This window comes from Mercenaria mercenaria, chromosome 5, assembly GCF_021730395.1.
Source record: "Mercenaria mercenaria strain notata chromosome 5, MADL_Memer_1, whole genome shotgun sequence".
Lineage (NCBI taxonomy): Eukaryota > Metazoa > Mollusca > Bivalvia > Venerida > Veneridae > Mercenaria > Mercenaria mercenaria.
In genome coordinates, this window is record NC_069365.1 from 42,221,683 (window position 1) to 42,293,771 (window position 72,089).

General features: G+C 34.7%; 1 protein-coding gene across 3 annotated transcripts; it reads right to left on the reverse strand.

The window, feature by feature from the left end:
• Positions 1-7,833: 7,833 nt before the first annotated feature.
• On the reverse strand, positions 7,834-51,173 carry LOC128556993 (uncharacterized). 3 transcript variants are annotated; one of them, XR_008370967.1, is made up of 7 exons: positions 50,682-51,173; positions 32,904-33,275; positions 21,814-21,915; positions 21,149-21,268; positions 16,199-16,303; positions 10,432-10,557; positions 7,834-7,969 (listed from the first exon to the last, which is right to left on the reverse strand). XR_008370967.1 is itself a non-coding variant. In XM_053543329.1 (6 exons), the coding sequence occupies exons 2-5, from the start codon at positions 33,233-33,235 to the stop codon at positions 16,207-16,209; spliced, it is 651 nt and encodes a 216-aa protein (XP_053399304.1). In that variant the 5' UTR covers positions 33,236-33,275; positions 50,682-51,173; the 3' UTR covers positions 9,692-10,557; positions 16,199-16,206. The 3 variants fall into 3 exon arrangements, 2 of the variants coding, with proteins under 2 accessions (XP_053399305.1, XP_053399304.1); XM_053543329.1 differs by lacking the exon at positions 7,834-7,969 and having other exon boundaries at positions 9,692-10,557; XM_053543330.1 differs by lacking the exons at positions 7,834-7,969; positions 21,149-21,268 and having other exon boundaries at positions 9,688-10,557.
• Between the last annotated feature and the right edge of the window lie 20,916 nt (positions 51,174-72,089).

Here is a 72,089-nt window from a genome sequence, read left to right on the forward strand (position 1 = left end):
ATTCAGACTTACGTAGTTGTTCATCCGAAATGACTGAGTTTCAAACTTAGCTCAGATGTTATCAAGACCATTATTCTGATAAATGTCTAATCAGGAATGTGGGCTCTATATAAAATTAAATGATGAGGAATGACTAAGATGTATAATGAATGAAACACACCAAACATCATTTTATTCCGCCTATGGACGTGAAACTCACAGTTTAAAAGGAAAAAGAAAATTATAACACATGTGTTATATGTTGACAATTCCGTTGGTGGTTGTTTTCTTCACCCCCTCCTTAGGAGAACAGCTTCTGAATACACAGCAATGAATATTGATTAAACAGTTCACTACTATAAACACCTTTACCACTATATACAATCATATACTGATCAACTGGTACTTTGGAAAGACAAACAGTCAATGTTGTACAATCAGCCTTCTCTTAAGAAAGACCATTGTTCTGATATTGCTAAAGGTAAGGCTGTAAGAAACCTACATTGAGATAAAAGAGCAAGGATACTTTAAAATGCATGTCTTATCAAACATTAAACACATAAATACTTAACTTAAAAAAGAAGAGTATAAAACTAAAAATAGAAGACACTGTTTATTCCAGAGATACGTACTGTGTAATAAGATGGACGTTAATTACCAAAAGAGGAACGGACATAACCATGCCTACATTAACATAACAGAGCCTTGTACATTTAAGGAATCGCAGGATGAGCTATAAACTAATACATAGAAACAACGACATAGTTAAGTAACAACACGATACACAACAATTCTTAACAACTGCATAATATACATATACAACCACAAATGCTTATACAGAAGAAGTAGTATAAAACTTACTTAATATAAAACGCAATAAAATCGGTTTGAAAATAAGTATCAATTAACTGCTACAAAACAGTATCAAGAATTTCGGTTGGACTAAAAGGCCTATATCCCCTATCATATGAAATAAATGTCACAAATAACAATGCTTATAATATAATAAATCAATATTTGAAATAGAATGAAAAAAAAAATTATTACACATGAAAAATGTAACATTCTTTCTGACGAATTCGTCAAACTAAAAACGAAAGGAATTTCCCACGTGATGTCCGACACAAATTGCTTTCCTTTCTGCTCTTTGATTTCTTTCCTGCTTCTTTTTTCTAGTGAAACTTATTTTTCTCGTTTGTGTTGTTAAATCTGATACCATTATTAGGACCAGATCAGACATTAAAAATAAAAATTTGAAATTGTGCAAATCGAAAGGAAAAGTCGTCATTTGCGACATACACTGCACAATGCACTCACTCACAAAAGTCCATCACTAATACTCCGCACCCACATGCGTGTTAAGTGAATATGTTTTATATTGATTCATGAACACACTAAATTTTCATTCCCAAGGTAACGCGTACTTTGATTATAATAATAATGACTTGTGTTCACCTCTTTTACTAACAATGAGCGAAATCTTCTGTATTTCTTTAGTTCAAAGTCTGCAGGAAAACTATTGAATTATTGTATGCAATCACATGTTAGATATTGGCATGATAATTACTCCTGCTAACTTGTTCGCACCTACATGCGTGAAACAGAAAGTAATTTCCTTTCCAATAAATACTGGTTTATTGCAAAAGACCATATAGTGCAAAACCTGATAGATTTGTGCTATTTGCATACATAGATAGACAATCAAGCCGTTCATTCATTGACTGTTTAATACTAGTATATGTATTTGTTTAGGTACTTCGGCAAAAATATCACTTTTGCATACATAAATACACAGTCAAATCGTCCATTTATTAACTGCTTAATTCAAGGGGTAGGAAATAGGTACACATATGTATCAGACAAAACATCACGGTACACGGTACGTGGTAATCACAACTTAATATTCTAACGTGTAAATGCTAAAATCTATACACAATTACTGACTGCATTTAGCATGAACTTACATTTACGCGCACACTTTATGAAATTCAGTACAACACAATACAATAAATCATCTTTAAGTTTGTTAAATTGTCTTATATACTGCTAGCTTGCAAATATAAAACGTCACAACTGAAAACGGTTCGGTTTGTAGTGACTTTCCTTGTACATTGGAACGTATCATACTAGTAACTCTTAAACAGTACAGAGTGCCTCGAATAGAGACCAAAATGATTAAAAGTTCCCTCATAAGATACTGAAATCGGCTTAAACAAGGACAAATCGACAATAAAGGGTTCTTGCACTTGTGCTATGTAGTCCTAAGCCTTGGCTATCATAAATTTGGTCGAACTTGTACTGTTTTTACAAAAATCGGTGAAAAATTGGAATTGACCAGGACTTGAACTATTTATCTCCGTATAAAGCGTTCAATAACTTTAATACGGCGCCAGGTACAGACTCGTGGTAAATTGTCGGGAGGGGATAAATAGCGTGGTCAGAATGCTAGTATGCAATGTTTCCAAAGTAAAAGAAAAACTCACATACTTGGCAAAATATTCGCCCTGGGGTGATGATTTGTCAACAAACTCAGCCGTATTTACCAGATAAATACAATTGTCTCAATTAAACCACCAAAATGCACCATTTACGTCCTACCCCCTGTTAATTTATGCATTTGTTCAGGTATTCTGGTAAAAATTTCACAATATTACGAGTGGTACAATCAGCTGTAAGATACAAGGAGTCATAACAACAATGGAGCTCTCTTTTGTATAAAATCTGCAAAATATTTGGAAGCAACCACAAGAGCACATTATACAAATATGTTCAGGTAAAGAAATCAAAATTCATGGAATCGAAAACATGTATTCTCAATGACTTTACAGAGCCAAGACATCTGGGTATGTTTCATATCTAAATTAGGATTTTTATCCAATTTATTTTTTCATTGCCTATGTAGAAAAACATAACTTACCCAGGGTCAAAAGAATTTAGCAGGTACTTCATTTTGGATAAGAACGTTACGAATCCAGAGGCCTCTTTCTGTTTTGATGGATTCGTATCAGTTTGGTCCTGTTTTTCTCTTCTTTCAGTTTTCAATCTGCAAACAATTAATTAAACCTTCAAGATTTTCCAGGTCACCAAATTCATATCTTAAAATAAACGTTATTGTTGCTGTCAGTTCAGTACCTAGTTAGTTGTCAACGTGTCAGTCAACTTCGCTCGGTATGCAATTCGTAATTACATTAACTTACAAGTATGAAAGTTGCTGCAAGATGCAGCAAAAGGAAACTCTGTGCCAAAATATCAGAGGACGTAGTATTGATAGAACAGGACATGATAAAACGATACTGGTGTCTTTGTTGTAGACCCTTGGCAAACAGACAACCTGTTGGAGAAAATAAAATTGCCTTTGTAGTGTGAGCAGGATTTTTATTGTTTCATTTAGTGACCTAATTAGTGACTGATCATGACCCATATGCGAAGTTGACCTCTAAGTGGGTTTTCATGAATGCTGGAGAAGATAACATTGCCTTTGTAGTTTGATTAGGATTTTTATTATTGTATTTAGTGACCTAATTATTGACTGATCATGACCTAATTGCGAAATTGACCTCTAAGTTTCGGTATATGAAATGAAATACAATGCATTCTCCAGGTTGCGCTTAACTTCAGACTTACGAAGTTGTTCATCCGAAATGACTGAGTTTCAAACTTAGCTGAGATGTTATCAAGACCATTATTCTGATAAATGTCTTATCAGGAATATGGGCTCTATATAAAATTAAATGTTGAGGAAGGACTAAAATGTATGAAACCCACCAAACATCATTTTATCCCGCCTATGGACATGAAACTCACAGTTTAAAAGGAACAAGAAACTTACAACACATGTGTTATATGTTGACGATTACGTTGTTGTTGTTTTCTTCACTTCCTCCTTAGGAGAACAGCTTCTGAATACGCAGCAATGAATATTAACTAAACCTATCACTACTATAAACACTTTTACCACTATATACAATCATAAACTGATCAGGGGCCTCCGTGTCCGAGTGGTTAAGGTCGCTGACTTCAAATCATTAGCCCCTCGTCGATGTGGGTTCGAGCCTCACTCGGGGCGTTGAATTCTTCATGTGAGGAAGCCATCCAGCTGGCTTACGGAAGGTCGGTGGTTCTACCCAGGTGCCCGCTCGTGATGAAATAATGCACGGAGGGGCACCTGGGGCCTTCCTCCACCATTAAAGCTGGAAAGTCACCATATGACCTATCATGTGTCGATGCGACGTTAAATCCAACTAAAAAATACAAACAAAAAACTGATCAACTGTTACTTTGGAAGGACAAACAGTCAATGTTGTGCAATCAGCCACCTCTTAAGAAAGACCATTGTTCTGATATTGATAAAGGTAAGCCTGTAAGAAACCTACATTGAGATAATAGAGCAAGGATACTTTAAAATACAAGTCATATCAAACATTCAACACATAAATACTTAACTTAAAAAAATAAAAGTATAAAACTAAAAATATAAGACACTGTTTATTCCAGAGATACGTACTGTGTAATAAGTTTGATGTTAATTACCGAAATAGAAATGGACATAACCATGCCTACATTAACATAACAGAGCCTTGTACATTTAAGGACTCGCAGTGTGAATTATAAACTAATACATAGAAACAACGACGTAGTTAAGTAACAACACGATACACAACAATTCTTAACGACTGCATAATATACAGCAACAAATGCTTATACAGAAGTAATAGTAAAAAAGATAATAGGTAAGGGTAAATTTCTCGGAAGTATAGAGCACCAAAACAAAGCCCCAGAGCCACGCATTTACATAGTAGGCCCACAACAAAAAGAAGCTACAATTGAAAAATATTTCGGACGGGTTGCTTCAAACATCCAACAGGTACATATTAATATAAGCTAAATATTGATAAAGGGGAAGGAAATGGTAAGGGGCGGAATGGGGTCGGGGAGGGGGGGGGAATCCAAAGGGGAAAGTTGAACAAGGAGGAATATACAAGGGAATGCCATGTTCTTTAAAAACAGTCGCACTACAACGTAAACAACAATAGCGCAGACACTCACGTAACAAAGATAAATAGACAACGACGATCAACTGAATAACAAAGAAAAACGAACAAGCAACACATAAGAAAACAGTAGGGCACCGTTATAGACTCACAAGCTTACAAACACACCCACACAAGTAGGAAAAAACAATAAAGTACCGTCTTGGGATTCGGCTACCAAAACAAAGAGGAGCCACGAAAACTAACTAAAAGTAAAGGGGGAGGGGATGCAAAAAGTAGCGTCAATGCAAGGGCAAGGAGAGGGCAAAAGGGGGAGTGGGGCGGAGGGAAACGCTTACAACAAACAAGAAAACATACGCAACACAGACAAAACAACCTGTTGAAAATAGGGGCACCGCCTTGGAACGGTCAGTAATCTAAGTAAAGGAAACTGGGGGTTTAAACGCGTTTAGGGCATTCCAACCTCACACTTACCCTATTTTCAACAAGTTAAACAACACAATGTAAATTAAATCCCTGCCGAGAAAGGCTCTAACATTAGTGCAAAAGAAACAGATAAATAAAGCAAAACATAAAATAAAGGTAAATTTAAGGTACAAAACTTACTTATATACAAAGCAATAAAATGGATTTGAAAATAAGCATCATTTAACTTTACAAAACACTATCAAGAATTTTGGTTGGACTAAAAGGCCTATATCCCCTTTCATATGAAATAAATGTGACAAATAACAATGCTTACAATATAATAAATCAATTGAAAAAGGTAACATTCTTTCTGACGCATTCACCAAACTGAAAACGAAAGGAATTTTCCACGTGATGTCCGATACAAATTGCTTTCTTTTCTGCTCTTTGATTACTTTCCTGCTTCTTTTTTCTAGTGTTGTGTTGTTAACTCTGATACCATTATCAAGACCAGATCAGACATTAGAAATACAAATTTGAACTTTTACAAATCGAAAGGAAAATATCGTCATTTACGACATACGCTGCACCATGCACTCACAAAAGTCCATCACAATAACGATGGCGTAACTCAACTGCAAACAAATCCATAACAGATACAACTGAAATATCATTAAGCCATTTAGTTCAAAGTCTGCAGAAAAAATATCTAATTATTGTATGCAATCACATGTTAGGTATTGGCATGATAATTACTCTAGCTAACTTGTTCGCACCTACATGCGTGAAACAGAAAGTAATTCCCTGTCCAATAAATGCCCGCCCGCTTAGCTCAGTAGGTAAGAGCGTTGGTTTACGGACCGCGGGGTCGCGATTTCGATCCTCGGGCGCGGCGTATGTTCTCCGTGACTATTTGATAAACGACATTGTGTCTGAAATCATTAGTCCTCCACCTCTGATAATTCATGTGGGGAAGATGGCAGTTACTTGCGGAGAACAGGTTTGTACTGATACAGAATCCAGAAACACTGGTTAGGTTAACTGCCCGCCGTTACATAACTGAAATACTGTTGAAAAACGGCGTTAAACCCAAAACAAACAAACAAACAAACTGTCCAATAAATACTGGTTTATTGCAAATGACCATATAGTGCAAAACCTGATAGATTTGTGCTATTTGCATACATAAATAGACAATCAAGCCGTTCATTCATTGACTGTTTAATATATGTATTTGTTTAGGTACTTCCGTAAAAATATCACGTTTGCATACATAAATAAACAGTCAAGCCGTCCATTAATTGACTGCTTAACTCAAGGGGTAGGAAATAGGTACACATATGTATCAGACAAAACATCACGGTATACGGTACGTGGTAATCACAACTTACTATTCTAACGTGTAAATGCCAAAATCTACACACAATTACTGTAGCTTGCAAATATAAAACGTCACAACTGAAACCGGTTCGGTTTGTAGTGACTTTCCTTGTACATTGGATGGTATCATACTAGTAACTCTTAAACAGTACAGAGTGACTCGAATAGAGACAAAAATGATTAAAAGTTCCCCCATAAGATACTGAAATCGGCTTATACAAGGACAAATCGACAATAAAGGGTTCTTGCACTTGTGCTATGTAGTCTTAAGCCTTGGCTATCATAAATTTGGTCGAACTTGTACTGTTTTTACGAAAACACCGGTGGAAAAGTGGACTTGACCAGGACTTGAACTATTTATCTCCGCAACCAAGTTAAATAACTGCAGACTCCGTTTTATTAATTAAAGTCTCTTCATGAGAGGTAATGGAAAGTGCCACACCCTTCACGCCGCCTTGCACCGGCTTATTAATAAGCGGAATTCTATTACACAAATATTGAATGGACTCTATTATGGTTCAGAAAAATATAACAATACTGAATTCAAGTACTGGGAGACATTTTACGGCTGCATCACGGCACTTTAAGATTGTCGTTGTGATAGTTAATAAAAACTGTTAAAAGATCCTTTAGAAGCATAGAATGCAACCAAGCAAAATAATAACAGATTCGGTTTGACTGAATTTGTTCATGATATCAAAGTCTAAATCACTGTCCTGGAAAAAAGAATTCTATACTGAACTAAATGATTATGAGGTGATGCCTTGTACCTTAAAAACAGTTTATGACAATTCTGGAAAAAAAGAGCTTACGATTTGATTGCACAAATTTTGTCGAGTTTTGCTGTTAATTAAATAAAAACTTTACTGTTTATGATCTAAAACCATGATACCGAAAATAAGTGCAAAATGTGTTTTCTAAATACCGCAACTTTTTATTCTAAATTCACTTGAGCGATTGCATAAATGCTGAACAACCGTACATTTACTTGTTTGTAAATAGCATTTTATTCAGCATGACTAAATATGCTTAAGTTTCTTATACATTTTGTAAATGTAAATAAACCGAATATATGTAAAGCTTACACATTATTCTGATGATTTTTGTTATTCTTTTCACTGGACTTGTACATCGTAGGTAGAAATAAATCAGACGCTTTCGGAAGGCTCATTTCTGTTGGTCGCTGTTCTTCTGTTGTCGAATATTTATTTCTGTAAGTACAATTTTTCATCATTTACGAATTGACCAAAGTTATAAATAAAATGAGGTTTTCAAGTCGCTGACATCCTACAGGATTTGATTGTCGAGTTTACATGATATTAGTAATTTTGAACTGAATAAAACGAAAACTGATAAGTATCACATAACATAACAGGAGGGCCATGAGAGCCCTATATTGCTCACCAGAGTTTAGTTGCTCGCTTGAACAAATATCTTAGGTAAAGCTTCAAAAAACAAAAACAAAACTGGTAAGTCATGGTAAAGATTATTCAAGATAGCAATTGAAATCTGTTAAATAGTATACAAGTGGTCGAAACCTCTTTGCTGTAAGTTCAAAAACAAGAAAGTAGGTCAGTAGGTCAGGATAAAGACTTTTCAAGATGAGGATTTAATAATGTATCAAAACCGTTACATGTGATCCAAATCTCTTTGCTGTAGCTTCTAAACAAGAAAAAAGGTCAGTAGGTCAGGGTTAAGAATATTGAAGATGAGGATTGAAATGTGTATCAAAGTTATAACTGTGGTCCAAATTTCTGTGCGGTATCTTCAAAAACAAGAATGTAGGTCAGTAGGTCATGATTAGGACTATTCAAGACGAGTAATTGAAATCTGTATCAAAAATTATACATGTGGTCCAAATTTTTATGCTGTAACTTCAAAAACGAAAATGTAAGTCAGTAGATCCCAGGGTCATGATTTGAACAAATTTGATAGTTGACTACTAGACAATACTAAATACCAAATATCTAAGGTCTGGGCCTTATGGTTCTGCAGAGATGACTAAAAGGTCTCTTAAGTCCATATGTGGTAGTAACGTCATCATTTCTTTTTCGTAGGGATTTTGACCACATAAGACCCAGTTTCAAACTTGGCCTAGAGATCATCAACATAAACATTCAGTGCAAGATTGTATCAAATCAAAGCATAAATGAAACCTCTATATGGCTGAAAAAGCCAAAGTAGAAAATTTTGCCCATATCAGGGGCAGTAACTCTAGAACCCATGATTGAATTTAGCTGGTTTTCCGAAAGAACCGAGATATCATTGTAACTAAGTTGTGTGTAAGTGTGGTTAAAATCGAATATAAAATACCACTTCTATCGTGTTCACAAGGTAAAAAATAACACATATTTGCTCTATATGGCTGAAAGGGCCAAAGTAGAAAATTTTGCCCATATATGGCAAGTAACTCTAGAACCCATGATTGAATTTTGCCGGTTTTCCGAAGGAACCGAGATTGTGACTGAGTCGTGTGTAAGTGGCGTTAAAATCGAATGTAAAATGCCACCTCTATCGTGTTCACAAGGTAAAAATTAACAAATTTTGGCTCTTTCAGGGGTCAATCATGGACCGTAACGCCGTAACCTATGACTGGATCAGACGGATTTTATCATGGCATCCAAGAAATGTTGTTGTTAAAGATATTTTGCATGTTTGTATCACATCAAACCATAAATGAAGTCTCAATATGGCTGAAAAAGCCAAAATAGCAAATTTGGCCCTTTAATGGGCCATAAGTCTGGAACCCATAATGGGATTTGGCCAGTTTTCGAAAGGAGCCTAGATATTATGCCATTACAAGTTGTATGCAAGTTTGATTAAATTTAATTGCAAAATGTGGTATCTATCATGTTCACAAGAAATTGTGAACGGACGACGACGGACGTACGGCGTTCACAAAAGCTCAACTCGTCACTACGAGGCACCAATACAACACTTAAAATGCAAATGTCTTCTTAAAACATATTTTGTAACATGTAATGCATATTGCTTTCAAGTCATTATTAGCTCACATCCATTTCGTCTGTGTAATTGCCCTTTGATTAATCAACATTAGTTGACTATAGCGCCAGTTTTGTTTGGAGTATTTCTCAGCAACCACTTGCTTGAATTCAGGTAAAAGTCATAGAAAACTTCAGTTTCAAGAGATGTGCATATTTTCTTTATGGTCTGGTCGGATAACATGTCACTGAGTTATGTCCCTTTCATAATGCCATATTATTAATTTAAAGCACCATCTTTGACCTGTGTTTTCCTCAGCAACCCCTGGCTGGTAGTCAATGACACTTTTAAATTATAAGAAGGAATTCTAAGAACCTTCCTTTGAAGCTTCACTTCTAAGACGAGGTATGTACCCAGGCGATAAATTCCGCTTTTGTGCTTTTAAAATGCAATAGTCGTTCTTCGGAGAGCACCTGTCGGTTTTACTAATTTTTTTTGTTTAGTTACAATAGTTTAACACAGAGAAGTGCAGTTAGTTGACCACCCAACCCTCAACAATTATGTTATCGTAATGATTGCTAAAACCTTGATCTAAATTATAACAATGAAGAATTATTGGCACATGTGAAAAACATGAATTTAGTCTGAATTTCCATGCTTCAACAAATCTAAAAATATCTACGAGTAAAAGATGTAAATGTTATATTATGTGTGATAAAGATAAACTAACAAAGTTCCCCTAAGAATATGCTGATTATTCTCTCTGGAGTTTAGCTTCTCGCGCAATGAGTCAACTTCTTCGCTCAGCTGGTACATTTTGGTTTGATGTTGTTCTTCCATTTTCATATTTTGTCTTCTGCAAGAAAATCATAAACTAAATACGCCCGCTTCAGGTAAATAAATTCTCTTATTATATTATAAAATAAAGTAAAATTGAAAACAGACACTAAATCTTCAGGAAATTGGCATACACTTAATATTTGTTTGAATAAATTTTTAAAGCATAATTTTCAAGTTAAGGCTAAATATCTTGTACTACATAATTCAAATTGTTTTATGAAATAAAATATAATGTAATATCTCTGCTTCACTACTGATAAATATCACCTGCTTTCATAAATATGTAGTACTGTTTTCTTTATAGTATTCTGTATTTTTGATGATTTTTACCATTTTTAGAATTTAACACAGAGAAGCGCATATAGCTGACCATCTGTCCGTCGAAAATATCGTGTCGTGCTGATAGAATAGATAAAATTATTCTAAATTATGACATGAATTATTGGCACATGCAAAAATTTTGAATTCATTTCAAAGTCTCAGTTCTGAATTTCGATTGTTTATCTGAAATGTTTCTATTAAATTAAAGTGTTTTAAACTGATACAATGTTTGATAAAGTGTTATGTACAAGTCTTCACTTTAATATTTTTCTATATTGATGACTCATTGTTTACTAGTTTCAAGACATTATGTATGTCAATAAGTTATTTACATTATATGGTTTTCCATAAGGTTCCATCAAAAATACTGATAAGCAGGATGATTACATTATTTACGTTTATTTTGAAGTCTATTCTGAATTATCGAGAATCTCCTTTTTTTTCTTATTGATAAATAAAAGTGCTGTAACCTTCCATGATGCTTTAAATAAGAAGCTGTCGAAAGACATAGGATAACCTAAAGTAAGATCTTATTGGAAAAAAACTGCCCTGTATATAATCTCCTCAATAACAAAATATTACCATTTTGGACATTTAACATTTTGACGGATTAACATTAACATTGTGAACCTTTAAAGAGAGGATTTGGATAAAAACAGGTTGAAAACTTTTAAGAGCCTAATAGATTGCTAGATTATATTTTAACTCATAATGTTGCCTTCAACAAACCAAATGTTTTCAACAAGAAACGCTCTTTTTCACAAAATACTTCTAGGTTCTCGTCTGGTATAATAATTCTTATTCGGGAAATTCTTACAAAACAAAATTTTAGGAAATAAACCTACTCAAATATCCTTATCTCTACCTACTTGCAGCTATTGCAGGAAACCTGGACACATTATATCTGAATGCTTCACTCTAAAGAGGAAGCAGGTAAGAGATGTGGCAAAGCCTAGAGGCCTTCCCTCTCCCAGATCTAAACCCAAATCTTGTACTCATATTAATACTGTTATAGAAGTCAAGGACACCAATTCTGATTTTATCGATATCATGGAGATTTATGAGACATTTATATCTGATGGTTCTGTATTACTTATTGGCGAGTCTTCCTATTCTACTCCTTTCAAAATCTTCGGGGATACCTGAGCTTCTCAATTTCTTATTCGAGCAGATGTCCTGCCTTCTCCTTAGAAAGTTTCTTCCGGCACAAATGTACGTATTTAAGGGGTGGAGTATGGGTTTGTTTTTTGTATCCATTCATAATATTCATTTAACCTCAGATTTGATTACTGTCCCTGCCTGTGTGACTTTGGGTGTTAGACCTGATTTACCATTGAAAGGTATCCGTTTACTGACAGGACCTAGCTGGAGATAATGTAGTGGTAAATCTACTTGTAAATGACACCTTGTTTGGATCAAAAACCGGATTCAGTTGGGCAGGAAATTCCTTCTCTTTATCCATCCTGTACAGTTACCCGTTCTATGGCTAAGTAATCCATTGAAAGTTATTTTGTGTTAGAATCTTGTGTTAGACATATATTTGTCTTATACAATTATCAATGAAACACTTAATTCTGAGACGGCTAAGTCTGTTTCTTCAAATCTGTCTGACTCAGACAACTTTGTCGATTATTCACTTTCCAATGACAAAAGTTATAACTCTGTGTAGCGGTCACATCTTATTCAGGAACTACACAATGATCCTGAAATTGCATTATTGTTTTAAAGGGATGTTGATGAAGAAGCTCTACAGGGCCATGTCTGTTCTTTTGTTAAACGTGGGATTTTAATGAGAAAATGGTAGCTGCTGATGATGAATGGACAGATAATTACTAAATTGTGATCCCAAAATTGTATCGTAAGGTAATTCTACAGCACCTGGATAAAACGCTTTTTCATTTGAAACCTCAACAAAGAGATTAGCTGAAACAACTTATCCATGAATATGAACATTTGTTTCCAGATATATATTAACATTCATACATTCATACAGAGTGAGCCCAACAAAATAGAATGTCTAAGGGAGGAAATAAAATATTTGTTGGACAATGATTTTATTGAGGCCAGCAACAGAACAAATGTACCTGGAGTTCTGCATGTATTCTTGTCCAAAACCTGACAAATGGCTGTGAAAAGATAACAGGAAACAAGGTAAAAACCACTCCATTTCCTGTGCCCGAGTTGATAATTGTATTGATAAAGTAGGACATTCAAAATGTGTAAGGAAATTTGAATAGATAAAAGGATTTTAGCACGTTTCTCTCACAGGTAAAGCTAGACATGTTTTAGCAATGGTAACACGAATGGTAAATGTATGGTAAAGACTCATAAAACTTTCTTGCCAGAGTTTAAAACAGTTCTACCTGTGTGATCCTTAGGCGACTTAGATCGTCCAAATTATTTATATTAGTCAATAATATGACGACAGAGAGCATAATCCCTTTTCCCTGTAAATAGATAGTGGAAAAGTACAAGATATGGTCCGCTTTAAATATGTGTAACGATCATTTTGTGACTCTTCAGTAAGAATGGTCAAATTATTTAGATTCGAAAAAGAATGGCCACCAGAGCTAAGAATGCAGCTATCTTCAAACAACATATCCTCCTAAACCATTGGCCATTTTAAGATATATCAAAGAAGTCTTAATTAGGTGCTCCTACAGTTATTCAAGCCCATTATTCCGATTTGTCAAAATAAATGGCCACTAGTGGGTGTATGTATGCCTACGTATATATAGATATAGATATGTGTGTGTATATGCGTGCGTGCGTGCGTGCGTGTGTGTGTGTGCGTATGTCTATTGTTCTACCTAAAAATATTCTCGTCAGAGACTAGTCAGTTTCAAATGAGTTTTGGATGACCATTTGACAAGAATGTTGACATAATTCTACTTTGTCAAACAGCATTGCAACCCGGTTTTGTTATATATCTAACGTGAGAGCTTTAAAATCTTCTTGTTCAAACTGTTTTTGCTGGTGCAATTATGAAAAGATTTCGCACACATTTTAACATGATTTCATATACCAAAGTCAAAACTATTTATACACATATTTTAAAAAAGTTCAAATGCCATCTCCTAAACCACTCTAATTTTGAAATGATTACGCAGAAATATTTCTTGTATGGCCCTATATTAAAACTTAAAAAGCTATACTGATTTGTCAAAAACATGTATGCCAAGTTAGATCTAGTTTTCCTTATATATGGTTATATAAAATTTATTGAATATAGTTTCCTTTAAACCTGCTGTTATTTGGTAGACGTGTTTATATATACTTATTAGAGCAGTGAAACTATTGAGCAGTTTAGTGTCATATACCAAAGTCAAAAATATTTATACACGTATTTTAAAAAATTCAAATGCCATCTCCCAAACCACTCTAATTTTGAAATGATTACGCAGAAATATTTCTTGTATGGCCCTATATTAAAACTTAAAAAGCTATACTGATTTGTCAAAAACATTTATGCCAAGTTGGATCTAGTTTTCCTTATATATGGTTATATAAAATTTATTGAATATAGTTTCCTTTAAACCTGCTGTTATTTGGTGGACGTGTTTATATATACTTGTTAGAGCAGTGAAACTATTGAGCAGTTTAGTGTCATAATGGCCCTTGTGTAATTATAATGTCCTAGTTTAGTATTTCCATTTAATTTAATATGTTAAGTTATCATGGCCATCTAAAACCCATGCTTTCTCATTTCTCGTAAGAATGTTACATGAAGGGTTTCAATAATTCAAGTTAAAGTATTGTTGTAAAGTATAATTTCATATGTCTCTACTGATACTCTGATACCTTTCAAAAATGTATTTATTAACTTAAAGAAAGATTTGAAATGGTTTAACTATGAAGAAAAAATATTTTACATATATTTTTATCAATAGTTAGAATATCAATTCTGTCGTGTTGATTAAGGATCCCCAGCCGGTGCATGGAAAAATATGAGCACATCAGTTTAATTGCTAAATATGTAGTGATAATGGAACCATTTGCAGATAACAGCTTAATTTATCATGTGTTGGACAGTCACAAATGTGCTTAGGAACCTGAAGTCGTAATCTACATGATAAATTCGTCCCCATTGTCCGAATCCAATGAAATATCTACTAAAATGCATTGTACACATTTTTGTCGTAATAATATTGATCAATTGTAGTACCTCAACCCACAAAGTCTTCAAAAACAGCTCCTTAACACCTGGTCAGATTTTGAAATATATGCTCTCAAATGCTAATTTGGTGACCATCTACCAAATATTATAATTAGTTTGATTTGTCAACATGTGCTTTTCAGATTGCTTATTTAAATTGTGTCAAATAAGAGCTGTCATTGTAAGCGACACATGCCCGCAAAGCAGGCTTTGACACAAAGCCTGATCTTATGACAGCAGTGAAAAGAATTTATTAGTGTGAAATCTTGAACATCACACATTATTTAACCATAAAATCAAACAACGGCATAAGCATTGTTCTGGTTTCAAACTATGCGACGGTAAATTAAAGCGTTTGAAATTTGTACCAACGAACTGGCCACTATTGCTCAGGACAGAAATATCCTCAGATGACATCATCTCTTAAACGGCTTGTAAGTTCTGAAAGCCCTGTATCTTTATACATTTGTGAGTTACTCAAAACAAATGATCATCAGGTGACCTCAACCAAATTTTTTACAAATTATTTTGATTTAAAAAGAACTAGTTACAAACAGAAGAATATTCGAGTGCCGTGTCCACTTTAACCGCTTGTTGGGTGGATTGTGAAATAATACCACGGCATTGTACCTTCGGTGACCCTCTATCAAAACTGTTAAAGCCATCTATAATTGTCAAAAACATAGATAATTGTGTACTAGTTCTTACCACATCACATGGCTCTATGGAAAACTTTGAAAGTAGTTCCTTGTAATGTGCCGGCCAGTTTTCAAGGTGATGTGAAGAATTTGAAATAAAATTCAATGACTCTCTAACAAACTTATCAGTGGACTGTTAGCAATCGAAGCTCATCAATGTACGTATGTTTATTTAATGATTTATAATGTTTGTATTATGTTTAAGTGTAGACATAAATGTTAAATAAAAAAGCTAAAAGATTTTTTAAAACATTTTATTGACATCGCGGGTAAAATACTGAACTGTTTATGACGCATAATGAAAGATGTGGAAATATTAAACAAAATAATAGCACAGGTTGCAAATATATTACCATTAATGTTCATTTCAATACTATTATATTTATTCTTAATTAAGGTAAATGTTGCCTTTTGCGTTTGTCAGCTTCTATGTGAAAACTAAAGTTCCACTCTTGTTAGGTAATAAGAAAAAAGAGACTCACACGATGCCTTAAAGATGCTGATGATCCATCTCGTAAGAATGTACCTTCTCGCACAAAAAGGAAACAGTCCCTTTCAGTTGGTCAATTTCAGCTCGAAACTGTTCCCTGTAGACAAATAAAAGAAAAATTAAAAATAATACACTGCTCAACTCCAAAAGCGCTATATGCGTTTTATCCCCGTTGGTTTGCCACCCCTCCCACCCTGGTTGTTTTCCCCTTTCATTATGTACACAAAAAGGGAGACAAATCCAACCAGTTGTTTTTTTTCTCCCCACTGATTATTTTTTCGTCATACACAAAAAAATGAGAAAAAAACTAGACAGTTGTTTTTTCTCTCCCCTGGTTATTTCCCTGAAGCCCCTAGTTTGTTTTCTCCTTTACTTTTTTGAACACAGAAAAGGGAGAAAAAAACTACCAGTTGGTTTTCCCTTCCCCCCAGATAAAGGGAGAAAAAAGTAATCACAACATGTTAGAACTAAAAATACTAGTGGAGAAAGAACCAACTAATCATTCAGGTATGTAAATATATACATTGTAGTGGGGAAAGAACCAACCAATCAGTTTCTTCCCCCTTCACCAGCTACTATTCAGACATACAGATACATCCATACTAGGGTGGGTGGGGGAGGGGGGAAGAACCGACTAGTCAGTTTCTTTCCCCTCTACCTTGTACTATTCAGGCATGCAGGACCATGCTTCCCCACTTCAGTATGTGTTATTCAGAAATGCAGATATATACATACCAAGATACTAGGGGGAAAGAACCAACTAGTCAGTTTCCTTCCCCTTCACCATGTTTTATTCAGACATGCAGATGCATGCACACTAGGGCACTAGGGGTGGGATGGGGGTTGGGGGGGGGGGGGGTAGAAGAACCAACTAGTCAGTTTCTTCCCCCTTTCACTCTGTATTATTCAGACATGCAGATACATGCACACTAGTGGGGGGGGGGGGGGGAAGAACCAACTAGCTACTTTTTTTTTCCTCCTTCTTATTGTCATTCAGATAAAAAGATACATAGCAGGGGGAAAAGAACCAACCAGCTATTTTCTTCCCCCTTCACAGCCTATTATTCAGACATGCTGATACATACACACTAGGGGGAAAGAACCAACTAGTCAGTTTCTTCTCCCTTTGCCGCCTATTATTCAGACATGCTGATACATACACTCTAGGGGGTAAAGAACCAACTAGTCAGTTTCTTCCCCCCCCTCTTTGTGTATTATTCAGACATGTAGATACATGTACACTAGTGGGTGGGACCAAGTAGCTATTTTCTTCCTCCTCCATCGTCTATTATCATTCAGGTAAAATGATACGTATCGGGGGTGGGGGTGGGGAGAGAGAGGGAGAGAAAGAGAGAGAGAACCAACTAGTCAGTTTCTTCCCCCTTCGCCGCCTATTATTCAGAGATGCTGATACATACACTACATGGGAGGAAGTACCAACTAGTCAGTTTCTTCCCCCTTCTCTGTGTATTATTCAGATGTAGATAAATGCATTCTAGGGGGAAAGAACCAACTAGTCAGTTTCTTCCCCCTTCATCATCTATTATCATTCATGTATGTAGATATTTACATACTATGAGGGAAAGAACCAACAATTTCTTTCCCCCTTCATCATCTATTATCAATCAGACATGTAGATACATACATACTAGGGGGAAAGAACCAACTAGTTAGTTTCTTCTCTCTTATTTTTGTACAAAAACAAAGGTGGAAACAATTAACCAGGAGGGAGAAAAAACAAGTAGTTTTTTGTTTTTATTTCTTTGTGTACAAAATCTATCTCAGAAAATATTAACCAATTGGGAGGTAAAAACTAACTGGTTTGTTTTTTTTTTCTCCCTTTTTTGTGAAAAGAAAAAGAAAATGGTGGGGGCGAATAGGAGGAACAAATAAACAGGGGGAGACAAAAACAACTGGTCAGTTTTTCTCCCTTGTTTGTGAAAAAAAAAATATGGTTGAGGGGATCTTACTAAGGGGAAATAACCAACCGTTTGTTTATTTCCCGGGGAAAGAATCAACCGGTTTTTCTCCCCGGGGAAGAAATCAACCGGTTGTTTTTTCCCCCCGAGGACAAAGCTGACTGGGGAAAAAACTGACCGTTACAACGGTAATAATACGTGTGTACATGCCCACCAGATAAACGAAAAAAATAAATCCTAGGTTCGTTTTGGAGTTTTGACGAACCTGTGATGGATGAGACTGGTGCTATGCAGGCTCCATCACCTCACACCCCTTTCTGAATTCCAGTTTGTTAAGTTTTGTCCATTGTTTTTTCATTTAAGGCAAGCCTATTATTTCAAGTGGGGACCATACGCCGCTTTTCATGGAATTGCACTCATTAAATTATTGACGGTTTCATATACACCGCCGAAAAAAAAAATACCTGGGGGTGTCACACATTTTTATTTCCATGCTTATAGCATATGTAAATGTAGAGTTCTGCTCTACCCGACGCTAGAGGGCGTTGACGGTAGCTAGCATTTCCTTTACCGTCCAAGAACACGCTGAATCAAACCGAGCCTGCAATATTTTCATGATGTCGTGTTGGGCACCCTGTGGTTTACCCCTTTTCCTACTTTACCTCAATGTCAGTAATAATAAACATGCTTTGGTATTGTTCATTATATTATTTACAATACCATACATACAATTATACAAAATACAATAGAAAATAAATATTACATTTGCAATGTTTAATCAAATAACTTTCAACATCATTTGACATTTTTGCAAGAAATACTTTTGTACATTGAACAGATATTTGTCATCACTTGAAATAAAAAGATGTATTTTGATCGGCACAATGGTACCTTTTTATACATGATTTACGTATTCTTAACATGTTTCAGGTCATTTGGGGTCATGAAGGCCCTAATTTTTAATAGAGTTCTGCTTATCCCAGTGCCAGGGGTCGTGAAAGGTGTTGAACACATTCATACAGTTAGCAAGAATATTGCATAAATCTTTCGTTGGCTAAAACTATCTATGATACGTTATCTAGCAGTCTGATTTGCCAACCTAGTCACGTGGCATAGGCCATTGTAGGTCATGAAAAAGATCCGAATACAGCTGCGCCGAAAAGGGAAGAACGGTGTAGAAGGCTCACACATGAAGTATTTTTATTCTTCATGTACCTGAGCTGTTATGCTGAAAACGGCCAAGACTGACTTGTAAACATTTTCAATTTAGTTGACATATATAATAATAATTATTATGTACAATTTCGTTGTTTAAGCCAAACTGCTTATTTCGTGGTGTCATGAATTCGTGGATTAAACATGTAAGAAATCAAATGAATAGAAATTTTATTTCTTCGTTTGAATTAAAATTCTAAGGATTTGCTCAACCCAAAATCCGCGAAATTTAATACCCTATGAAAAATATATTAATCATTCAAAATGCCAGTATCAGTCATATTTGGTACTGGTAAAATACGTCTATTTACAAATATTTGCACTAAATGTTCGCGCTAAATTACGTATGATATACGTGCTGTTAATATGTTTCAGGTCTTTGGGGTCATGAAGTCCACTTAATTTTACCTATTTGATAAAGTTCCGTATTTAATAGACTTCCGCTTAAAGAGAATTCCTATGTTTTTTTTCTTTCATAGAATTTTTTTTTAATTCACATATATGATAGGAATATGTATGCTGAAAACAATGAACAAATAAAAACAATGGGTCACCAGTCTTGTTTTTGCGAAAAATTGTTTTGAACACACCCACTGTTGCTGAAACTGCCAGCGATTTTTCAACATTTTCATAATTTTCTGCTTTTTTATAAATACCAACCAAAATATACATAAAGACAGGACAATAACGTATTCTTTTTACAAATTTTATTACATGTATGTAATTATTTGATATCATAGTCATATTTTAATACTATATCCTTACAATAATGGGTACAAATGAAAAAAAAATCTTGTTTTCTATTCACTTTTACGAACTTTTTCCAATAAAAAATACCCATATTGAAGAATATTTTTCTAAATTTTGAAAAAACTGTTTCATAGAATTGTTTCCTGTTTTTCTTGTGTATGTATAATTGTATTGTGAGCATAAAAATGGCTAAAGATGTAGGGGTCACCAGGCTAAATTTTATGTTAAGACCGCTTGAACACAACACCTGCTCGGACGAAAAATGGCGCGAACCTGACCAAATTGATTACATGTTTATCTGCTAGATGTTAAAAAAAGTTTTAAAAATTCTAAATTCTTTCTATAATTGAATACTAAATAATCTGAAAAATGATACTGTCTTACAGTACTAAGTCAATTGTCTTACATTATATGAAAGACACTGTCTTTGTACTAAAATGCGATGTGAAAACACAACCACAAAAATGGCAAGATACCTGTCAGGCAATACAACATAAACCAGTATCAACATTTGATTACTGATAAAACTTATCAAAAATGTTATTTCATTCAAGATTCCTCATATTTAAGATTGTCTGTCACATGTTTTAACAACTGTTGACCTCACTTCAATTTCCCATAGAAAATGTCGACTGCGCAGAAAGATGCGCATAAAAAACTATAGGAATTCCCTTTAAGGGCCTCTATGGCCGAGTGGTTAAGGTCACTGACTTCACTTACCCCTCACCGATGTGGATTCGAGCCTCTTTCTGGGCGTTGAATTCTGTATGTGATGGAGTCATCCAGCCAGTTACGGAAGGTCGACGGTTCTACCCATGTGACCGCCCGTGAAGAAATAATGCACGGGGGCATCTGGGGTCTTCCTCCGTCAAAGCTTGAAAGTTGTCATATGTCCTTTGATTGTGTCAGTTTGACGTGTTGAATAAATTATAACCTCATACCGAACCGCGTCTGCTATTATTTTGCTTGAATGCGTTTTATGTTACCGAGGGGTATTCTTACAGCGCAATGTTTAATGTTTAAGACCTTGTATTCTGTAAGGTAAAGACAAATCTTACACAGTGTCCTGTAGATTCTCACGATCCCTTTCACAGGAGCTGAGTTTCCCACGCAGAAGGGCAACTTCATCAGACTGTAGATTCCTTTCTGTCTGGCGCTCTTTGCTTTTTACATTGTCTCTGATGCAAGTAATTTGTATGTTAATATTGATAATGCTTCCGATATATTATTCTTATATTAATATATAGTACAAACATATCGAAAACTTCATTCAAACCCCTAGAAAAATAACACGCATTGATGTTTGCTTGCATTAAATTTTTATTGTCAACATAATAACAAGTCTAACTCATTTGTTGTTAAAAGCCCAAAGAACTCTGTAGTACTATATTGCTTGCTTTCCTAAAATGATCGGTATTATACCTTGTGTGTTTTATATGTAATTTTTCTGATGATCGAAAATTAATTCATTTTCAGATCATACTGTTTCCATTAAACTTACACAATTGAGTTATATATATTATTGTAATACTTTTTATGCACAAAAATGCATGAATTTGCTTTCTTGTCCGTTCGACCACCTGTTTTTAAAGATACTCTCGTCATATAATTGTTGCTGTTGATTGTTAGAAGAAGACTTATCAAACAGACGCAGTTGTTATATCCTAGTTGTTTGTGTTTCAATTTATATCAGTGTTAATGACGTGAACCCAACACAACTTACATACAATTTTGCTGATCACTCCCACTGGTGTCGAGCTGAGGGGCAACATGTAGTCTGTTCAACTGAGTCTTGCATTGTTCTTCACTGTTTAGAAGTTCTCCGCTGCAAGAAGTTCATAAAAGTCATTTAAGTTTGCATGCATAATACTAAAGTAGTCACGTATTCATGCTGAGATATCAGATAGTACGTGACATTTTAACGCGATTCGTAATAAACAATTCGATCGACTGCTGAATTCAAATTTGAGACAATACTAGAATTGTGTCCATTGGATGCGAATACTCCCAGATAATGCGCAATCCTCTAAATAACAAAGTTTTTAGTCCAGACCATCTTCACATGAGGGATTCTCGACTGAAAGTTTGAACCAAATTGTATTCAGATAACTTAGAGGTTGTGTATCTGAAGAATTTTGAATCAACTCATTCAAAAAGTGTATGAGGAGTTGAATATATCAATTTTCTTCACTACGCTCTATTCTGTGAAGTTTAGAAAGGGCCAGAATTCTTGAAAAAGTTCATTATTTATGTTCATCTCCAAACAAAGGTCCTTTGTCTGTGAAACTTTCAAGCAAATTCTTTTCAATAATGTGGGAGGAAAAAGGACATAACGAGATTTGTGTCAATATTCCATCTAGCAAAACTATCAAAGGACCATTTCTGCTGTAAAAAATAGTCTCAGAAAATAAATATTCCTTTGTGGTTATTTGCACATCAAGCTTCTTTATCTGCGTTTGAAGTTTGAAGCAAATTGGTCTAATAGTATGGGAAGAGTTGGAGCAACATTTCGGGACGTACGGACGGACGAACGTACAGACAGACGTTCCTACATATGGGTATTTATGTGGCTACTCTTTTATTCTTTTTTATTGTTCTTTTAGCCTGGTAAAAGAAAAAAGCCACATAATTTTAAGCTTACTGAATAAATGACATCAAAGAAAATGTACAGTTACATCTTGTTCCTATAGCTACCTAAGTGCGCAAATGTATACACGGACGGACGTTCGCGGATGTATGTACGGACAGCAGCAACGTTCTATGCCCCCACATTAATGGAGGGCGGGCATGATAAATCCTAATACACAGTCAAAACGTTATTGTTTGTGTATTTCTACAACCCTGATGTATCTTAATAAAATTAAAATTACTGGCGGCAATATTGGCTCGAGTTCGAAACCCCCGTTGATGACGTGTTGGAATGATTTTACCTTTTTAATGCTCATTGCATCTTTTCAACTCGCCCAAACACAAAGTGCTCTAGGTGAGATACTGTGGTCACCCTGTATCCGTCTTTCGTCGCCGTCTGTCGTCAATAATTTGACTTTTTACACTCGATATGTCGCAATTATGGTCCTATCCTAATGAAACTTAGTCAGAATGTTATTTTCATTCTGAATAAAGTCTTGTTAATATTTGATTTTCATAAAACGTTGTCAGAATGTTTGCCATTAAGAATTCTAGGTAACTGGACAATCAAGGTCTTCCTTAGGTCGCCCTGATTAAAATTTTCACTATATGGCCATTTGGAAATCTTAAAAATTATTCTACTGTGAAAGCTCTAAACCGATTTGGAAATAATTTTACAGCGATGCTCCTTGTGTATTTGTCTATCACAATCTCTGGAGTTATCGTGATTTGTCTGTAAACTTGACCAGAAACCGGGCTAGTTATCTCTAACTGGCTACAATTATGGAACATTATGAAACTCTTTCGCTCAGAAACGGCTGGCCCCAATTTCACGAAAAAATTTAAGTAATTGCTTAGCTAAGTCTGTTATTTGAAATGCTTGTTTTCTGCCCTTTATGGGTCTTCAATGTTGACTTTTCCGTCTATATCAGACCCGTATATGGCTATTTCATAGATCATAGTTCCGAATTTTACATAAAATGAAGTATAAAAATAAGAAACATACTACTAACCATAGTTTAATCTAGCTATTATATTGGTATAGAAAAAATCAACATTAATATTAGGTTATTTAACATTGTTCTGTACAATACGGAGATATTTTTGGACGAGTACCCAGCTGAGAAAACCATACTGGACGAGCCGCTAGCTGGGTACGAGTAAACAAAAAAAAACTCAAAGTAAATCCAGATTTCAAGACGCATAATCAAACTCTGTACATAGAGGGCCTACTTCATCCGATTTACATTCGGAACATTTTCACGCGTTTCGGGCTTTATCGTATGTTTAACATGGGACTGTTGAACCATCCAAATACAGAAAATACAGGATTTTTTGTACGCGCGTGCGTCCAAATACAGAAAATACAGGATTTTTGTACGCAGGTGCATCCAAATACCGTAATATATTGTACAGTCACGTGTTGCAAATGAACGTTTGCGATTGGATAGATAAAATAGGTATAGAATAAATAACAATAGCTTAAGCAATAGCATGATTTTGAAATAACAGACTTAACTAAGTAATTACTTAAGTTTTTTCGTGAAATTGGGGCCTGGTCCGATTTTAAAAGAGTTCCTTGTGAGAGTCTACAACTAGATTTTTTTTTAAATTCCAGTTGTGAAACTCAGATGAGCGATCGATGGCTATAATGACCACCAAGTCATGGAGATGATTTTGAATATATTTTAGAATATACTTTTGTTGCGCTTTTCAGTTTATTTCTTTTCATCTACTAATTATCAAATTACTTGGATTTACCTTCATTTGATTTAAAATACAATACTAAAGCTTTGAACAATTTATTACAAAAGGGACTTTATTTTTTACAGTATAGAACATTACTGTATATAGTAATATGATAATCCTAACGTGTGAATACATTAATTGGTGACCCTGCAAATGTATTTAGATTAAAATATAAATACATTATTTGAAAGTATAGAACATAACTATGCAAATTAATAGCTGAGTTAGTGTAACATGCAGTACCCCTCATGCCTGACAGGGATTTACTATATTTAATTGACTTCACGATCTCAAAGGACCTATAAAAACACGTGTTAAAGTACGTGTTGGCTTTTTACAGCGGTCACACGGCACTTTGTGGCCAGCTGTTGTAATATTTGATAAAATAAATTGATAAGAAAAAGATTAAAAGTAATCACGGTTTTACTGAATCCCTTCATAAGAGGAAATGAAATGTGCAATACCCCTCACGCCCCCTGAGAGACTTCTATCATTCCACTGAATTTAGTTTTATTAGAATGGAGTTCAAGAATCATTTGAAAGCATAGAACATAATTAAGCAAATTAATAGCAGACACCGATTCAATGAATATGTTCATGGGAACCCTCACGGCCACTAAGAGACTTGTATTATTTCATTTAATAGAGTTTCGTTAGAGTGGAACTTCAACTGATGCATCCACGGTTTTAACATTCAGATATAACAGTTTGTGAAGGACGGGCGGGATAAAGTATTAGGTAGCAGGGTACACTTCGAATTTTGGCCCCCGTCAATATTTGTAATAATTAGAATTTTCTTTATATTGTAAAAAACAAAACGAGCTGGATGGGCCCCCATTCCGTTTATATCCTGAAGTTCAGTATGGACTATAAAATTGAGAAATTCAATAAAATTTGGCATTGTTCTTGCAGCGGGATCATTGCAGGCTGTTCAAAAGGTGCAAACTTGATGATTTTGGCATGCTATTTTTAATGGATGGTGTAAAACTTTCTAGTCATCATTTTTATCGTTATTAACCCACACATCGCATATTTGGCCCACCAGCTATGTATTTCGTCAATCAGGGGGATGTTCGGACGGTGGGGACCCCATGAAATAGGAATATAAGGGTTGAGGACATTTTATTTTCGTAAAATGATGCAAAATTGCCCTCAGATCATTCCTAATGACAAAATACGTTAAATCATGCCAGAAAATGGTAAAAACGGATGTATTGTACGTTCTTTGTCTCGTAGTGAAAATTTGTAAAGTTTGGCAAAATTTGCGCATTAGAGTTGGGCAAGTTTAGACTCTCTCATACAGACTTCTTTTCATGCTATTGAAATCATTTTTATTTGGTTTAATTTGCGAAAGACATATAAAAGTTCAGAACTAGTAAAATCCTCTTTTGTTCATTAGCTGCAAAATCTTAAGGTAGCAGGGTACACTTCTAATTTTGGCCCCGTCAATATTTGTAATAATTAGAACTTCGTTATTTTGGATGTCTGTAAATTAAGATGGGAGATATTGATTGTTAATTCTTTAGAAAATTTATATAGTGAGCCGGTACGTGTAAAATTCTGATGTTAGTTGTAAATTTTACTGCTGCTAGCTTTGTATGAATCAATGAGACACCTTTTCGCGGAAAAATGCAAATCACGGAAAGGTTCTGTGCTTGTTGGTTGGTACTCGGGAACATTTCCGCTATTTTGTGGGGGAAAAACGAGCTGGATGGGCCCCTATTCAGTTTATTTCCTGAAGTTCAGTATGGACTATAAAATTGAGAAATTCAATAAAATTTGGCATTGTTCTTGCAGCGGAATCATTGCAGGCTATTCAAAAGGTGCAAAATTGATGATTTTGGCATGCTATTTTTAATGGATGGTGTAAAACTTTCGGTTTGATAATTTTCTTTATTCTTGTATGAGAATCCTGATCTTGCCATTAATTAAAAGCACAAAACATGCACGCAATCTAAAAATGGCCACCCTGATTCTGCTCATAAGGGAAGTGCAAAATTGCGACTTGCTACATGTAAGACTGTCCGTGCCCAAACTTTTCGAATCTAAGTGTACTCTGCTACCTTAACACCGTTGCTGATAAAATAATTTGCGATCATTAATAACTCGTGTACCGTTGGTTTCGAAGTTACAGCGTATCTAATCATATGATACAAATGAATGAATACTACATTGTACTTATATTGTCACTCCATTTCAACATTTCAGTTTTGCACATTAAGTACGAATTTCTGTGTATATAAAATGTTTAACATACAATAAAGTTAATCTGAACGTCAAGACTATACAGCATACGTGTATAACTAACACTCGTTCGTTCCATAGGAAAGATTCTAACACGATCCGCAGCAATTGCTACATAAACATATAGCGAAATCGCCTATATGAGTCTACGGTAAAATATGGTTGGCCCTTACATCCCCCCCCCCCCCCCCCCTCCCCCAACCCCCTCAGATTGTAACATAAGAGTTTCTACTTCAGTTCCATTACATACGAATTATTTCAGGTCCAAACGATTGAAAACAGCATTTCATAAACAGAAATATAATAAAAAGTCATACTGACTTATGTGTAGGTCCGTAAAACACGTTCTGATCTCTACGAGCGAACTCAATTAGCTTAATTATGATTTAGCGGTGACGTCATAAATGTATGACATAAAGTATGACGTCATAATTATGTGACGCCATAATGATGTGACGTCATATAAAAGTTAAGCTGGTGACTCCTAACACAGGCTCAATTCGCCTAATTTGATGATTCTGTTCATAATTAGTTTGCGAGATGTTATCTATGAATACTTCTCAAAATTCTGATAAAAAATAAACAAATATCTATACGTTCCATTGGCTATGCAACATTTTCTAACCATAGAGGGTAAATTGTAACAGCATATGACCCGAATGACGTATTACGCTGAAAATGTAATAGTGTATAAGTTATAGGAAAAAGATGTTTCCTTTTGTGAAGAAAGCACCAAACTTTGTTTGTAACTATTTTGAAGTATGCTGAATCCAAAAAAAGGAGGAGACACGCAGTTGGCTAACCTCAATTAGCTTAAAATGAGGCCCCAAAAAGGGACCTATGTTTTATTTATTTAAATTATATATTTTTGAAAGCAATGTCCAAAAGGTTAATTTATGACCTAAACAGTAATTATTATTGACATAATATTTAGTTAGTTACATTTTTGTTTAAAAAATCTCATTTACAGGATATCTTTATTCTTGTGCGAATGTGTGAAGTGTGAAAATTATATTATTATTATTATTATTATTATTATATACCACATTTATATAGCACTCTTTTCATATAAAAATACGTTCAAAAGTGCTTTACATAAAAATGTTTATGTAATGTTCAATAAAAAAAAATGGCAATTGAACTATTATAGAAGAACTTTATATTACGGTAATGAGATACCAAGCATTTTAAATTGGAAGGTAGGCAGATCAAAACATGAAACAAAAATACATACCGTAAAACATTAACTGACCTATCAAAGACACAGGCCAGAGCAGAATAGAACAGAAGATATCTTACATTTTGAACAGACAGAATTAACCAGTATGATGTCTGCGAAATGCATCACAACACGCAAACCGTCCCAGATGATTGGGTCAATCCCCACCTAAACGGTCCGGAGAACATCCATGATACATCCCACAGAAAAAACAACGCCAACATTATTCTGTCACACAAGAGTTCTTAATTCAAGTAATTGATTGACTGGCAAAATACCTACATTATAAATCAGGTAATCAGTGAGATATTAGTACCCAAAGAATTGTATGAAATAATGCGTCTTTAGCGCTTTTTTGAAACTTTGCAAGGTCTTGCACTCTCTTATGCCAGATGGGAGGGCATTCCATAACCTCGCAGCTGCTGTCTGAAAGCTTCTGTCACCAAATCGCATTGTTCGACATTTGGGCACCACTAGTTTTAATGCATTATTCTGCGATTTTAGATTTCTGGATGGTGTATATATTTCTAGCATGTTCACTACATAAGCTGGTGATTGATCTTTGAGTGCCTTATATGTATGTGTTATAATTTTGTATTCTACCCTACATTGCACAGGAAGCCAATGGAGTTCACGCATCACAGGCGTTATATGGTCGTATCTGGATGTTCTGGTAACGATTCTAGCTGCCGTGTTTTGGACATATTGCAGTTTGTTCATTGAATGTTTTGGAATTCCATATAGAAGAGAGTTGCAATAATCCAAACGTGATGTAACAAGAGAGTTGATTAGAGATTTGGTTACGTTTGCGGTTATATATTGTCTGATGTGACTGATTCGCAACTGTGCATAGGAATTCCTACACACACTATTCACATGTTGCTCCATCCTCATGTTTGAATCCAGGAAAGCACCGAGGTTCCTGACACTGCCTGATTGTTTGATTTCAGAGCCGTCCACTTTCACAGATATGTTTGAAACAGATTGTGTCTTGTGTTCAGATGAAAATATGATTAATTCAGTTTTTTCAGCATTGAGTTTCAACATGGTAGTATTCATCCAACTTACTATATCCTTTAAACAACATTCAACGCGATGAATGGTCTCTTCAATAGACATTTTGTTTATTGGCTTGAAGGATTGATACAACTGCGAATCGTCGGCATAGAAATGATTGTTCAGTCCGTGCTTTCTGCAGATAGCTCCGACTGGTTTTGTGTACATTGTGTAGTTCTTTGGCCCCAGGACAGAGCCTTGGGGTACACTGTACTTCATTAGCACCGGTTGTGATAGCTCGCCATCTATGCATAAGGTAGGTATGACATCATCCATGCGAGTGGCTTGCCTGTAATACCAAAGTGACGTTCAAGGTGATGAATCAACGTCCCGTGGTCAATGGTGTCAAATGCTGCATAGAGATCAAGCATCACAAGAAAAGTCACATTGTTCTTATCCAACGATTGAAGAATGTCATTTTGGACTTTTAATAGGGCGGTTTCGGTTGAGTGGAATTTCTTATAAGCCGATTGATTAACTTCATGGAGTTCATTGTTCCTCAGATGATTTTCAATTCGAACATCTACCACTTTTTCTACGATTTTAGACAGAAACGGCAAGTTTGACACAGGTCTATAGTTTTTTAGGACATTAAAATCTAAGTTTGGCTTTCTTATTCGTGAATGAACGCTTTGGGCACATACGCAGCATCTAGAGGTGCATTCATAATTTTTGTTATCACTGGTGTTAGTTCGTCAAGACATTCTTTTAATAACCATGTTGGGATAGGATCTAGTTCACATGATTTGTTCGCTGACTTTTTGATAATTGATTTCACTTCGTCTTCTGAGGTTTGAGTAAACTCAACATAACTGACACCTGTGTATTCAGATTCTATGTCATCTAAATCAGATACAGATTGTGTTTGCGATGCTATATCGTTTCTGATTGTTTCGATCTTTCCAATAAAGAAGTCACTGAAATATTGTGCGAGATGATGTGGAGATGAATGTGATGGTAAAATCACCTCATTTGTATCGCCAAGAAGATTTTTGGTTATCTTTAATAAACGCTTATGATCACTGCCACATGAGTCAATTTTGCCTGTATAGTATTCAACACGAGCTTGTTTTAGCAGCTTATTCACTTCAGCACATTTTGTTCGGTAAATCTGGTGATCGATTGTGAGCTTACTTTCACGCCATTTCCATTCTAATTTTCGTTTCTGATGTTTTGATTCGTGGAGTTGCTCGGTATACCATGGACATGAAAGTCTTAACACAATAGTCTTGATAGTCAAAGGGGCGTGTTTGCCTACTATAGAAATTAACTGATTTGAATATTCCTCTACAAATTCATCGATATCAGTATCAGATGGAGTGCACTGTGTGTTAAAGAAATCTATTCTTCGTATGTCTTCTCGAAATGAGTCAATGTCGATCGAACGTAATTTCCTGTACTACACAGTTTTTCGTACGGGGGGGGGGGGGGGGGGGGGTTGGTTTGGAAGCTTTAGAATCAAATATCACAGCAAAATGATCACGTGACATCTTTCCATTTGAATCAGGGAGTCCAGGATCTATGACCACGATATTTGAAACCGTGACATCATTATCTCTGGTTATCACTACATCCAACGTATGCTCAGCTATATGTGTTGGTTCTTGTACATGTTGACGCATGCCACATGCATCTCATCTAGACTGCTTATAAACTTTTTTGTGTCACTATTTTCCGGTAAATCAAGATGGAAGTTAAGGTCCCCTACAATGATGGTGGTCTTGTCAATTGTAGCATATTTAGTTAAGAATTTGGGCCATTCTTGCTCAAGGAAAATATTTGTGTTTAACCCGTTTTCTTTGGAAGGGGGTGGCCGGTATATAATGGCAAGCCGTAGGCCTATGGAGTGTCCGCCTGTAACTACATTGCAATCCATATACTCAAATTGGTAAAAATTCGTTGTCTTTGCTTGATGTGACAATATTCACTTGTATGGCTCTCTTGTGAATGATCGCTACGCCCCCGCCGCGCCTACCACTACGAGGGACATGTTTCATTTTGTAACCGTCGGGCACGAGACGAGTTCGCCGATGCACGCTTTGTCAACAGGGCTACCGAGCCATGTTTCAGTTATGGCACAAATGTCGAATTCATTTGTAAGGATGAAGTCACATATGGAGAGTGTTTTATTTTTCACTGATCGTGTATTGAGGGATGTTTTTCTGTCCCTGAACTAATGTACAGTTTTCACTCAGGTAAACAAACCTTATTTTAGTATTTAATAATATCAAAACATTATTTAAACATTCTTTACATTTTGAGGTTCATTAAGGGTATTGTATAAAACAAGTTCACATATACTTACATACTCATATAATCGATTTAGCAGTACTTATACTGTACATGGGGTACCGATATTTAGATTTCCCTATGGATATTATTTTAGGCATTCAAAAGGGAAGCTAAATAAGGGGTTATCTTGTGTTTTTCTTGTCTTGCAATATCTAATTTAAATTACTGTAAAATGTATAATACAAAACTTAATTTTATATGTTTTTCAACACAGCTAATAACTTCAAGCAAAGCATACCATAATCCTATGCTTTCTTTATAACAATAACGAAAATGGAATGTGTACTACATGTATTGTTGTATTTATTATTGCTAATTTGTTCTATATTTAATGATGCTAATTTATTTAAATTTGATTAAGTTTTCAAGTTTTAGAATCAGTCTAAAGTCCGCTTTTCTTGAAAAGAGCACTGGTATTTTATGACAGATTGACCTTTAATTGTATTGTTTGAAACAACAACCTTCCTAATGATCCAGCAACACCTTTACCTGCCTCTCCCACTGCTCCCCTCCACAGAGCTTATAATTATCCACATTTCTAAAGTGCAGTGATTTACTGCAGATACCCCAAGAACGCAAATAGTTACGTATAAAAATTTGGTACAGATGAAAATATAATACAGAAAAAAAGAAAGTAATGCCAAACAGATTTAGATGTAAATCTTTGAAAGTAAAGATTAATTGATAAGTTTATAAAGAAAGTCTCCTTAAAAAAGCTGAGCTACAGTTATCTTACATATTAAACCTTTTGGACAAATATCGAAACGGTGTATTTTTCATTTCTAATTCAGTATACTTTATATTAATTAAATACAAACTTTTATGCTTTCTTCATAAGAAACAGCTTTTCACACGCAGTTTTAATATTAAACATATAGTAAAATGTGATTACGTCCCTTTTTAGTATGTATCTTGAGAAATAGGAGTAATTTGGAGTAAACTTTTGTATACTTGTCAATACCAAATGGTTGTCTGTCCATGCTGGTAATATGTTATCCATGTTTAGATCATATGAAACATTACTATATAGATAAATTTCAATTTAAAGGAAAAAAATATCTTTTTTTCAATACCTTTTTAAAATTGATTTAAAAGAGGTTCCAGGGCTGATAGAGCGTGTCTCCTCCTCTTGTAGTATTTGGGATACCTTAAAGTAATTTCATGCAAAATTTGGTGCTTTCTTAACAAACGGGAACATCTTTGCCATTTTTTTGTTCCATATCTTACTCGCTATAACTACTACTGTAAAATGCGAATTATTTGCGTTGTAAGAATCGAAATAATAAATATCTTCCAATAATTTTATCAATTAATAAAACATGGTCATATTTTATTAACTGATAAAATATAGGAATAGATTTATTATTTCTTAATTACAACATGCTTCATTTAAGCGATATACATTGTACACATCGAGTGAAACGAGTACAACCACTGATAACTTCTAAAAAGCAGGAATCGAAGTTGTTTTAGCTTTGAAAAGTTATACATATGTTTACTGAAAATACTCATTGACACTGATTAATAAACTTTACTTAATCGAAACATATCTTAAACATCAGACACAATAGAGCATCCCAGTAGAGATTTTTCTAAGGATAATTAGTAAAAATTGGTAAACAAACCTGTTTGTTTGATTTTCAAAAACACATGATTCATCTGGTGAATTACTGTCTCTGGAAACCTTTGAGATTTGGACAGGCTCCAAATCGTCAAACTGGTTGCGATAATACACTTTTCTATTTCCTGTACCAGTTGAGAGATCGACAGAATTTTCTGAAGAAACAGATTCCGTATCGTTTGCGCTTTCTTCCTCTTCATCTCCTGTCACACTTGCAAAGGAACTTGTATCTGAATCTTCACCCCTCACACTCACATATGAACCATCATCGGAAAAGGTATCAGTTTCAATTTCGGGAAAATACATCTTCAATTGTGATGTCTTTTCTTCTGCCATTTTGTTATTACTGAACTTCAAGCATCATTAACTTCATTACCTATACAAACATGTAAACATATTTAATCCATATAGGGGATATTTGTTTGTTTTAGTGTAAGATCGAAATATATTTCACCGAGTGGACACTATAATGCAATATTTTCGATTATGGCGCAGCCACGTGTGAAAATGTAAATTATGGTGTTCACGAGTGAAATATATTTCGATCTTACATTGAAACAAACAAATGTTCTATTTATTTTATGTGTTTTTAATGGTTTTAACACAATTATATCCAGTTTTTCCGCGCACCGTCACGTGCATCGCATCATGACGTCATAATGTCGTGACGTCAGGATATATTTGTAGAAAAACTGTAAATAGTTCTGTTACGTTTCCTGATTTCTTAACATTTTATTATGATAGAATGCATATATTAATGATGCTGTTAGTATTTCTATATACATCTATATCTTTACTGAAGTATAGTTTGCAAGGACTTTCTATTATTTATAATTCATATTCTTTCGCATTCAAGTGTTGTTCCGTACCAGTGAAAAATAAAGATGATATTTTCACTGTTTGAAACAGTGAAAATATCAATTTTATTTCACTGATAAATTTCAGTTAAGAGCATAAAATAAAATGAAATTTTATGTTGTATGCGTCATTCTAACGTCACAACACGTCTGACGTCATGCCTGTTTATGCGCGTCTGTTTCCCGCGCTGAGATTTAAAATTGTTTCAAAATGCACATCTCAACGTAATTGAGCATAAAATAAAAAGAAAATGTGTTTGTTTTTCGTGAATATTGAATATATCTCACCTCGCGCTGGTGAAAATATTTGAAATTTTCTCACTTCTCAGTGAGATATATTCCATATTCACTCCTTTCCTGTTTTGTTTTCATCACAGTATGACATTTGTATCAATATATGCACTTCATTTTGGGAATAAATATGTTTAAACTAAAACAAACAAATATTCTCTATATATCTACATAGGATGAGTAGCATGAACACCACATACCACAGTGGCCAATACATGTGGAGTTAAACATTATCAACGTCTAGAAATAAGAATCACAAATTTATGGAAAATATATGTGTATTAATTTTCTACAAAAGCTTTCTTGTTCTTAAATAGATGATATCAATTCAAGGAATCATTGTACAACTGATAAATATTCTGGAGCAATTATTACTAATAAATTATTATAAGTAGAAAATTTGTATGTTGATAATTGCATGTAAGAGTGACATGCATCTGTTGAAAATAGTGCCCTGTTAGATCTTTATAAAAATTGTAAAACAACACTCGCATATGAATATTACCAATATTTATTACCTAAAAGTGAATCTGTGTTACACGAATAAGAATATCTGCATATACTTTTAGAATTCAAACTGGCCGATACGGGCAAAACAGAATACAACGCAATGGACGATTATGTTGTTGTTGTTTTTTGTTTTTTGTTGTTTTTTTTGTAACACTATTGATATTGAAGACGAATATCGTTTCATTTTAGTATGCCCATGTTATGTAGATATTAGAAAAATTATGTTAAGAAGTACTATTACAATAGACCGACGATGTACACATTTACTTAAGCTATTACTACAAATCAAAAGAGTACATTATTAAATCTTGCAAAGTATATAAAACAAGAAATATGATTGTGAATGCTAACAATTAATATTATTATATTTGCGTCTTCTATAAGCAACTTTAACGACAAATTTAAGTATCATTATAAATATTTATGAATGTTATATAATAATTGTTAGTTAATCGTCCATCATTTAACATTACTATTTGTTGAATATAATCATGTTTATTTGTTTAAAAAATCATGTTAACGTGACATTATATAATAATAATAATATGTTGTTTATTATGAATGACGATTTACCATGTACAAGTCTTTAATGAAATTATGTTCTGTTCTGTTCTTATCTGATTTTGAAATTTAATTCAGAGTAGTTTCTACATTATCTGTTCCACATCCTATAAACGACTGTATTCCCCCTCTTCCTCTTGCGAGTGATCAAAACAATAAACAGACACGCAAAAGGTAAGAATCGTCTTCAAATTCATTATTTGGCTTTACACTGTATGTGTATTTAAGTTAAACGATAAGTCTAACATAAATATGTGTATATGGTGATATAATAGATGAAACTGACAGGTAATGTTTAAAAAATGTTGACTGATCACACTAATTGCGTGAAAATTCACTCGACCAAGTCAAATATCTGATGAATATCACGCCAAATTGATTTGTAATCCAATTATCCATGATGTTGTCTGTAATAAGTATGCATACTCCATAAATATATGTAAATAAAATATTTCGTTTCTGTTGCGTTTTTGAATGAAATTAATTTTTACCTGGTCGGTGAAAAAACATTTACTGTATGCCGACTTGCCAATTTTGATATTTGATCTGAATGCGTAATTGCGAGTGATACTGTATTCCATCTTGCGAGTACAATAGGCGATTTATGTCCTTAAAAGGCGTAAATGAAATAAAAAATATGCATACAAAATTGTTTCTTTTGATCAGTCGTCGTATTTATAATGTCATTTATTGTCGAACCTCCCATGCGATGCCTGTACTAATCCATTGGGGGTGGGGTGGAGTGTCTGTGACTCGCTATCCTACTTAATTAAATAATGAATTGAATGCTTCAGCGTCGTTTACATGCAAGTGTTCAGTGTTGGTTTTACACACATGTACTATCATAAAATACGAATTAGAAACTGAATGTATACACAGGGTCCCTACTAGGTCTTGCAAGAAATTAATCGTCGATTCCCTATGGAAATCATACGAAGAAATGTTACCTTACGATTTCAAAATATCGATGAGATGAGACAGGAGAGGACTATAGGTTGACCCCCGTCTGTCTGTCCGTCTGCAACAAAATGATCCTCTGATTTAAAAAAAAAGAAAAAACTATTTCACCCGCACGTATCCTGCGAATGGACGTATAAATGGAAAACGATAACGAAAACATTATCGGAAAAGTCAATTAAGTCCTTATTAGTAATTCAGAGTTTACTTCATGGTTAATCAGTCAACAAGATTGAAAAGTAGTACAAAATAGTTGAATGGCCTAGTGGTTTAACTACCCGATTCCCCTTTCCTCAATAATAAAATAAACATGTTATGGTTACAAAAACAGCCGTCGTGTTTACTACCTGTCAAGATTTACCGCTATTTCTCATGTCAGAAATAATCTACATTTGATAGTGATAACGCACACACGCCGGGAATCTGTTCTTGCGGATTTGGTCGTTTTCATTGCTAGGCCTTGCTCAATCCGCTTCCGTTGTTTTAAAAATGGCGTGAGTTGTACCGCGTCTTTGTTTTAGTATGATCGGCAAATTCCGACATTTATATCGAAAGCTGCATGTTATTTGGTAAGTATAAATGTATGAGAAATGATTATCAAATCGGGTAGTCGTGGGTAGGCATTAGAGATATTGCCATATTTATGGCCGATAGAGAGTTAACAGGCTTTTCATTTGATTTTATCTGGTGACCTAGTTTTTGACCCCACTTGACTCAGATTTAAAGTCACCTATAGATTATCAAGATTAATATTAAGTTTCATTACGATATGGTCATAGATGTGGCCTCTAGAGTGTTAACTTGCTTTTCCTTTGATTTGACTTGGTGACCAAGTTTTTGATCCATCTGACCCAGATTTGAACTGGACCTAAATATCACCAAAAACACATTTTGAAAAAAAAGTTTTATTAATAAATGGTCATAAGTGTGGCCTCTAGAGTGTTTACTAGGTTTTCCTTTGATTTGACCTGGTGACCTAGTTTTTGAACCCAGATGACCCAATGTCGAACTGGTCCAAGATTTTATTGAGGGTAATATTCAGACCAAGTTACATTAAGATTGGACCAAATTGTGATCTCTAGACTGTTAACAACCTTTTCCTTTGATTTGACCTGGTGACCTAGTATTTGAGCCCAGATGACCCAATATCGAACTCGTCCAAGATGCTATTGAGGGTAACATTCTGACCAAGTTTCATTGAGATTGGACCAAAAGTGTGACCTCTCAGTGTTAACAGTCAAATTGTTGACGACGGACGACAACGACGGACGACGGACACAGGGTGATCACAAAAGCTCACCTTGAGCACTTCTTGCTCAGTTGAGGTAATAAACCCTCATTTTTTCCTTTAATGGCACTTCTGCTTGTAAAATGGGGACTTATTTCATTCGCAGAATGTATTTTCAGTAAAATAAGGCAAGTTTCATTTTAAAGTTCATGTGTTTATGGCAAATACAAAGACAAAACTAAAATAGAGCTGTTTACTGTGTGACGCTGTCAAGAAAGCGATCCACAAAAGATAAGTGGATTCAATCTGGCGCCGTTTCACTCCAAATCACCCCATTTACTGTTCATATTTTCACACCTTATTCATTTCAGTTGCGATTATATATTGGTTTCAATGGTTTGAAATTCTAGAAAATATAGTCTTGTATGCGACACATCGTCGCATTACGGTTTCATGATGGTGAACATTTGTGCCGTGTTATTTAAAAATCCCTAAATGCATAAAGAAGTTATGGCGCTGACACGAAAAACAGACCATGTTTCACCTTTAAGTGTCACTTTAAAAAGAAAAAGGAAAATAATAAGATGGACATTAACTACATATGGCCGATGTTTGTATGTAAACTTTGAGAGAGATAGGTGCAATAGCATTGAAGTAATTGCACGACCAAATATATGAGGACACATATACAAATAGAACGAACAGACAGACCGCATGGTGACTGCTTTATACCACCCTCCTTCAAACATTGTTTGTGGGTTCTAAATATAAAGAAATACTACAGTAGCATAGGAAACGCAAACATTTTATAAAGAAGGCACTCACAAACAGGCATACAGTCTTTTTACCAAACTCGCAAGCACTTTTACAGTAATTAAGCAAGCGTGCATACAGTCAGGAAATAACACCGAATCATCTTCTTTCATTTACGGTTATAAACAAATTGGAAAATTTATCAATGATTTTATTTTATTTGACCAAACTAGTATTGTTTCTTTATCCATGAAACAGTGGAATTTACATGTAGGTCATTCTTCAAGCAAGAAAATAAGTACTTTTGACGCCGACAATGTACAATTTCTGGACAAAATCAGTGATCAATCGAGAGTTTTGCTATAATTCTACCTGTCATCTGACTAACACATTATATACAGAAACAAATCATGTTTAGCTTCCAATAAAATGTAAATATATATACCAAAGCAAACCAGTCACTTTAAAATGCTGTTTTTCAACTTTTAGCTGTCTGTTTATTGTTTTGAACACTCGCAAGAGGAAGAGGGGAATACAGTCGTTTATAGGGTGTGTGTTCAGGACACTCATTAGGACAAAGCGTCTAGCAATATAGACGATCGTTTATATCTATAGCCCTTTCCGTTGAATTAAATTGAAAAACAATATTAAAATAAAGTGCCTAGCAAGCTATAGTCTTTTCTGTTGGTCTAAATACAGTCACAAAATTCATGATAAAATGTCGTATTGACCCGTAGCAGGAGCGAAATCCAACAGTGTCATTTTTAGGGTTGCTTAAAACTACTAAAAAGGACATTGAAGCATCTGCCCGTCATTTATTATGACTTAACATTTACTCACACTTTCGAACTCTACTACTCATTTTGTTTGCAGCCAAGAAAATAAGTCAAAAGTACATATCATTAATCCAAGGTTAATATGATATGAAGAACACGTTTGAGCTGTGCATGTAATGTTACTCATACTGTCATATTTTGGACATCATTCATTAGGCAGTACTTGCAGAAGCAAACAATTTAAGGTCATTCTGTACTTTTAAGTAATCGCGTAAAGTCATTTAAGGTAGAGTAGTCAGGACTTGGAATACGGAAATGAAAGTCGTTTAACGAATTATTGGCACCCGCGAGTAAATTTATTAAAACGGCAAAGTTACTATCTTTCCGAAGACGAAATGTAATATCAAAACGTTTGAAACGCTAAGTTATACTAGATATTGTCTAAAAATTAGCATGCAATGTGCGGAGCTCTTTAATTATGGGAGAAAATCTCATAAACAAGAACAAGAACCTATATATAATTTATTCTCACCATATAATTATAGATGATACGTTGACTTACGGCTTTGAGAATTGTCATTAGAATATACATTTTTAGCAAACCTGAGCACGAAGTGCTCAAGGGTGGGCTTTTGTGGTAAGTGATTGTCCGGCGTCCGTCGTCGTCCGTCGTCCGTCAACATCTCCCAGTCTGAACCAGTCCAATTTTGATGAAACTTCACAGGAATGTTCCTTGCATGATGCTCATTGAAAATTAGCCAATGAAATGAACTCTGGTGGCCATGGCAACCGATAGGAAAAACTTTAAAAATCTTCTTGTCCAAAACCACAGTAGCTAGGGCTTTGATATTTTGTATGTGGCATCATCTAACGGTCCTCTACCAAGTTTTTTCAAATTATCCCCCTAGGGACCCGCCCTGGGGAGGAGGGGAGGGGGTCACATGGTTTACATAGATTTATATAGGGCAAAAACTTTAAAAATATTCTTGTCCAAAACCACTGGGCCTAGGGCTTTGATATTTGGTATGTAACATTATCTAGTGGCCCTCTACCAAGAATGTTGAAATTATATCCCTAGAGTCAAATATGACCCCGCCCCTGGGGTCACATGGTTTATATTGACTTACATTGGAAAAAAAATTGAAAATCTTCTTGCCAAAAATCACAAGACATAGGGCTTTGATATTTGGTATGTAGCATCATCTAGTAGTCCTCTACCAAGATTGTTCAAATTATGTCTCTGGGATGAAAAGAGGCCCCGCCCCGGGGGTCTTAAGTTTGACATAGACATGTATAGGACAAAACTTTAAAAATCTTTTGTCTTAAACCACAAGACATAGACCTTTGATATTTATAGGCATGTAGCATTGCCTGGTGGTCCTCTACCAAGATTGTTAAAATTATTACCCTGGGGTGAAAAGAGGACCCGCCCCGGGAATCCCAATTTTATATAGGCTTATATAGGATTTTTTAAAAAAATATTCTTGTCTGAAATCACAAGAGCTAAGCCTTTGATATTTGGTATGTAGCATTGCCTTGTGGTCCTCCACTAAGATTTTTCAAATTATGTCCCTTGGGTGAAAAGAGATCTCGCCCCGGGTGTACAAAGTTTTACATAGACTTATATAGGAAAAATATTTTGTTCTGTAACTCCAAGGCCTAGGCTTTTGATATTAAGTATGTATCATTTCCTTGTGGTCCTCTATATGGTTTGTTCAAATTATGTCCCTGGGGGGAAAAGAGGCCTCGCCCCGGGTGTTCCAAGTTTTACATAGACTTATATAGGAAAAAGCTTTAAAAAATATTTTGTTCTGAAACTCAAAGGCCTAGGCTTTTGATATTTGGTATGTTGCATTGCCTAGTGGTTGTTTACCAAGATTATCAAATTATGCCCCTGAGGTGAAAAGAGGCCCCACCCAGGCGGTCCCAAGTTTTACATAGACTTATATAGGAAACAAAACTTTTAAAATCTTCTTGCCGGAAACTGCAAGGCCTGTGTTTTTGATATTTGGTATGTTGCATTGCCTTATGGTCCTCTACCATAATCATTCAAATTATGCCTATGGGGCAGGGCCTCAAAGTTTTACATAGACTTAAATAGGAAAAAAATTCAAATATCTTCTTGTTTGAAAGTTCAAGGCTTAATCCTTTGATATTTGATATGTAGCATTGCCTAGTGGTTCTCTAACAAGAGTGTTCAAATTATGCCCCTGGGATCACTTGTATATGAGTTACATAGGAAAAATTATCTGATTATATTTCCTAGATTGTTTAATTATAATTACCTGATGACACCAAGTAATTAGGGATCACTTGACTGTGACCTTGACCTACTGACCTACTTTCTTGTTTTTTTAGATACAGCTTTGAAATTTGGATGACATGTACAGTTTTGCACACTGATAAAAACAGCATAGAAATTTGGAAGAAGCCAGTAACATTCGATAAAGATTTCAATACTCATCTTTAATGTTCTTAGCCCTGACCTACTTACCTACTTTCTTGTTTTTGAAGCTACAGCAAAGAGATTTTCATATGTTTTTAACAGATTTCAGTACTTATCTTGAAGAATCTTCACCATGACCTTCTCACCTAATTTTTTCAAGCTTAAGCAAAGACATTTGTTCAAGCAAGCAGTTAAACTCAGGTGTGGAATATAGGGCCATTATGGTCCTCTTGTATAACAAATTCTTTTCGCAGAAATATCATCAAAACTCTGATTTTCCCATAGACTTCCATTATGAAAACTTGTGTGAGGTCCTTTTTTCAAACTAGTTAAGCAAAAATCAAGCACACGACACTATCCTTTTTATTTGCCGTTTTCCTAAGCATACTCTGAATTTTGAAAAATCAGGGTTTAATAAAATTCTACATTGTTAAAAAAGTTAAAACACGACGAAATACCTAAATACATTATAACTTATAGCTATAGTTGTTACATATAGAAACAAACAGATACATGTAAAGATGTAAACATATTAAACGATAGAATGTCAAAGCAGGTAAGTCATTTAAATTGCGTGTTTCGCGTGTCGGTTGCAGTAGGTTGGATTATTCTAAACGTCACAACAAAACACTTTTACTATTTTTCATTTTCATTTCTATTTTAAAAGATATAAAGTATCAGTTATCCTTATACTGCTTTACATTATTAATAACCCTTCGTTCAAGCACTGTCTAACTTGTCCGTACATTTAATATTATTACAGCTATTGAAATATCATTGAAATAATCAATCTGAGCGTTAAAATGTCACTGAAATATATATTTTTAGGTGGCTTTTCAGGTTCATACTTTCATTGATTATTGAAAAGAGTGCTTTATATAATAGCAACTTTTCTTCTATTTTTAGTCAACGTTTTACAATTTCATTTCGCACACAAAAATTCTTAAAGAAGCAATACTGCTTCAATAACAGTAAGTGTCGAATGCTTTACCTGTTTAGATAAAGGCCATCTTATTTCGATTCACGAGGAACTTTAAAAAGATTTATTACATTGAAGTGTTTACCGTTTTTACTTCTTACACATCGTTTTCAAGTAGAATTCTTTTATAGACACTCTAAGCATATCTAGATGTTAAGCTGATAAATATATATTTAAAAATATTCAAACAAGGAGCTGATTAAGTTTATGAAAGATATTTCTGCATTTGTGTGTAAATATAAATGAAGCGTCACCAGTGTTAGATAAATCGATACAATGTAGTTAAAATTTATGAAACAAATTGTAGATATGCACAGTAGATATACACTTGTAAGCTTATCTAAAACCGATGTTCTACAGTGAAATAAATCGTCGTTGAAAGAATTTTATCATTTCAAAACTTTTTAAATAGAGGATATTTGTTTGTTTCAGTGTAAGATCGAAAGTCGCCATATGACCTATCATGTATCGGTGCGACGTTAAATCAAACAAAAAAAGTGTAAGATCGAAATGTATTTCACCGAGTAATAATAATAATAATAATAGTAAAATCTTTATTTAATGAAGGTAACATACAAAGTGTACATAACATGAAAATGAAACGTAAACTTATTTTCAGCATGGCCTTCAGTTAACAACAACAACAATACACATGTATACAAACATTTACGATAAATTTCACAAAATCATATTTAAAAAAAAAATATATATATATATATCAATGATCAATGTATTAAATACGATTAGAAGCTTCCCATTCATCCATCCGACAGACACTCACATAATTATAAGACTATTAAAGAGAAAAAACGCACAACAGCAAAACAAAATAATAATAAAATAACTGAAATCATGATATGTAAAAACTGTAATAATATAATTATTTTAAGCACTGGACTGTAACATGAACAAATGTCGTTTGATATTATTTTTGAATGTTTGTAATGTATTTGATTCCTTAATTTCAGCAGGTAATTTATTCCAAATATTAACGCTGAAGTACTAGAATGAATCTTTAAGATAATTTGTACGAGCTGTTATACGCAAAACAAGATCTTTGTGAGCTGTTGACCATAGATTATGCAATTTATTATTTGAGACACTTAATATTTCAGTCATGTAGATCGGTACCATGTTATGCATAGATTTGTAAACCATCACAGCTGTGTGATATTTTACCCTGTTACTAAATTTAAGCCATTTTAGATCATTAAAAAGTTCTAATGTAGGTGACCTTATCGGTCTGTTAAGTATAATCTTGGCCGCTCTTTTTTGTATTACTTGCACTTTATTTATGTAGCATTTTGTATCTTTTCCCAAAATAGTACAACAATAATCGAGAATGGGAAGGATATATGCATTATAGTACATCAATTTTGCTTCTTCGCTAAGATAAAAGATGATATTTTTCAGAAGTGCAATTTTTGCATTCAATTTTTTACATACATTGTCTATCTGAGCATGCCAATTTAGTGTATTATCTAGATAAATACCTAACATTTTTTGCACTGTAACATTTTCTAGCTCTATGTCATTTACTTTTAATTTTAGAGCATTACATTTCTTTACTTTCATCGAAGGACCGATTATCATACATTTCGTTTTCTTTGGGTGTAAAGACATGTTGTTTAGAATACACCATTCATTGACGTAGTAGAGGTTTTGTTGTAAATTGTTTTGAATTTCATCTTACTGATAACCGGAGTTATGCAGTGTAGTCATCAGCATATAAGTCTATATTAAGTTCATGATGTATCATTGATATGTCATTGATATAATTATATCAAAAACAATAAAGGTCCTAGAATAGATCCTTGAGGAACGCCCGATTTGACGGTAAGTATGTCTGATTGTAAGTTACCCACCTGGACTAACTGTTTCCTATTTGATAGATAAGACTTAAAAAGACTTAGTGTATTTCCAGAAAAATGTGTGAATCAAGTGTCTCTTTCAGATCAGAGAAATTACCTTCAGAAAAAGAAGTTATTTTTATAATACTTGAAATATTTATGAAATGCTTATTTAACTCATTTATAATGTTTAAATCACTTTCCAGCACTTTATCAGTAGTTTCAAGTTTAGACGGAATAGTGACATTTTTCCTTTGATTTAAGTTAGAAACATCTTTTAAGTTTCTCCAAACGTAGCAAGTATCTTTATTGTTTTCAATGGCTTTATTAAAGAAATTTTTCTTGGCTTTTTTATCATGGAATTTACTTTATTTCTCAATAACTTGTATTGATCAATGTCTCCATTGGCATGACAGGAGTCACGTGAATTTATCATTGTTTTTATTTCTTCCGTGAACCCGTCTGGTTGATGCTCACGTTTTACCCGTTTCTCTTTCATAGGCGCATGTTTCGACAAAACAGTATTTAAAACAGAGTAAAAGAAATCTAAAGACTGATTTGGATTAACAATAGTTTCAGTTATTTCAAGTCCAGAGTTTAAAAGGTCGCACTGAAAATTGTTTTCATTAAAATGTTTCAACATTCTATATTTTATTACTTTATGTACACCTTTCGGTTTAGAGCTATTTCTATCAATAGAACGCACCATACAAACAGGAAAATGATCACTAATAGACAGTGATGGAACAAATATTTTTTTATATTATCAACATTATTTGCATATATGTGATCAATTATTGTCGAACTTCTTTTCGTTGTTCTGGTTGGATTTTGTATTTACTGTTCCAAACCGAACTTAGTTAAAGTGTTTACCCATTTCGTATTACTAAACATTTCTGATTTATTTCCTGGGAAATAATTGATGTTCAAATCACCTAGGACATAATATTCCAGGAGTGAAAAATCGGCCATTTCGATTTGTGCTTCAAAAGAATCAATCCAAGACTGAGAAGAATTCGGTGGACGATAAACAAAATTTAAAAGAAAAAGTTTACTGTTTGAAATAAAAACCTGTATCCATATCGATTCAATATCATTTGTTTCTAAGTCATTGCGACGCTTGTAAGTTATGGTGTCCGATATATATATATATAATTATCCCCCCACCGTTTCTTTTGAGCCTATCACGTCTTTCAAAAACATAATTTTGTATGTTTACATAATCATTTGTGATGTTATCATTAAAAAAGGTTTCACATAAGCCAAATATTTTAGGCGATTTAGAATTATCCAATATATGTTTAATTTCATCTAAATTTGGTAATAATTGTTATATATTTAGACTAGAAATAAAGAGTCCTCTTCCTTCAAAATATATTTTTTATGCTCAGTTTTTGAATTATTTACGTTCATGAGAACACTATATAATGCAATATTTTCACGAGTGGCGCAGCCACGAGTGAAAATGTTAATTATGGTGTTCGCGAGTGAAATATGTTTTGATCTTACACTAAAACAAACAAATTTTCTATTTATTTTATGTGCTTTTAATGGTTTTAACCAAATTATAGCCTGTTTGTCCGCACAACGTCACGTGAAGGACATCATGACGTCATAATATCGTGACGTCACGATATCTTTGTAGAAAAAATGTAAATAGTTGTATTACGTTTCCTGATTTTTCATTTACATTTTATTATGATAGAATGTATATATTTATAATCTTGTTAGTATTTTATACATCTATAGCTTCACTGAAGTATATTTTGCGAGGAATATTCTATTATTTATAATTCATATTCTTTCGCATTCAAGTGTAATTCCGTACCAGTGAAAAATAAAAACGATATTTTCACTGTTTGAAACAATGAAAATATCAATTTTATTTCTCTGATAAATTTCAGTATTTCACTGAAGAGCAGACAATAAATACCGTATATTCTCTCAGTAACGTTACATGATGCAAAAGGGGCGTTTATGTTATTTATTTTTTTTATTGTTATGTGTTTTAGTAATCTAAAATATAAACTATAAAATGCAAGTTATAATGAAGGGATTTAACAATTATACCACTACTATATTCTGCTGGCAAAGACGATTTTGGGTCAAACGCTAAATAGAAAAATTATACAAATGTACATTAATAAATATTGTTCGTTGTGTCTTCTTTTATTTCAGTTACTTTACAGATTTCCAAAGACATAATTGCTTGAAAGACAGTAAGACATTAGACTGGCTGTCACTCTATCCGCGTTTCAGTGTTAATAACAGTGAGTCAATTTGTCATTTGCATGTAACACTTTAATGTTAAACATTTTGCCCTTCCGAATATCAATTTCAACTTGTGTTTTATCTTTATAAACTACAATACTGATATTGAATCTTATCTACCTTAAGTCTAGGTCAAAATAAATATGAATAGTACAAGATGAAAAAATGAAATATTTATTGTTTTAAAACAAATATAATGTACTTTCCAAAATATCACTGTTGTAATCCAAATGGACTGCAAATGTTATTAGATTCGGAGTTTGAAATAATATAGTTATTCGTAATACTTTTTCTGTCTTATGACCTTATCTAAATATTGTGGTTTTCCAGTATAAATATTTTCAATATGTTTTTGAAACAGCATATACTAACGAGCACATCTATATGTATCTATATACCTGTATATTTAAATCATCAGGACCAATCTTATTCTATAAACCTATTTTTAAGCTAATAATATAATAACAATAGTAATGATAACAATGAATACATTTTTCAATATAAGAAAGTTTGTTTGATCATAACGATAATAATTAATGACAAAATCTGTATTAGAGACATTACATAAATATTGCATAATGAATAGTTTAAAACTACTTTAAAATAAATGTTATTCTAGTGTATGCGGAAACTAGAAACTAGATATCATAATTCAGTTATCTAATACATATCAAATTCTATGACATTTCACAAAACTAAATGTATTTGTGTTGTCATGACAACCGAATTTCCAAAGCACCCATGTACCATGAGAAGACAGAGGTGGTAAGAAAAGGGTTTGTGATGAAGCAAAAAACATGCGGTATATAAGTATAAAATACATAATTTTGGTGTTTCACTACCGTGATAGCATTTCGATGTTAGTGTCGTTTTAAGTATAGGATACTTAAGCTACACTCACACATACGGATATGTCCGTGCGTTGAGGTACGGTGCGGATAGGATTAGTCTGTGGAAGTATAACTACGGAGCAGTACGTCTTAGTACGGGAAAAACGGTGTTTTACTGCGCCTTGCAACTTGCCCAGCACACGGACGGGTCTGCGGTAAACTACGTTGAACTATGCTTAAGTACGATCAGCTTCGGATAACTACGTTCAGCTACGGCGAGGTACGTAACAGCACGGATAACTACGTTTAAGTACGTTTAACTACGGATGAATAACTTTCAGCCAAGTTGGACTTAAGTCACGCTCAAATGGCTACGGTCCGCTCAAACTTTTGTGCATGTTCAAAAGTTGGAGAAACTTGCAAGTTTGGAATAAGTTTTGAATACGTTTTGACCACGTTTTGGTACGGATTAATACGAATAACTACTCTGAGGTGCGGCTCAGGTACGGATCGATACGGATTACTACGTTTCTCTCCGTAGCTAGACGTAGCTATCCGCGCCGTATGTGTGACTGGGGTATTAGGTGAGTCGAATAGACTTATACCCCAGTCACACATACGGCGCGGATAGCTACGTCTAGCCACGGATAGAAACGTAGTAATCCGTACTGATCCGTATCGATCCGTACCTGGGCCGTACCTTAAAGTAGTAACCCGTATCAATCCGTACCAATTCGTACGGCTCAGGTACGGATCGGTACGAATTACTACGTTTCTATCCGCAGCTAAACGTAGCTATCCGCGCCGTATGTGTGACTGCGGTATCAGGCTATAATGGAAAAGAAAGAAGAAATTTTGATGTATCAACAGAAAATGCTTACATGCGACAAAAAGTACATTACGTCTGTGTATTTCAACATTGAATTTATTGAACTTATTGAATAAAATTAATGAAATGCTTACAAGAGCGTCGCAGTTTGTTATTATTTTTAACTCGTTTAAAAAGTTTAATATGAAAGTACACTGATGTAATAGCATCTATATATTTTGTCTTTACACAATTTATCACGACTATAGTATGCTTATTACCCGCCGCCAGGAGGCGTTGGGTTTATTGCTATGCTAATTTTTTTTCGCGTGTGGGACATGGAGGAAGACACGTGACAGGTTTTCGATACTGTACAGGTTTGTTTTTATTCGTACATGTGTGATACACTAATACTTTATTTAAATGATAAAATATTATATTTATGTATATATATTTTATCATTTTTTTAAAAATAAGAAAAAAAAACTTAGGTCACGTGACACGTCTCGACCATCTTCGTAACACACCGTAAGTTACAACCATCTTCAACTTTCGCTTTCGGATGGCTGTGACCTAGTTCACACGATCCTTTTGTTTAATTTTTTTTTTTACAATTTTCGCCTTTCATGTGGTACATTTGGCTTAGATACAAGAATTTTCAACCAGGTTTTCAACGAAAACCTGAGTTATTAGATTGGGGTAGATGTCGGTCGGGTGGGCGGGCGGGCGGCGGCGGCGGCGTCAAACTGGTGTTTCCGGTCAATAACTTTTGTTTCGGTAAAGATATTTGAATAAAACTTGGTATGTAGCTTATATCAAGACAAAGGCTGGGATTGATTTTGGGGTTTCTGGGGTCAAGGTCAAGGTCACTGTTACTTAAAATAGAAAAAGAGTTTCCGGTCAATAACTTTTGTTTCGGTAAAGATATTTGAATAAAACTTGGTATGTATGTAGCTTATATCAAGACAAAGGCTAGGATTGATTTTGGGGTTTCTGAGGTCAAGGTCAAGGTCACTGTTACTTAGAATAGAAAAGGGGTTTCCGGTCAATAACTTAACTTAGGAATGAGCTATCATGATGAAACTTGGTGTATAGAAAACTTATATAAAGTTGTAGCTTGGGATTGATTTTGGGGTTTCTGGGATCAAGGTCAAGGTCATTGTTACTAAAAATAGGGTTAGGGTTAGGTAAGGGTTAGGGTTAGCATATCTTCTACATGCATGGATGGATTTTGATGAAAGTTGGCACAATTGTTCACCATCATGAGACGGAGTGTCATGCGCAAGAACCAGGTCCCTAGGTCTAAGGTCAAGGTCACACTTAGAGGTCAAAGGATACAAGAATGAAAACTTTGTCCGGAGCATATCTTCTTCATGCATAGAGGGATTTTGATGTAACTTGGCACAATTATACACCATCATGAGACGAAGTGTCTTGCGCAGTTCCCTTCTTTAGAATTATTTCCCTTTGTTTTACTATAAATAGCTTATATTGTAACTTTTTCATTACTAGACGTAGGGAAAAATCGAGACCACTTTTCTGTAGTAAAACATGCATGTTACATCCAATTTTGATGTGTATTTTGACCAATCTCTACCTGGTAAGGATTTCTGTGTGGACTTACAATTTTTTTTTTTTGTATTTTTTTTTTTTTTTTTTTTTTTTTTTTAAGATTAACATCCCTTAGTTGTTACTATAAATAACTTATATTGTAACTTTTTTATAATTGACCGTAGGGAAAAACCAAGACCACTTTTCTGTGGTACAACATAGTTGTTACTTTCTAATTTTAGGTGTATTTTAAGGTATCTCTACCTGGTAAGGAGTTTTTTGTGGACTTAGAAAAACAAAAGAATTACAATGATTACTAAACAGCCACAAAATTAAAATTACATCTGCAAATACAGGTGCTAGAGTAAAGAAATTTGCTGTGACGGGCGTATATTGTGACATTCTGGCACTCTTGTTTATTCTTATGAAAAGTGTTGAAAACCTGGTTTCGTGGCATTGCCGCGTTTCTTGTATATAAATTGGTTGTGATGTAGGATTTGAAGAATAATGCGTTTTGTTTACATTAAATTGTAACAACGGATTGATGCGTATGAGGTCATAAATATCTGCGTACATAATCAGTTGTTCAGTGAGCTGATAACCTTTGACAGAGATATGTACAGTTTGTTGAGTAAATGGAGATGTGTTTACATTACATCTGTTAGGATTCAGGTTAGGAAAGTGTTGTTAGTTTGCATAAACTATAGATATTAGATTTTTTTAGGATATAATTTAATATATTTAGACTACCATGAACTGTAATGACCCTAATTGTTTTTGAGATCATTAGCCCACAAAACTTTGCTCACAATAAAAATTGACCTTCATTATGACTGATCTGAATATACATTTATGGCGGCGGAAAAAACATTTTACTTGCTTTTTTTGTTGTTGTTTTTTTGTCTGCGAAAATATGACATGATGAGTATTAAGCGAGATTTGACGTTGACGGGCGATCAATAAATCAAACAGGAAGTAAAAATAAATACTTTGTATTCAATAATAATAATTTTCTAGATATAGATAACTCAATAAATGTCTTACATGATTAATTAATTATAACTTTACCATTTTCGTGATTTGCAAAATAAACATGATAGATAAATATTATTACCTTACAATTGAAAATGGACGAGCTATTTTCTGTTTCTATAACGGAATTGAGCATTGCGCTTGCGCATTTATGACTCAGGTGTATTCGGACTATCTCTAAAATAGACAAAATAAAGTACAAGAAAGATAAGATAAATACATCAAAGGCATAAGATTGTGATTTCTAAAGCAAACTTACATTGAATTAGGGAACTGAGAACATTAATATGAACTTAATAAACTTGTATTAACTTGAGTTAAGTTAACGATAAAGAAGAACGTATGTTTGCTGAAGTCGATCGCCATTAATTACAAAACAAAAGGAAAATAAAAAAAAACAAGTGCATAGAATAATATACTAGTAATCAACATTCTTGACATCTTTAAATGTTCTGAAAATTGTCTTGACTTTCGTTAAAATGGTAAAACTGTGATGACTGTTAAACATTATGGAAAAGTAACGTACTGGATGGTCAGCTTCATGATTGACTTCATGTTTCAATATCTATCATCTGCTCCAAAGTCACTTCCATCTACAGTAGATTTAAAGTTTGTGTCTAAGTTGGTGTCTGGTTTATCAAAAAGAAAATCCCCAAGGATTGTGTTACAGCAGTTCATTTAGCTAATGTGATTATATTTTAGTTGTAATAGCAATCATGTTACTTTTGGTAAGGTGTGATGGGGGATGGATCCCCGACCCCCGGACATCTATGACGGGGACAATAAATGGGTTACCTCGGTAGCCGAAATTAAAAAAGAAAGTTTGGTGCCAAGAGTACTGACAAACTCTCGAGTATAACTAAGTCAATTAAACGCGTTTTGACATTTGTCATTCTAAATGTATTTGGTTGCTTTTTTATCCCAGAACATGACTGAGGAATTTAAAAGTATTATCCTCAAAACGGCATCACTGTCCTAGTCCTAGTCATTACTTGTTCTTGGCCATTCTTGCATAAAAACTACTTAGGACTATGCATTTTTGAAATGATGAATTAGGTGGGTAGGGTACATGATATTATTTCTGAGGAATTTACAAGTTACTGTAAAACAAGCTTTATTCCAATGTGACAATACATTAAAACCATGAAGTGCTGAACTCTTACTTTAATTAAAAAAGTAAAGTTGGAAAAGTTATCATTATGTTTGTATCACAATTTTCGGTGACAGTATTCTATTTCATCAAGCATAACTGCGAAAAACTATAACATACATTATAAAGCTGAACTATCCTTGTAAATGAGCTGAGAGCTATTTTTCTATTTCCGTTTTCTACTTTTCTAAAAAAAAATACATTACAAGTTACCAGGTGTTTTCAAAATTTGTCATTTTTGTGCACATGCCTTTACACATTAAAGAAGTCCTAACTATAGGTGTGGTGTGCGAGAAGGGCCTGAGCGCTTACGTAGGGCTCGTTTACAGGGATTGTACTGTTCAGATATATATTTAAGTCCGCAAAGTGCAACAAAAGAAATAGCAGTATTAATTTTGTAATAATATTATTTATTTACAAGGTAAGTCTGATAAATGACATCGAGAGTTCTAATATAACTGACCTTTTAGAAACCTGCATTTTCAATTAGCTAAAATTTTCTACTTTGTTTAAAAAGGCATATTTTTACAATAGATAATGACTGACTACAGAAGGTAATAAAAATGCCCTTGATCTAGAGAATGCTTCAACCTACTAAACTTCAAAGTTTAAGTTTGAAATTATATTGAATACGTTTGCTTTAATTTAAGGGGGTGAAAAATAAACAAGAGCTCTTTGAAAAAAATCGAATAGCTCATTTCGGACATGTTAGACAGTGAGAAAGCAAACATATCATACGTATTATTAAGCATGGATGAAATGCACTGTGAATACATACTTTTTACACTTAACATTTAATTCCATGAGTACATACATATATATCCTAAAAAAATCTAATGAGAAACCATTAGCAAACAGCATGGATTCTGACCAGCCTGCAGGCTGGTCTGGATCCATGTTGGTCGCAAAGCCACCATGTTAATTTTCTCATGGTGCGGCTAATATATTTACCTTTACTTTTTATACACTAGGAATATGTTTTGTTTTACATGTAAGATCAAAGCATTAACCCCTCGTGAAAATATAATGCAAGTGGCGTTCACTGTTGATTCATTGTAACTCAGTTTGTAGATCAGGGTACGGACAGCTACGTCAGATAGGCCACATCAGGAAATATCTAAATACAGATGCTACAAAATCTCTAGTAAATTCACTCGTCACTTCACGCCTTGATTATTGCAATGCGCTCTTGTATGGTGTTCCGAAGGTCTTGCTGAATAGACTTCAAAAACTTCAGAACACTGCAGCTCGAATTATAACGAGAATATCGCGTTATGATCACATTACGCCGGTATTAAAAGAACTGCATTGGATACCAGTTAATCACAGAGTGGAATTTAAGATTCTAGTTAACACGTACAAAGCATTGCATGGCCAATCACCGATCTATGCTAAAGACTTGCTGGAACTCTATCAGCAAAGATAGATTTGAGATCTAAGAACAACTCAAAACAACTGGTTGTTCCAAAAAGCAAAACAGTGAGGTACGGTGATCGAAGTTTTTCATCAGCTGCACCGAAGTTATGGAATGTTCTTCCGGCTACCATTACAGACGCTAAAAGCTTGGATGCTTTCAAACGATCATTGAAAACACACTTTTTCTTCAAGGTCTATTGAAACTCACTTTGCACTGAAAAATAAGCTGTTATATGACTTTGCAATGGAAATTATTTACTGTTGTTTATTGTTCTTTGAAATATCAAGTACAATTAAAATGTAGAGTAAAACCTGATTCAGGCTAAATACCTTTTATTGTTGATATATTTTTTGTGTTGTATTGTGTGCTCATATCATTCTGTGATATGCAGTTTGTACAGCGCTTTTGAACGTTTATTTTATAGATGAAAAGAGCGCTATAAATATCTGGTTAATGATAATAATAATAATAATAATATATAATTGTAATATTATATTTTGACTTTACACTGAAACAAACAAATACCCTTTTTGCATATTCATTTATACAAAAATATAAACAAACAAACAAACAAACAAAAACGGGAACAATGTTTATTTTGTTTGATTGAGAGTAACATCGAAACAACAAAATGAACTTTTCCCAGGTTTTGTTGTAGGAGGAGGGGGGGTGGGGCTCAGACTATTACCTAGATCGAGACAATAACCTCAGCTGGATGTCTTCCTTACGTTAAAATTTTAACACCTCAAGTGAGGTTTTGATCCAACGTAGGTGATGGGCGAGGAATTCGAAGCCAGCGACCATGACCATCAAGTTAACTTTTTTTCTTTTGCAAGTATAAAACTAAGATTAAATTTCGTGAACATAAATGATACTCTCAGTAATATTTACCACGTCAGAAATTACAAATGGTTTGCCGAATACACCATATTTTTAATTACAAAGGTTTATACACCATGTGGGTCGGAAAGCACGAAATTTACGTTCTTGGACGTACATGTGAATCGTTATGTTTGAAATGTAAACAAAATAATAAAAAAGTAACCGTTTCATGTTCATGGTAAAGATCGACTTGTGATTGTCAATGTTCCCGATACGGAATATATAATATGAATGTATAAACACGAGCCGTTTCATCTTACAGGACTTACAAGAACATAGTAAGCGGTTGTTTATTTATTGTATTTATGTTCTAGTAACTTTTGACACTGATTTCGAGGACAAGCCGGGTTGTGACATATACATTTTGTTGTTGGGCTGGAAAAATATAGGTCCAAAATTTAAACTAAAAGCTATATTGCATAAATTCTTTGTTATTTCTGTGCATACAATTCGGTTGTTTAAAGGTTAGAATATCAAAAACAAAAAAATTACAGGAAATAAAACATATTTTTGAAAAAGTCCTGATCTCTCATCATTTGTTTGGTTGGCGCATGATTACAAATTTAATGTTAGTAGGCCGTGATGTCCATGAAGCCGTGTAAAGTGAAAATTTTGATGACACGTTGGTTTTATTTTGTAATTGAGAATGATCGTTAAGTGATCAGAAAGATCGGACAGTGGGATGTTATAAAAAAGAAATGCTTTATTTAGATTAGAAAGTGAATCGTACTAAACAATAAGGAAATCTAAAGTAAAATACTCCTTTTATTTCGTTCAACGAAGGGAACATGGCAGACATATTTTTGTAAAAAAGCAGTGCACGTGTGATTTGTGTAACACAGTTTAACGACGATTTCTTAGAAAATTAACGCTCAGCTCATTTACACTGACATATCCTTGATTGATGAATATATATATTGTATAGATATGAGAGACTTACGGTACCAAATACTGTCACCGAAATGTTATATTCATTTTCTTCTAGTGCACTGTTAGTACATGCTTTTGAGAGTCATTGATACTGTATAATTTACTCGGAGATACATTTTTTATTATTATTATTAGTTTCTTTTTGATCCCAGTGCATTTCTCACGCTGTTACGATGATCTCAGTTTTACATCGGAATTTCGCATTGTCAGAATAGCATAGTCCTTAAATCACTGGATCCGGGCTGGTTTTAAAGTGTGAAATATTTTGTATTAGCAAGGCTATTCACCTGCTTAAAATACCTTATTTTTGGTTTGAAACCGTACGTAGGTACCCGTACTTGTAACTTGTGTGATTGTTTACTTGTAATGCTTTTATTTGATACGAGGGGAATTAAAGCTAGTTTTAGATTTCCATATACAATATAGGAAAACTTGTATTTATTATGTTCTTACACCAGTCCCTCAAAATACACAGCCTTAACAGAAACGCAATTTTCAATCCGACCTATCTATAACCTGAAAGCCGAAGAGTAGCCTGCACTTGGTATACTATGTAGACATTGATACACTGCGCTATCAAGGGCACTTCTAGAATTTTTAACGACTCAGCCAAAATCTTTTTTCAGCTCGACCTTCTTGTGCAAATTTTTGCAGATGCGATATTATGAATAAGAAAGATATCCCGTAGACCAGTTTGTGGGCGATGTTAAATATAGTGTGTTCGACTTGTCCCTGTTAAACTTTCCAGTAATACATATGGGTATTTGCATAACAGCGTTTTAATTTGAAGAAAATTGCGTGGAGAACCCATTTATGACTTTGAGTTCTTTTCGAAAAAAAAATGGTTGCCCTATCCTTGGCCACTTCGTGCTGTCTATGTTCATGTTCATGTTCAAAATGATATACAAATGTCTCGTTCATACCTCTTTTCATCTGCATTTTTGTGAATTTAAGATGGATTTCGCAACAGAATTTACTGAATCCTTCCCGATAATATTCCAACTGTTACAGGTATTTGGAACCTCAAATAAGTTTTGAATGGAATACACAGCATAGCTGTATACAGTTTGCAAGTTATTTCATAGTATCTTAAATACTTTTTAGACCCAAGCAGGTTTATCAACGGCGACTGGAAATCTTAAATAAAAACATAAGATACGTTATACAGTTTTGAAGAAAATGAAAATATCTTTTGGAAAGGGTGACCACAAACTGTATTTTAATAAGTCAGTCGTGCTTTCTTTACGTATATGAAGAAAATATAGTAAAACAAATCAATATTTTTATGTGCAGTTCGATGTCATAAAATGCAAGTAAGATACGTTAAAATAAGATACGTTATGCTAATGAAATAATTTACTAATTCACAACAACAAATCACGTAAATCAATGTATGCGCAATTAGGTACTTTAACAACATCTGGTGGAAGCAAAATACGTCGCGAACGTGTTTATTTACATATAATGCGTACTAAGTGGGAGCATTAGAAAAATGAATGAAGTTATAGCCTATCAAAAGTGAGTAGTTACTAAATATATAGGGGCCTCCGTGGCCGAGTGGTTAAGGTCGCTGACTTCAAATCACTTGCCCCTTATCGATGTGGGTTCGAGCCTCACTCGGGGCGTTGAATTCTTTATGTGAGGAAGCCATCCAGCTGGCTTACGGAAGGTCGGTGGTTCTACCCAGGTGCCCGCTCGTGATGAAATAATGCACGGAGGGGCACCTGGGGTCTTCCTCCACCATCAAAGCTGGAAAGTCGCCATATGACCTATAATTGTGTCGGTGCGACGTTAAACCCAACAAAAAAAAACAAAAACAAAAAAACTAAATATATAATGTATTGGACATGATATTTGGCAATATTATTAAAGGTTATACATGTAGGTTTGATGTGAAATTAACTTTGACGGTTTATTTAGCCAAAGGAGGTCGGTTAGAAAACTGAAAACTGTCGTTAGTTATGGAACTTATCTTATGCATTATAACGTATATTATGAAAGTTAAACACATTATTTATACATGTAATCTTTAATTTCAAATTTTAAAAAATGTAGGTTAATAAACTTTTCTAATGTAAATCTAGACAAACATAAGCCAATAAGACGTGTTTTCCTCTACTGAGTATGCTGAACAATGTATCTTACGATATATGAAAATCTCTCGTTTTATCCTAAAGCGTAGCAATGGAAGTAAAACTCATATGTTTACAATAGAATCAGTACATCAACATTTCATATTCTATTATTATCACCAATTATATCAACAATGCAGAATTTAAGGTAGAAAGAATGGAGATGAAGATGGAAGAAATCTGATCTTGATTTCTTGATTATCTGAGAAGGACAAAGACTTAAACAAGAGCTGTCAGTGGACAGCGTGCTCGATTATTCTCAGTTCTTGATAGTATAAATATAAGCTATGAGTAAAACTTTAACATTACAATAAGCATATTATATTCGAAAAGGGGCCATAATGCAGCCAAAATGCTTGACAGAGTTGTATTCTCCTGTTTACAGATTGGAGTCATGATGGTAAACAAGTATGCAAAATATCAAAGTAATATCTCAATGGTTTTTGAAAATACTTGGGGCGGTACGCAAACTTTAACATTATAATAAGCATGTTCTAAGTCGAAAAGGGGCCATAATGCAGCCAAAATGCTTGATAGAGCTGTCTTCTCCTGTTTACTGATTGGGGGCATGATGGTAAACAAGTATGCAAAATTTCAAAGCAATATCTCAATGGACTTTGAAAATATTTGAGGTGGTACGCAAACTTTAACATTACAATAAGCATATTCTAAGTCGTAAAGGGGCCATAATTCAGTCAAAATGCTTGTTAAAGTTGCCTCCTCCTTTTTACAGACTGGAGTCATGATGGTAAACAAGCATGCAAAATATCAAAGCAATATCTCAATGGACTTATTTAGGGTGGTACGCAAACTTTAACATTTGTGTGACTTACACGCTCACGCCGACGCCGGGGCGAGTAGGATAGCTCCGCCATTATAATAGGCGAGCTAAATATGAATCCTATGGCCAGTAAACGCATTAAAAACACCAACAAACACAGTCAGATAGGAATAGAATATATGAGCTATATGAAAGAGACCTACAGATAGATAAAATTTGATGTGTTTTGCTTTAAAATATCCAAATTCAAAAGAACCTGAAAAATTCAATCAATTGTAAGTTTGTAGGCCGTCTGATCATGTTTGGATTTTCTTAAGATACGATATATGAATAAGATCGTGATAATGATGGTATATTATAAAAAAAATAGTTGAAAAGAAAGACATACTACCTGTGTATTGTTTTGAAAGTAAATTCATTGAACATGTAATGTCAAATGCTGAATTGTTTATATTTTTCCTTGTTTTTGTGTGTTTTACTGAAGGTGATAAATGTGCACATTTTTAACGCTTAGCCTTAAGTTTTGGAAAAAAGAATCAAACAACGCCAAATCATAGAAAGAAAGAGTTGTTTCACATGAAAATTTAACAGCGTGTAAAAATGTATATTACTCTACGAAACAAGTGTCACTATACTGATACAAACATTGAATTTCGGAAAATGATTGTCTAAAAGGGCCCCGCTTCCGGGCAGTTAAACCATTTAAAAAGAACTGTTACATATGTTCGTTTTAATGCATTTGTAATAGCGTACGAGTGTTGAAATTTCACATAACTAGGTGGGACACAGTTTTCAGCAATTGTTTATTTTTATTTCTTCACAAATGGCATTCATTTTCAAAGGGGAATGACTTTTTCAGCATATTTTATGTATCCATCGTACGGGACAGTACGACAGAACATGTAATGATCAGGTAGAATATTGGTAAAGATGTTGTTCGTTTATCAAATATTTCTGTGTTTTGATGATATACTCCTAAACCTTAAAAAAAATAACAGAAATGCTGTCACCAATAATATTTCGCTTTATATAAATGCTTTTGAAATATGATTGTTTTCGCATTAGACATTATTTGTTATATTTAAACAATAATGTTAGAAACATATTGCATAAAGCATAAGATACTTTATGCTTGTGATGGTCATGTTATATCAGATTTGAAAGGTTTTGCAGAGCAGTTTACTTTCAAAGTATGAGTTGCTATAAACGGATGCACAGCGTTGATTGATATAAAATCATAGGACAGATGTATCATGTCTTAAATATATTGAAACTTTTACAAATTGAAAGGAGTAAGTTTTAAAAATTCCACCAATCAGATCTGTCAAATATGGAATAGTTTACTTTTATTACAAAATTTCTTATCGAACTGTTCGTGAAGCCGTGTTGGTCCACTGACTTCAGATGTTGACTGTTGAAACATTGTTCTATCAAATAAAAACACTCAAAAACCATTTGAAGATTCAAATTTTGTTTTACTTCTGAATTTAACGAGTTAATGTCTTAAATTGCAACAATCACGGTGGTTAATCAAAACGGCTTCGATACGATTTTTTTTTTGCATTCCGCTGTTTCTATAGTAAAATGCAACGGCTTCTTAACGCATATAAGCACTGTCAAAAATGGAAGAGACGTAGGAAGCTGTGAATGAGAGTCAGAAAACAGGTAAGTTGCTAAATTGTTGTATTTAACGGAACACTTTGAAGCATAAGGTGTAGTATTTTGCTCTGTTTCTTTGATATTACCTTGGAGGTGACCTAAACTAAGGAAAAGAAATAACTCACTGTAAACTCACGTGAAACAAATGTGTAAAACAAAGTGGTGGTTTTTAGTATTATCAAAGATTTTAGCAGTCAAGCCAAATTCACATGGACTTTGTCTGTGATGAAAAAGAATAATTTTAAAAGCTTCAAATTGCATTTACGCAGCTGTAAAAATGATCGCATTGACTACGCATAATATACGATAATTCGTTGTGTTATGAAATTGTTGCAACACGGCTCACACACGAAAACGTGGCACCGGACACTATACGAAAAATGTCAACTGTTTCTAAAATTACTAAATCTAATTATACATTGGAGGCCAGCGACACTTTTTAGGTTGGGCGCCGACTTCAATGTCTAACCACAATCTGCAATTTTATAAACGGATCCAAATTGTATCTCATTTGGAATAATATACATTCCGAAAATCATGTGTACTGGACATTTCACCTGATGTATGTCCAGGCATAAATGAAGTAAATGAATGCTTTTGCTTTCAAGAACTATAATATAGTATGATAAAGTAACCTTTACACCGTTTTATATGTCCGACGCTTATATGGGAGAAATATGGTATCCAAAGTTCAGCGGCTCGATATCACTTCAAATTGTACGAAATAAATTCTAATTTAATATTGTTTGACATATTAATCAATAATTTATCAGTTTATTAGCTTCCGACATCAGTTAATCCCTTTACTTTATACAGTTTGACCGTATTAATATGAGGTCACTGACGGCCGATTTCCGTATGGTTTTCTGCTATTGCGGAAAAGGCGCAAAGGTTTGTCCACTTGACAGCTGTAAAATATCCTGTCTGAAAAAAAAATGGAAAACAAATCTTTACGCCGAATGAGTTGTGTTTAGTAACTTTTGTATTTTTTGTACTTCAGAGAAAGGAAAAGACGCTCAAGATTGTGGTTCCACCAGCCTAAGGGCCGAAAAGTTGGTGAAGAAGTATTTACGCAAGGTCCTTCTATTGATGTCAAACCATCGGTTGAACCACTGAAAAAAGCGCCAAGAAACTTTTTTTTTTTTAAATCGCCTAAAAAGGTAAAAAGAAAATTATTCAACGAAAATGTGACAGAACAGTTAATCGAAGAATTGAAAGAATTATTACAACCAGTATTATTTAAAGTGCATCAAGCTGGACTTCTTGGAGACTTCTGTAACATGTTCCGGCTCATTTACTCTGGACGACTTCCGCTTACATACATGTCATTATTGCTCTTCGTGGAAGTTGTCAGGTGGTTTGCCTTGGACAACACCTACAATATGCACTATTCAGACGAATGTATGAAATTTTGGAAAGTAATGTATAGGCTTTTTTATGGCAAGCATTGTGTTATATGGGCGGTTAGAAGGCTGTTGGGCAGATAAGTCTTCAAGATACTACCAGGGGGAGGGGGGGATTCTATCCTGAAAAATCGTCAATAAATTTCACAGTTCCTACAATAAAGCGGGTTACAGATTTTGAGGTAGTCGGTTTGGACATCCAAAAAGAGGTACCACTTGGGATCATTAGAGTCTTTAAAAATGAAGCCTAAGGACAAAACGTGTATTGTCAGTTTTGAAGGTAAAAAGGTAGCCACAGGACTTAGTAAAGACCATGGCGATCAGGACCTCTTTGGTCATGAAGAGAACATGTCGCTTACTGAAAGAAAAAATCTATGTGACGGGGAGTTGAAATATATTGATGATACCTTAGCTGACTGGAATACGCTTCAGACAGAAGAAAAGTTAGAAAGGCGACAGCCATTGATAAAAGTTGTGTCCTGCTGTATCAAGGACTTGCGGATCCAGTTCATGAAACAACAGTTGGCATTGAAGAAGTTCATGAAAGAAGGAGAAGACGATTGGAGAAACTCTAAGTATGTGTACGCAATAAGCAGCATACAAGCCCAGACGTTTCAGATACAAACAATGAAAAGGTTGCAAATGTTTCGTTGCTGAAAATAGGGGCAGTAATAAATGGCACCGAAACGCATTTTCATCAGCGGAACAAATTGACATCTACTACCAGTCAAATATGGTGACTTTAAGAGAAAGTCACGACATTCCGGAACAGTTATCGGGTAATGTTAGATTTGTGAAGCTAAGATCTCCCAAAGGGTTTGAAAATCGGGAGCAGTTTAAATTGACAGGTAGTACCAATCTACGATGGAGTCGGATTAGATACATTTAAAAAAACAGCAAAGGAATGAGAGGTGTACCAGTAAATTAGGAAATAAGTAATCAAACAGCGCATAGCGCACGGAACAGAATCTGAAATACATGATGTGGCAACATTGACAACAAAAGTGTTACCGTTTCATTTTTCTAAAGTAGCATACGTGGAGGAAGGTGCCCTTACGATCACGACAGTGGAAAAGCCTTTGATGCTTAGTTTTCCGGCTGGGTGGGAGCCTTTGTCACATGTCCATGGACGGTAGCCTTATACCTAATCCACTTTATGGTTATGAGTTCAAGTGTTAAGTACCTTCAGACAATAAAATCCAATGAGGTACCAGAACAGTATGTATAGCTATTTTTTTTTTCGAAGTTATACTCGGTGAAAATCCTTAGCTCGACTGACGTCTGAAACAAAACCTCTTACTTGCCGTCGATAAACCAGAAACACTCTTATTATAAGCATTAACACAATTCTGGTTAATAATTACTTTTGTGAGAGTTATTGACAGTTATAAAATTTATACGTATGATAGCTCATGTTACTGGCGGTAAGAAGTCACACGTGGGAAACGAGTCACCTTTTCGGTTGAAAACGCGATAAAACTGATGCATGAAAAGCGTCTTCGAAGGTTGACATGTTATTATAAATGAATAAAATAACATTAAGCGCTTCCGCGGTCGAGTGACTTCTGAACTTAGATCTCCCACTGATGGAGGGTCATAAGTCCGAGCGTCGCTTACGAACTGACTCTTTATGTGGGAACTTTGGTACGGAGGAGACGGGTATAGTACTGGTTTCCACCCACGAAGGATTGATAGGTAAACTACCCGCCTGTACATAGCTAAAATAATGTTGAAAATGGGTGTTAACCTGGGGAATAAAAAATTATTATACATGTTTTAAGTGTTCTCTTGTGAACAGCACGAAGATATTAATTTTATACGCACTAATAATTGCCACTTTTATTTTTATACGAAGTAAAAATTGCTACTTTTATTTTTATACACACTAATAATTGCCACTTTTATTCTTTAGAAACACAAATCTTCAGTTTATACGAATTTTATTATAATTCTATTGCGACGAAATCTCTGTTTTATAACTTATTAAATTGCTCTCTAGTATGCATTCATTTTCAAAGACATCTAAATACACTTCACATACAAGTGAGTCCTGGTAAGATACACTTGTTCATAGCTAATAAACCACTTAGCTATTCAATGTACTTGACGTATAGCGTCGTATAGGCTTTCCTTGGGTTTCGCCTGCAGTTGGATGAGAACACTAAAAAGCGTCTTTTAAATTTCCTTTGTCCCGGTGGAGAAATGAAACGGATGGTATCAGACTGACAGTCCAGCGCTATACAATTGAACTACCTACCGTTCTATTAATTTAGAAGTGGAATCCTATTTATATACGGTGTAATCGTAAATGTGGCATAGGCCTTTCTAGACGTCTAATGTCTTTACAAGGTAAGTGTTGTGACATCTAAAATAATATCTACATCACTGTTACAATTAACTGACTTGTGCTTAAGGTTGAAACACTCGTTTCAGATATATACCACAAAATTTGGCAGAAATGACCAGCATAGATGTGAAAAGAGAAATTTACCTGTGTTGGACAGAAGGAAGTTCCACTGCATTCAGGTATTGAAGCTGTTTACATGGAGCAGTACAAAAGAATGTATGGTTTATTACTGGCAACCTCGCTTTACTGATTTAGATCAAAGACCCATAATAATAGGGACTGGACAGCGCGCCAATGTCACATTTAGTTCATTTAAATAAGCCAATTTTAAGTTACTTGTAAAAGCAAACGCACTCAGTTAGCTGTTTTCGAAAGGAATACGCAAAAGGACAGTAAAAAAGATGCAGTCTCTCAAATCCATCGCAGTAAAGGCAGTTCGTTCTAATTCTTAATAATTATGTCACAAAAGAACTACTAAATAATGTTGTTTCAGCAAACCTCTTTGACAAAAAATACAACGAATGGCAAGAACAAAATCCATTCAAGGAGGACACCGTAAAAGAAATTGTTGGAAAACAAAGTGGTTTTCATATCCAGAATTCGATGAAGGAAGAAAAAAACTAGTACCAAAATGTCTTGATGCTGCCCACTTGCTGGTAAATTTACGTGTTAAAGTATGTAGAGATGGCCTTACCGGAATACGAAAGCAAGCATGGCATACGATTGCAGAGGCAAGTCCTTATGTTATGAACAAGGGCACTGTTGTAGACTTACTGGACAAACAGAATAATGCATTTGCGAAAAGGAAAGTTTCTGCTGGTGTTGAAGATGTCTCGGAATTGTCGCATGTCGAGGTAATTCATTGAGGACGACACACGACATTCAACGTGACACACGACAACGAGGAACGACACGCGACAGTCTATTGCACAAATGTCGCATGTCGAGGTAATTTGTTGAGGACGACACACGACAGTCAACATGACACATGACACGAAGCACGATATTCAACGCGACGGACGACAATGTACAACGACACACGACATCTTAACATTTGGATGTTTCATTTTCTCATTGTCGCCTGTGTCACGTTGAATGTCGTGTGTCGTATCGTTTGTCACATTTATCGTGCGTCGTGTCGTGTGTCACCCTCAAGAGCCGGATTCCGTACACGGTACGTTATTCACTAGGCTAGCTAAAAACAAACTTCAAAATGCAGTTTACTTTTGCTCTCTCTTTATGTAGCTAGATGCAGCCATATGCTAATACGGACAATATGTTTAACGTTAGATATATTTGTCCCAGATGGCAACATTTGATGTAGCGCGCTCTAAAATTGTCTAACGACTGTGAATTGATAAAATTAATGTAAAAGAATAGCACAGTGACGCTCTAAACCGCTCTAAACCGCCGATCTCTCACTGGGTTCGAGTTCTGCTATGCTTGAGATAAATTTTATCAATGTGATACTTTAACAACAACCATTGCAAAAATGCCATTATGCCGTTAATATTTTGCAGAACTTTTCAAATAAGTATATCAAAAAGACTGTATATGCACAGACGAAGCTTTTAGCACGCAAAGACACGTGCAGTCACGTCGAACAGGCTAAAAGCAGCCAGCAAACAATTGAAAAGATAAAACTAAGGTGAATTAAATTTAAAGCATTTTAAATTTTTATGTCTGCTAATGGAAGAAGTACGAATACAACATGGCTAAAATGGCACTTTCAAATCCAGAGTTTGTTTCTGTTACAAATGAACATATTATTTAAGAGGGACAACACGCACCATGTGAACTACTGCTAATTATACAACTCTGCTCTTTAATTAGAAAAGAAACTGTAATTTATTTCCTTATGCAAAATTAACAACTTTTGAAAGATCTATGATATGACCATATGTACTGGCTAACTCGGTAACCTTGACTTTTAGTCTAGCTAGCGGACTTGGTCTTGTTTATTCTTGAAAAAGAGAAATTTTCTAATATCATATTAATTTCAGCAGTGATGTAGACTATGCACATTTGTGCGAAAAATTGCATGATACCTTCCGTCTTGCTAGCTCATTAGGCTTGAACTCTGACAGTTCCAAATTTTTGTGGCGAATTCGCCCTCTAGCTGTTTTAGCGGCAGTGAATTGGAGAGTACTTTTTTAAAACTCAGAAAACATTTTAGGTAATTGACTGCCCTTAAAGTAGAAGCAAAGTGAAGTGACATTTACTTCAAGCAAGCGAAATGGTTGCAAACTTACAAAATGACGGATATTTGCTAAACTTAACATAACATGTTCGATTATTTTTTTATCAAGTAAGTGGGTTACTATGGTACTAGTATTTCGAACTCTACAGGTATGTGGATGCATTAGTTTTACGTGTACGTCACACTCGATTTTGCGTTTCAGCGTGACGTCGTAGATTTTGAATTGTCGAAGTTATTGAAGGTATAAAATGTTCATGTGCATGTTCTGATATTTAAAGGGGCTCGTTTCTTGCCAATTTTTTACTATTATGATTAAAACTAGCCTGTTCTCGGGTCCTTAAACTAGACAAAACAACTAATTGTGAAGATGTTTGTAAAAGTTTGGTTCTGCAGGTTTCATAGATGATTTTTTACCCAAATAAATCTTGTTCAATCTCTTTTTCATTGCAAAATTGTACTTTAAGCAACTAAAGTGTGCAACCACTTTACGTCCCCCCCCCCCCCCCCCCTTGAGAATCAAAACTTTAAAGTGATTTCTTTAGACTATATTTAAAAGCCGATTTGGTCTGTTTCCGGCTACCTAGTCACATTGTCGTGAATGAACCAAAATTAGGATTAATATCAGCCGTCTTCGAACAAATAACATTTTTAACAGTAGAAGTTAATTAACATGATCATGTCATGTTCATATTTAAGGAATCATGCCTTTGACACTCCTGCAAAACTAGGAAAGCGACAAAGAAAATCAAAGAGGTCAGATATCAGCAAACCTCATGATATTGCAAGGGGTTGTTTGCCAGTGCGTTTCCTCCAAAATCCAAAATTCTTCCTACAACTCGACTTGGGATTAATGTAGAAGACAAAGGGAAGACAAGGGTCATGCCTAATTACATTTTTACACTTTGTTTGGCAATATACTTCCATTCAGACAAGTAAGGTGTTTTACAAAAAAAAAACAAGGATGAATATCCAACAGGGAAAGTCACGTTCTAAAAACGCAGCCTCCCCAAATGTAAACCCAGCACACGGATGCGCACAAGACCAACATACACCAAGTAAACACACAAGGACAAAACAAACAAATAAAGGAACACAGTGGGTCACCGCCTTGGAACGGTCAGTGGCAAAACTACCACTGGGGAGCTTAAACCAGTTTGTGGTGCACCTAACCTCACTCTTACCCCCACCATGTTCCAAAGTCACAGGACAGTGTAAATAAAAGTTATCCCCGCCAGGTGAAACCCTAACATACACAAAGGCAACAGAAGGCATGTAATGTAAAATACAAAAATGCTCTTGTATATATACATATGAATGCAATCCTTAAAAACCTAAAACGCATGTACTCAGTGCCTTTGCAGAATACAGAGCAACAAGGGATTTTAGAACTACCTATCATAGAGACCTCCACCTGTTCCGTCAGACACAATCAAAGAGGAAAGCGTAGCGTCCAACTGTAAAAGGGCTGAACACCAAACATGCGGTGTTTCTCAAAACAGTTGGGTCATAACCTCTTTTAATAAAACGTTTAATGACTTCACTAAATACAATTGGAAAATTGCCATGACCCAAAAGCTTGACCCAATGTTTGTAAACCACATCCCTGTAAAAATGGGTATTGATATACCTACTTACAGGAGAGTCTTTAAATTGCTATTGTATTTTAAAACCAAATCTGAATTACGATAGTAAAATTTAGCAAAGTATTTATGCAAATTATAAAAACGGTATCCCTGTTGAAGGAACTTATTTGTAATATATAGATTACGTTCATTGAAATCCTCAACATGATTACACGCTCTTGCAACCCGTATTTACTGAGAAATATATATCCCATAAGATGTTGCCTAGGGTATATCCCCATCCAAATACGGGAAATTTACAATACTATAATTAAAATCATCCCTCTTGTCATAAATGTTGGTATGAATAAAACTGTCGTAAATAGATAGATGTAAATCTAGAAATGAAGCAGTAATATCCGTGTTGTTAGTTTTATTTAACTGCAGCTCCCGGGGATAAATAGTATCTACCAACTGTGCAAAAAAATGGATTATCCATATTAAATATATCATCTAGATAGCATGATGTGCTATTAAATGCAGTAATAATTTATTCCTGTGTATCTGGAGATAGGCTCAACATTAAATCTCTTTTATAACAATATAAAAACACCGCGACAAGGGGTGCACAACTTGTTCCAATGGGAATACCAATTACTTGTCTGAAAACTGCATTCCCACACCTGATCTAAATATTGTTCAATAAAAAGAAAAGGGCTTTACAAACTTCGTCACAGGACCACATAGTATAATTTTTACAATGCAACTAGTACAAAATGCTTTATTGAAATTGCAAGCGAGAAAAGTAGCATTTTCCCTGGCAAAAGTCTTTTGAATTAGGGCTGTTAGATTTTCACATAAATATGCATTTCATCACCTGACTCCATTTTGTTAAATAAAATGAAACCATATTTTAGTATCGTGGTTAATAAACAAAGATGTAAGTAAATAGAAATAAAATTTGTGACAACTATAGTCTTTGTGATATAAACGTACAAAACAGCAATGTACTGACAAGAAACAAACAGAAACTTTTCTTGAAGGTCATAAATGAGAAGTAAACTATGTAACAAGTAAAACCTTATTGCTGTACTCTATATACAATTAAGAACTCTGCAACCTTTGTCTAAGAAAGAAGCCACATGTATACAAAAATGCAACCTTCAACATTTGTAAATCATCCAAGACTCACGTCTTAATAGCAAGGATAATTCTAATGTAAAACCGGACATAAAATAACGGTTGTGTTAACCTTGATACAATTTCAGAAGCCAAATGAAAGTTACAGTTAGGACAAAACCTGATTGAACTCGAAACAGTGTTAATGATCGCATCTACTTATTGAAAATCTTAATATACAAGGCATGTTAAGTGAGTCCAATCTTTCTTCGAAACCCTACTTCAAACTACATGCCAACTGTATGAATACAACAAAATAATTAGAAGGAGTTTTTGTTACAAAACATATGTCTCCCCCCTACGTATACCTTTATATCTGGCGGCTTTTTCGTGCATCAAAGCGGAACATGTCAGCGCTATGTCCAACAAGGCTTAGTATTGATCACTCCTGTGAAGTTTCGTCGAAATCTGCCATGAAAGTCGGACAAGATGCTTCTATATTTAGCTCTGATGGCCATTTTGTGCAACGAAGCGGAGCATGCCAGCGATATACATGACTAGGGTTAGTACTGATCACTCCAGTTTCGTCGAAATCCAGCCAGCAGTTTGACCTGTGAAAGCCGGACAAGTTTTTCCTATTTTTAGCTCTGGTGGCCATTTTATGCAGCGAAACGGAACGTGCCGGCAAAATGCACAACTAGGCTTAATAGTGGCCACTCCTGAAAAGTTTCGTCGAAATCCGGCTAGAAGTTTGACCTGTGAAAGCCGGACAAACTTAATGCGGACGGACGGACGGACGGACAGACGGCGAAAGCAAAAACAATATGTCTCCCCTCCAGGGGGTTCTACCTTTTAGAATGTATCCTTGAAGTTTAAAATGACTTCTAGTACTAGAACATATTTCTGTTCAAGTTACAAATTAAACTTGCTGTAGTGAGTAAATATTAAGCTTAACTTAACGCAAGCAAAACAACTGCCTATAGTATAGAAAACAAAGCACCATTTTCTGAAAATTTGTAACGTATGTCTAAGACAAGCCTTATTTTATGCTTATAAAAAGATGATCTTAATTTAAAGAAAGTTCCACAAACTGAGCATTGGAAGCGTTCTGAATTGTCACGTGCCTTTGCGTGCTCTACCAGATATCTTTAAGCTTTGAATTCTTTACCACAGTAGTCCCATTTTAATTTCTTTGTTGCTCCACATGTGTGTCTGCAAAAACTCGACTTGAATTGACGTCTTCTGGCAGATTGTACAGGCTTACTCTGATCGTGTAATGCTACATGGCCATCAAAAGCAGTTTTATAATTGTAACCTTTACCACAATAATCACACATATATTTGAACAGGCTTTAATGGACTTCTTTTACATGTTTATGCAGACCCTATCTTGTTTTGTACGTTTTTTTCGCACTCCTCACATTTGTACTCGTTTACAGCTGCGTGGATCTTCAAATGATATCATTGTTTCAGATCATAGTTTGAGTACACAAACGACAGGCATGGCCTGATGCGGTATGCGTTACCAAATGTCTTCTAAAACTTAAAAAACATGTTTTGTCACAGACAGAACAAACATATTTCTTTCGGACTGCATGTTGTTGTTATTAAAATAATACGTTATGATGCACCCCCGGGATATGCTAATAATTTATTATTATCTGTACACTCTCAGCTGTACCTATATCTGGCTGTAACTCGACATAACCTGTGCATTCATCGATATCTTCTTCTACTGTAGTGTCTGCAGTTGTATTTGCTTCTTGTTTAATTGCTTTACTTTCTCTTCCTGTATTGCCACCCCTACTGTACAGGTCTCTGTATCTCGCAATTTCAGTCTCAGAAAACCCAAAATAGCAAAGTGCTTTATCCATATCCTGAAATAAAAGAGAATTATTGTTTTAAAGACTCTTAGGCATGATTTTTGTCGAGCCCACTTGCGGATGCGAAGACATAGTTGTCCAAATGGCTGTTCGGTGTATGTGCGTGCGTCCGTGTGTGCGTGCGTGCGTCCGGATTTGTTTGTCCGGACCATAACTTTGACATGCATGGAGCAATCTTGTTTATATTTGGCATGAATGTTAACCTCAGTGAGACGGAGTGTCATGCGTAAACCCCAGGTTCCTATCTTAAAGGTCAAGGTCACACTTACAGGTCAAAGATCAAATTCAAAAATGACTTGTCCGAAGCATTTTTTCTTCATGCATAGAGGGATTTTGATGTAACTTGGCACAATTGTTCACCATCATGAGACGGAGTGTCTTGCGCAAGAAACAGGTCCCTAGGTCTAAGGTCAAGGTCACACTTAGAGGTCAAAAGATACAAGAATGACAACTTTGTCCGGAGCATTTCTTCTTCATGCATGGAGGGATTTTGATGTCGCTTGGCACAAATGTTCACCACCATGAGACGGAGTGTCTTGCGCAAGAACCAGGACCCTAGGTCTAAGGTCAAGGTCACAGAAGTCAAAAGTCAGATACAAGAATGACTTTGTCTGAAGCATTTCTTTTTGATGCATAGAGGGATTTTGATGTCACTTGGCACAATTGTTCATCATAATAAGACGGAGTGTCAAGCACAAGATCCTAGAATTACTTCCCTTTGTTGTTACTATAAATAGCTTATATTCGTAACTTTTTTTATTACTGGTCGTAGGGAAAAATCAAGACCACTTTTCTCTAGTACAACATGCATGCATCCAATTTTCAGGTGAATTTTGACCTATCTCTACTGGTGAGGATTTTTGTGTGGACTTAGGATTTTTTTTAAAGATTTACATCCCTTTGTTGTTACTTTAAATAACTTATATTGTAACTTTTTGCAATCTCTTTTTTATTTGGCATAAATGTTTTCCTCATTGAGACAGGGAGTGTCATGTGCAACTCCCAGTCCTTTTGACAGCTTGCGGGCTCGACATGTTGCCCGTGGGCATCTAGTATAAGTGCTGTATTCAAAAGTGAGGTGTGTTAAAACGTATTTAACTGAGATATAACAAAGCCAGTTGTGTTGACATTTTCAACGAACATGTCTATTGAACTCTCTAAAAGTCCACGGAAAGTTTGTGCTTGTACCTGTTATAGTTTCTACGGAAGCGTGTTAGTCTTAAAGTTTTCTGAATTCCTTTCTATCTTACAGATACAATTAACTCCTATTTAAAATTGTTATAATGGACACTGTGTTCCTTGTTACCGAATTAGTGATATTCAAAAATATAGTTAATGTCATGTTTGTGATAACGAGAAATGAAAATGATGATTTAGAAACTTTGGATGCATAATATGGGTAGTGTTATTAATTTGTGCGCCCGGTTATGAATATTTAAAACATGTATGTTGACCGCTTCAGAGAACAAGAGAATGAAAAATTGTACTGGAAAATCATCACCTAGGAAAACAATACATTTAGTCTTCGTTCCATGTTTTATGCAGTTAATTTATAACATGTGCGCTTACGGTATGTATAATGTCCCATTTGATTTTGTTTCGATACTAGGCAGAGAATCTTATTTGTCTGATTTCAATCAAACATTGTAAGTTCAATTAGGTATCAGTTAAGAAATAATATATCTCATTTTGTGATTGCCGTTGAATAAAATCATTGATGTCGTCAAAAATGGAATTAAAACCCTCAGTAATGTGTTAGGATCGACATAATATATTTTGTGTAGTAAGATGCGCATTTCTATATCACACAGACTGCGCCCTCGTGATATAATTCCTTCGAATCTGAACTCCAAACAATTTTATTTATTTTATTTTGTTGGGTTTAACATCGCACCGACACAATTATAGGTCATATGGCGACTTTCCAGCTTTGATGATGGAGGAAGACCCCCAGGTGCCCCTCCGTGCATTATTTCATCACAAGCGGGCACCTGGGTAGAACCACCGACCTTTCGTAAGTCAGCT

What these genes read in the sequence shown, in the direction of transcription:
- LOC128556993 (XM_053543329.1), bottom strand. Translation starts at nt 33,235, where the DNA reads ATGGCAGAAGAAAAGACATCACAATTGAAGATGTATTTTCCCGAAATT. An exon ending in TTTGAAAATCAAACAAACAG is followed by an intron (nt 21,916 to 32,903) that starts GTTTGTTTACCA and finishes AACTTCTTGCAG; the next exon opens with CGGAGAACTTCTAAACAGTG. An exon ending in AGTGATCAGCAAAATTGTAT is followed by an intron (nt 21,269 to 21,813) that starts GTAAGTTGTGTT and finishes TACTTGCATCAG; the next exon opens with AGACAATGTAAAAAGCAAAG.